General features: G+C 49.2%; 2 protein-coding genes and 1 long non-coding RNA gene across 5 annotated transcripts; 1 reads left to right on the top strand and 2 right to left on the bottom strand.

Moving 5' to 3' along the window:
• Positions 1 to 12,988: 12,988 nt before the first annotated feature.
• LOC122428237 lies at positions 12,989 to 16,038 on the top strand. 3 transcript variants are annotated; one of them, XR_006265672.1, is made up of 3 exons: positions 12,989 to 13,262; positions 14,678 to 14,804; positions 15,429 to 16,038. It is a non-coding gene; the product is annotated as an uncharacterized LOC122428237 (long non-coding RNA). The 3 variants fall into 3 exon arrangements; XR_006265670.1 differs by lacking the exon at positions 14,678 to 14,804 and having other exon boundaries at positions 13,000 to 13,262; XR_006265671.1 differs by lacking the exon at positions 12,989 to 13,262 and having other exon boundaries at positions 14,118 to 14,804.
• Positions 16,039 to 38,399: 22,361 nt separating this feature from the next.
• On the bottom strand, positions 38,400 to 39,844 carry LOC122428186 (immediate early response 3-interacting protein 1-like). Its single transcript, XM_043448012.1, has one exon. It carries the CDS (start codon positions 39,796 to 39,798, stop codon positions 39,550 to 39,552), a length of 249 nt encoding a protein of 82 aa, XP_043303947.1. The 5' UTR covers positions 39,799 to 39,844; the 3' UTR covers positions 38,400 to 39,549.
• Positions 39,845 to 45,495: 5,651 nt separating this feature from the next.
• BLOC1S4 (biogenesis of lysosomal organelles complex 1 subunit 4) lies at positions 45,496 to 47,015 on the bottom strand. The gene has a single exon (XM_043448330.1). It carries the CDS (start codon positions 46,932 to 46,934, stop codon positions 46,281 to 46,283), a length of 654 nt encoding a protein of 217 aa, XP_043304265.1. The 5' UTR covers positions 46,935 to 47,015; the 3' UTR covers positions 45,496 to 46,280.
• Between the last annotated feature and the right edge of the window lie 23,847 nt (positions 47,016 to 70,862).

Here is a 70,862-nt window from a genome sequence, read left to right as displayed (position 1 = left end):
TCTAGTCAAAGCTATGGTTTTTCCAGTAGTCATGTGTCGATGTGAGAGTCGGACTAGAAAGACAGCTGAGTGCTGAAGAATTGATACTTTTGAACTGTGGTGTTGGAGAAGAGTCTTGAAAGTCCCTTCAACTGCAGGGAGATCAAATCAGTCAGTCCTAATGGAAATCAGTTCTGAATACTCACTGCAAGGACTGATGCTGAAGCTCCAATATTTTGGCCACTTGATGCGAAGAGCCAACTCATTAGGAAAGACCCTGAGGCTGGGAAAGATTGAGGGCAGGAGGAGAAGGGGACGACAGAGGATGAGATGGTTGGATGGCATCACTGACACAATGGACATGAGTTTGAGCAAAGTCTGGGAGATAGTAAAGGACAAAGAAGCCTGGCATGCTGCAGTTCATGGTGTCAAAGAGTCAGGCACAACTGAGTGACTGAACCGCAACAGTTCTGCTTTGGAAAAGGGGAAGTTGAGGTCCACCAAGAGAAAAGTCTTTTCTGGGCTCACACACCAGTGGTTTCCGGGATCGAGTCCAGGCTGCCGTACACTGGGTCTATAAGGCAGAGACCTTGTGCCATTTGAGTTGTCTTCCTTTTTATCAGCCCGCCGATTCAAGGCGCAAAGCAGGGGTTGGTAGGGTGGGAACAGTCCTTGGTTGGGGGAGGAGGATGTGAACTCTGCCCAGGGAGCTCTTTGTCTCCCAGCACTCTGAAAAGTGAAAGTGAACATGAAAGTCGCTCCCTTGTGTCTGGCTCTTTGCGACCCTATGGACTATATACAGTCCATGGAATTCTCCAGCCCAGAACACTGCAGTGGGTAGCCGTGCCATTCTCCAGGGGATCTTCCCAACCCGGGGACTGAACCCAGGTCTCCCGCATTGAAGGCAGATTCCTTACCAGGTGAGCGACCAGGGAAGCACTGTGGGCATGTACTCAATCAATTCTTTAAAAAGAAAAAAAAAATGATTTATTTAGCTGCACCGGGTCTTAGTTGCGGCACTGGGATCTTTAGTTGCAGCATGCAGAATCTCTAGTTGTGGCACGTGAATTTTAGCTGTGGCGTGTGAGATCTAGTTCCCTGACCAGGGATCGAACCCTGGCCCCTTGCATTGGGAGCACAGAGTCTTGGCTGCTGAACCTCCAGGGAAGTCCCACTTACTCAGCTCTAACAACCACCTGACGATGGACCCATGTGCTGTCACCCCATTTTACAGATGCAGACTGACGGTGAGTTGCAATCACTGAGGTGCAGAGAATGTGCAGCGTGAGGCAGGAGCTGGGGGCAGGCAGGATCAGACCACAGATGGCTGCTGTTGCTCAGTCGCTCAGTTGTGTCCGACTCTTTGTGGCCCCATGGACTGCAGCACGCCAGTCCATCTCCCGGACTTTGCTCAAACTCATGTCCATTGAGTCGGTGATGCCATCCAACCATCTCATCCTCTGTCGTCCCCTTCTCCTCCTGCCCTCAATCTTTCCCAGCATCAGGGTTTTTTCCAATAAGTTGACTCTTTGCTTCAGGTGGCCAAAGTATTGGAGCTTCAGCTCCAGCATCAGTCCTTCCAATGAATATTCAAGACTAATTTCCTTTAGGATTGACTGGTTTGATCTCCTTGCTGTCTAAGGGATTCTCAAGAGTCTTCTCTAACACCACAGTTCGAAATCATCAATTCTTCAGTGCTCAGCTTTCTTTATGGTCCAACTCTCACATCCATACATGACTACTGGAAAGACCATAGTTATGACTATATGGGCCTTTGTTACCAAAGTGATGTCTTTGCTTTTTAATACACTGTCTAGGTTTGTCACAGCTTTCCTCATTTCCATGCTTATATCTATGACTTCAAAAAAGAGAAATAAAACCTACCTTGAAACATGTTTTGCTTTAACTATAAGCAATATTCACCCATGGATATCATGAGCTAATTCAGCCTTAGCAAATTTCAAGCAAAATTTTACTTTTATGTTCAGTAATTATTTATCAAAATGTATCACATAAGAAATTTTTATTAAGCATTTTGGTAATGATAACTCAAAAGTAAGTTTCTTTTAAGCCCGTAGAGTTTTGGAGTGAAAGGAAATTAATTTCAATTTATATAAGGATTTTCGTTAGAGAAAAAATAATGATTGGATAACAGTAAATTACTGTAAGCATGCAAATATCATCTATTAAATTAGGATAAAATTCTGGAGGGAGTGGGATGAAAATATAAAGTCACAGAGGAAACGAAACAAAGCTATATGTTTGGTTGTCAAAGAGCTTGTTGCAAAATTTTAAGTGGATGATAAGTGGGTATCAAAGAGCTGTGGAATTTAGATTCCATGGATTATATTTGAGTGATGTAACAATTTTATTTTAAAATGTCAATATTGTCAATATTTTGGAAGTTACATTATTTGTAAATCGAGGACTAGAAAACCAAAAGAGTCAAATTTACAAAGGAGGACATTGAAGGGAGGGGGTCCCTCCTCCAAAATTTTTAAGGCTTTATATGAGCAAAAAAAAAAAAAATTTGAATCATGACTCGAAGGATAACTCTTCAAAAGTCGACCACAGAAGGATGAGCTTATTTCCTTGAAATCTCTTCAGTCAAGACTGTGATCTGTGCTTAGTGGGTCTCTGTTTTAAAGCAACCAGATGAGGGAGTTTTCTAGCGGTCCAGTGGCTAAGATTCTGTGCTCCCAATGCAGGGGACCCGGGTCTCATCCCTGATTGGGGAACTAAACCCCACGCATGGCAACTGAGTTCTCATGCACCAACTAAAAACCCTGAATGCTGTAACTTAGACCCGGAGAAGCCAAATGAAAAACAGCTGGGGCGGTGGGGGGCAGATGATGCTTGCCGGTGGGAGAGAGTCAGCTGCTAAGCACAGTGGGAGGCTGAAGTCAGCCTGCTCTGGACAGGCCTGGCTCTCTGGCAGTGCTGATGGACCAGGGGCCGGCTGTTGGCCTTTGGGAAGGCAGGTCGGTCACCAGCCAGGCCAGGTGCTGCTCCTGAGATGGGTGGAGCTCCTGAAGAGCTCATGCCCTTCTGGGCAGAGTTGGAGGCTGGTGTGGCTCAGCTGGTAAAGAATCTTCCTGCAATGTGGGAAATCTGGGTTCGATCCCTGGGTTGGGAAGATCCCTTGGAGAAGGGAAAGGCTGCCCACTCCAGTATTCCGGCCTGTAGGATTCCATGGACTGTACATTCCTTGGGGTCACAAAGAGTGGGACACAACTGAATGACTTTCACTTTCACGTTCCCAACTCTCGCTGGGATGGGGGGGGTGAGATGTCAATTTTCCCAAAGGGCAGATGAGCAGATGCTGCGAAGGTCACCATGAAGGACACACAGACCCCAGCTTCTGTCTCTGCGCCCACAGCCACCGGCTTCCTCTGAGCCGGGCACTGAGCGGCCTGCTTGTATCGAATCCTGTAAGTGAGGAGTGATCGGAGACCCAGGCAGCCCGGCTCCAGGAACATTGTGTATGAGGTACCGGCGTGAACCCAGACACGTTCTGGACCCTGAAGGGTTGGTTCGAGTCTTTTCTCCTCTACTTACAACTCTGATCTGCAAGTGAGGCATTAACTGTCTCTGCCTCAGTTTTCTCATAAGTAAAATGGTCCAGGCTAGGGCAACGTCTCTGCCTGGGAAGTGAAAGAGGAAAAGTGAAGTGAAAGTGTTAGTCGCTCAGTCTTTTCTGCCTCTGCGATTCCATGGACTGTAGCCTGCCAGGCTTCTCTGTCCATGAGATTCTTCAGGCAAGAATACTGGAGTGGATTGCTATTCCTTTCTCCAGGGGGGTCCTTCCGACCCAGGGATCAAACCCAGGTCTCCTGCACTGCAGTCAGATTCTTTACCAACTGAACCACCAGGGAAGCCCAAGAAAGGACTCCGCTAAATCAGAGAGGTTTGAGCTGAGACTTCCCTCGTGATCCAGTGGCTAAGACTGTGCAGGGGGCCTGGGTCTGATCCCTGGTTGGGTAGCTAGATTCCACATTCCACACCTAAGAGTTCATATGCCACAACCAAAGATCTGCATTGCCGTAAGTAAAGATCCTGCATACTGCAACTAAGACCCAGCACAGCCAGATAAACAAATACAAATAAACATTAAAAAATAAATAAGAATGAAAAGTCTGTACCTAAATATAGAAGGCTGAAATCTCAGTTTTGAAGTGTCAGATAATACAACACAGGAGGACAGACCACCCTTGTTTCTGTGGCTTTTCTACCTGGCTCTGCTCAGAGCAAAGTCTGGCATTTTCCACGCCGGGGCATCCCCAGGTGCCTCTCAGGGCCTGAGTAACCTTTCCTCCCAAATGCCAAATATCGTAGCAGCTGCACCAGGGCTGGCAGTGATTTGGATGATTCCCAGGCATCCTCTTTGGGACATTTATGGTGAGTGGGCAGGAGCTGCGTTCCCACAACCTGGAGGATGAGGCCTGCCTCAGAGACGTGAGGGGGTGTGTGTGTGTGGCGGGGGGCGGTGGAACCCAAGTCCAGAGACCTGGGTCTCACCTGACAAAACCACTCACTGTGTCATCTCAGGCAGATGCCTTAACCTTTCAGAGCCTCATCCCTTCACTCAGCTATACTTAAGGTTGGGCCCTGGGGACGCAGGCGTGAGGCACACAGGCCCTCCCAGTCTCACCGGGGAGGCTGCCAAGGCAATAGACAGTGACAGGCAGTGGGATCCTTCCGAGGCTGAGAGGCAGCGTGCCTGGACACCAGGAGGACTTCCTGGAGGAGGTGAGGTTGGGGCACCATTTTCCTCTTCTGTTAATTGAGAAGGCAAGAAGAAGTGGCAAGAATACACAGAAGAACTGTACAAAAAAGATCTTCACGACCCAGATAATCATGATGGTATGATCACCTAGAGCCAGACATTCTGGAATGTGAAGTCAAGTGGGCCTTAGGAAGCATCACTATGAACAAAGCTAGTGGAGGTGAAAGAATTCCAGTTGAGCTATTTCAAATCCTGAAAGATGATGCTGTGAAAGTGCTGCACTCAATATGCCAGCAAATTTGGAAAACTCAGCAGTGGCCACAGGACTGGAAAAGCTCAGTTTTCATTCCAATCCCTAAGAAAGGCAATGCCAAAGAATGCTCAAACTACCGCACAATTGCACTCATCTCACACGCTAGTAAAGTAATGCTCAAAATTCTTCAAGCCAGGCTTCAGCAATATATGAACCGTGAACTTCCAGATATTCAAGCTGGCTTTAGAAAAGGCAGAGGAACCAGAGATCAAATTGCCAACATTTGCTGGATCATCGAAAAAGCAACAGAGTTCCAGAAAAACATCTATTTCTGCTTTATTGACTATGCCAAAGCCTTTGACTGCGTGGATCACAATAAACTGTGGAAAATTCTGAAAGAGATGGGAATACCAGACCACCTCACCTGCCTCTTGAGAAACCTATATGCAGGTCAGGAAGCAACAGTTAGAACTGGACATGGAACAGCAGAGTGGTTCCAAATAGGAAAAGGAGTACGTCAAGGCTGTATATTGTCACCCTGCTTATGTAACTTACATGCAGAGTACATCATGAGAAACGCTGGGCTGGAGGAAGCACAAGCTGGAATCAAGATTGCTGGGAGAAATATCAATAACCTCAGATATGCAGATGACACCACCCTTATGGCAGAAAGTGAAGAGGAACTAAAGAGCCTCTTGATGAAAGTGAAAGAGGAGAGTGAAAAAGTTGGCTTAAGGCTCAACTTTCAGAAAACTAAGATCATGGCATCTGGTCCCATCACTTCATGGCAAATAGATGGGGAGACAGTGGAAACAGTGTCAGACTTTATTTTTTTGGGCTCCAAAATCACTGCAGATGGTGATTGCAGCCATGAAATTAAAAGACACTTACTCCTTGGAAGGAAAGTTATGACCAGCCTAGACAGTATATTAAAAAGCAGAGACATAACTTTGCCAACAAAGGTCTGTCTAGTCAAGGCTATGGTTTTTCCAGTGGTCATGTATGGATGTGAGAGTTGGACTGTGAAGAAAGCTGAGTGCCGAAAAATTGATGCTTTTGAACTGTGGTGTTGGAGAAGATTCTTGAGAGTCCCTTGGACTGCAAGGAGATTCAACCAGTCCATCCTAAAGGAGATCAGTCCTGGGTGTTCATTGGAAGGACTGATGCTGAAGCTGAAACTCCAATACTTTGGCCACCTCATGTGAAGAGTTGAGTCATTGGAAAAGACCCTGATGCTGGGAGGGACTGGGGGCAGGAAGAGAAGGAGACGATAGAGGATGAGATGGCTGGATGGCATCACCGACTCGATGGGCAAGAGCTTGAGTAAACTCCAGGAGTTGGTGATGGACAGGGAGGCCTGGCGTGCTGCAGTTCAAGGGGTCGCAAAGAGTCGGACACGACTGAGTGACTGAGCTGAACTGAAAATAACTAACATTTTTAAAGTCTGGAGAATACTTTTGTTTCAAACTGTTTTATCGTAAACGTCACACATGGACTTCCCTGGTGGCCCAGTGGTAAAGAGTCCACCTGCCAGAGCAGGAAGGATGGGCTCGATCCCCGACCAGGGAAGATCCCACATGCCTCGGGGCAACTACGCCTGAGCACCACAACTAGTGTGCCTGTGCACCCTCGGGCCCATATGCTCCCCAGCAAGAGAAGCCACTGCAGTGAGAAGCCTGAGCCCCGCACCTGGAGAGCAGCCCCTGCTCGCTGCAACTAGCGAGAGGCAGAGCCCGGCAATGAAAACCCAGTGCAGCAACAACAAACAAAAACATGATACAAGCTCCCAATGAAAACTTTCCAGAGAACAGAAAGGTATTGGGTGCAAAGCCTCCTTCCCTGCTCATTCAAGAAGGAAGTAAGTAGCGTCCACAGTTTCTGGTGTAGCCACCCAGAAATGCTCTATGTGCGTGGAAACCTGTGCAGGCAAAACATTAAAAACCCAAAGGGCTCAGTGGTAAAGAGTCCGCCCGCCGATGCAGGAGACGCCAGAGATGCGGGTTCGATCCACGGGACAGGAAGATCTTCTGGAGAAGGAAATGGCAACCCACTCCAGTATTCCTGCCTGGGAAATTCCATGGACAGAGGAGCCTGGCGGGCTACAGTCCCTGGGGTCGCAGAGTCAGACATGACTGAGTGCACAGGCTCAAATGATAACAATAGCTCCTACTTGTTGCGTATTTCCCAGGTGCCTGGCTCAACGATGATGCTTGCTTACTCTTATCAGTTAACATCTCTCAGACATATTCCCTCATCCATAACCAGCTCTTCAAGATATTGGAGAAGTATGGGGCTCCGGGCTTCCCACTATAGGGGGCATGGGTTTGATCTCTGGTCAGGGGTCAGGGAACTGAGACGGTACACGCAGAGTGGTATAGCAAAAAAAAAAGAACATTTCTCATGACCTTTTCCAGAATTGCCTGAATCCCATTGAAACCTTCCTATGGTTGAGTTACTGTTCCTTGATTTTCAGAGGGGGCACCTATGCCCAGAAACGCACAGTGAGGATTTGAGTCCTCACGGCGACCAGCAGCAACTCCACGTCCTGATTAACCATGTGGGGCTCTGGGGGCAGCGGGAGGCCACCCTGTCCTCAAGTCCTGGTTTCTGCATGAGAGCAGGGTTAGAGACAACCCCGGCAGGTAGGAGTCGAGTGTCCAGAGCCCCGGCTTCACCGGAAGTGCAGGCCAGAGGGCCGGCCCGTCCCCCACCCTCCCGGCTCTGGCATCACCCGCACTGGCCAAGCTCTCGGGGTCCAGGCTGGTGTCCCTCGCTTCAGCCCACCCAGGTGTCCACACAGGTCACTCTGCATCTTTGACCCAGTGACTCTGCTTCTGGAAGTCGGGGTCAGGGTGATGGGTGTGAATCTTGGTAAACTGCAAGTGGGTCCCACCGGACAATCATCTTGTCTGATTTGACTGTCACTGGCTGCATGACCCTGAGCCTGGGTGTGTCACTGGTTTTTCTTTTTTTCCTTTTTCCCCTTTGTTTTTAAAAATGGAGGTGAGGATTCTTTGGAGGTCCAGTGGTTAGGACACCGGGCTTACACTGCAGAAGGCAGGGGTTTGATCCCTGGGCAGGAAACTAAGATCCGCACGTCTCTTGGTGTGGCAAAAAAAAAAAAGTTGAGGTGAAATTCTTCTAACACCAAATTCACTGTTTTCAAGTGTCCAGTCCAGTGGAATTCAGCTCATTCACAATGTGCAGCTGCCCCTCCATCTGCTTCCAGAACATTTTCATCCCCGAGGGAGACTTGAGCCCGTGGAGCGGTCACTCCTTGCACCCCCACCCCAGCCCCTGTCTGCGTTCCATGTCTGTGGCTTTGCCTCTCCTGGTTGTTTCATATAAATGGAATCACAGGGCTTCCCAGGTGGCTCAGTGGTAAAGAATCTACCTGCCAAGCAGGAGACCCAGGGGATTCTCTGGAGAAGGAAATGGCAACCACCTCCAGTATTGTTGTCTGGGAAATCCCACGGACAGAGAAGCCTTGTGGGCTACAGTCCACAGGGTCACAAAAGTTGGACGCGACTTAGAGACTAAACAACACAACAAGTACATACTATAAATGGACTCACACGATACGCGGTCTTTTGTGACGGGCTTTCACTAAGCCTCATGTTCTCAAAGTTCATCCACATTGTAGCGAGTGTCAGTGGCTCATTCCTTACAAGGGAGGAATGTCATTCTACTGTACCAATAAACCATCACTGTCTACAGACAGTAGGGCTGTTCCCACCTTTTGGAGACTGTGGATGGTGCTGCAATGATGTGGCCTTGTCTCAGCCTCTGTTCCCACATCTGGAAAATTGAGGTAACGAGAGCCCACCCCACCCTGTCCCTCTCCCCACTGCGGTGGCGGGGGGCGGGGGGCGCACATATAGGGGTATGGAGGTAAGAGGTGCAAAGTGTTAGGTATGAAATAGCTATAAGCTGGGGCTTCCCTGATAGCTCAGAGGGTAAAGAATCCACCTGCAATACAGGAGACCAGAGTTCAATATCTAGGTCGGGAAGATCCCCAGAAGAAGGAAATGGTGGTGGTGGTTTAGTCGCTAAGTCGTGTCTGACTCTTGCAACCCCATGGACTGTAGCCCACCAGGCGCCTCTGTCCATGGGATTCTTCAGGCAAGGATACTGGAGTGAGTTGCCGTTCCCTTTTCCAGGGGATCTTCCTGACCCAGGAATCGAAACCGGGGTTTCCTGCATTGCAGGCAGATTCTTTACCGACTGAGCTACGTGGGAATTCCCTAAAGAAGGAAATGACTGTCCAGTATTCTTGCCTGGAGAATGCCATGGACAGAGGAGCCTGTCGGGCTACAGTCCATGGGGTTGCAAAGAGTCGGACACGACTGAGCGACTAACGCACACACACACAAGCTATAAGCTACACAGTATATTGTGCACACAAGGAATGTAGGCAGTGTTTTATAATAACTATAAATGGAGTATCACGTTTGAAAATTGTGAATCACTACATTGCACATCTGGAACTTATATAATATTCTACAGCAACTATACTTCAATTAAAAAAATTTTTTTAATGTATCTACTGTGTGGGGGTTCTGGGAAGATAAATGAGTTACGGATGTAAAGTTATTACCTGGCAGGCCGTGACATGCACCACAGCTTCTGCTGGGTGTTTGCTGCACAAACTGACTGATTGAGCACTTACTGTGTACTCTTCTAAGCACTTACCTGTTGTCAGTCATTTATGGAAATATTTTCATTCATTCGTTAATTCCTCCAGCAACCTTATGGGGTGGGTCTCTCTGATCAATTCCACTTTACAAAACAGTGCGCCCCGAGGGGTCAGTAACGAGCTGCCTGTGGCAGAGGGGTCTGAACCCAGCCGCCCTGATCCTGAAGCCACTGCTGGTCTACACTAGTGGGGGGAGTTTACACAGCTATCCATTCTGACTTTCCAGGGAGTCGCCTCCTGGCCGGAGACTGTGGGGGCACTTTCACTTTCTCTCTTCCATGGACTTTCTCTGCTCCACATCTCTGACAGTGCCTGATTTGTTTGTTTTTGCCATGAGCAGATTGCAGTTTTGTGATTGGGAAGAAGCTGTTAATGATTTTAGATGCTAGGATGTTATATGTTATGTGAGAAGAGCTGAACACAAAATTCCAGGTACAGCTTGATCCCAACGATGTTGAAAATCATACAGAAATGCCCAGGGTGGGCTGACCGTCCACATATTCATATGGTTTGTCACTAGAGGCCGGATCAAGTGAGTACATGATTTTTTCGGATGAGTTTGGTGTCTTTCTAGCTTTTCCAACTAAAGTTTGACATCAAACAAGTATCCCCCCCCCCCTTTTTTTAATGTGTGTGTGCATGCTCAGTTGTGTCTGACTGTGACCCTATGGACTGTAGCCTGCCAAGCTCCTCGGTCCTTGGAATTCTCCAGGCATGAACACTGGAGTCAGTTGCCATTTGCTTCTCCAGGGGATCTGGAGGATCCCACCTAGAGACTGAACCTGATTCCCCTGTGTCTCCTCTCTTATAGGTGGATTCTTTACTGTTGAGCCACCATGGAAATGCTTTTTAAAAAAATATTTATTTTTATTGATTTAGTTGGCCATGCCAGGTCCTCGTTCTGGCACTCGGGATCTTCGATCTCCGTTGCAGCATGCGGGATCTTTAGCTGTGGCACGTGGGATCTAGTTCCCTGATCAGGGATGAAACTCAGGCCACCTGCATTGGGATCGTGGAGCCTCCACCACTCACGGGACCACCAGGGAAGTCCCCAGTGTATCACTTTTGTATTCAGAGAGAAAGTGATTCTAAAAACAAAGAACAAAAGTTCCTAGCTGGGCCCCACGGGTGTTTCTGCTTTGGACCCGTGCAGCCAGGTGGGTTTGACCGGCTGACAGGCCCGGGAGCTCCTGGGGCAGCTTCAGATCGGGGTTCCTGCAAAGAGCGACATGTCCAGGGGTTGCCAGCCTGACTGCATTTGTCACCTCCTCCCCCTCCTGCCCAGGGATGCCATGAGGACACGCCCACCCCAGGGCTCCCAGCACAGCCCCCAGAGGAGGGGCACCTCGGCCCTGGACTGTCCCTGTGCTGCCCACTGTCCAGCCACCTTCCTTGGCTTCCGCGCCGCCTCCCACCTGGAGTCCCCCTCCCCCTGGGGCGCACTTCCCAAATCCTCGCTGTCCTCGGGCACAATCAGCAGGGCCCTGAGGAGTCTCGGTGTCCGTGGTGAAGAATCCGCCTGTGATGCAGGAGACATCAGAGACACGGGTTCCATCCCCGGGTGGGGACGATCCCCTGGAGAAGAGAATGGCTACCCATTTTTGCCTGGAGAATCCCATGGACAGAGGAGCCTGGTGGGCTACAGTCCATGCGGTTGCAAAGGGTCGGACACGACTGAGCACATCCACTTCTGTGGAGCGTTAAACAGGGCTGCGCCCCTCCGAAAGTGTGTGTCCTGGCTGGGGTGGAAAATCTGTCCACCCTTTTTCGGGTGGTCCTCCCCACCTCTCCGGGAGGCAGGCCTGCCCTCATCCCACCTGTGTTCCCGGTGCTGGAACAGAGCCTGGCACAGATGAGGGCTCGGTACAAGCCGAATGCATGGTATCGCCTCCTTCTTACTCTAGAATGCAGACGGCTGAGACCCAGAGAGGTTAAGCAACTTGCCTAGAGCCACACAGCCAGCAGGACGCTGGACCATGGAGGCCGGATTGTCAGCTTCGACACCACAACTCCAGGCCCCACACCAGCCCTTCCTGCTCTGGGTTCTGATTCCAGGCTGCGTTGGACCTCGATGATGAGCAAAGGGCTTGGTGAAGGAGCCGGGCAGCAGTACGTGGACTTGGCACCAGATGGCCTGTTTCCATCCCAGTTCTGCCAAACCAGCAGGGTGACTTTGAGGAAGCTTCCTTACCTCTCTGTGCCCCCAGTTCCCGCATCTATAAAATGGGCTTCATTGGTTTGTTGTTAAGTGACTAATTTGTGTCTGACTCTTTTGTGACCCCATGGACTGTAGCCCCCCAGGCTCCTCCGTCCATGGGGTTTCCCAGCCAAGAATATTAGAATGGGTTGCAATTCCCTTCTCCAGGGAGCTCCCTGACCCAAGGATTGAACCCAGGTCTCCTGCCTTGCAGGGAAGCTCTGGGGGGGGTCGGGTCACTTTAAATCAGGACATGTGAGGCATGGGGATTCCAGACTTGTGTGGGTCAGGCAGAGAGAGGGGGCTCTGGAGATGTCCAGTGAGGGGGCCCAGTGGTCACTTCAAGATGGGAGGAGGCCTGGCTGCCACCACACCGCCCAAATCCAACAGCCTCTGCTGTGAGGGGTCAGGGTGCCCTGTTCTTCCCAGCAGCTCAGCCGACCCCTCAGAAGCTCAATTTCCTTTAATCAGCAAGCATCAGACTTACTGTGGTCCAGGCATGGTTGGAGTACTCCTCACGGCAGTCATGTAAGGAGGGTGACACCACGGTACCCATTTTACAGGTCTCCCCGGTGGCCTCATTTCTTGTGTTTCCTACTTTGGCAGGCAGATTCTTTACCACTGGTACCACTGGGAAGTCGAGATGCAGGCTTGATCCCTGGGTTGGGAAGGTCCTCTGGCGTAAAAAAAGGCAAACGGATTCAGTATTCTTGCCTGGAGAATTCTATGGACAGAGGAGCCTGGCAGGCTACAGTTCATGGGGTCACAAAAGAATCAGACACGACTGAGTTGCACCTACATCTACCTGCCTGATGGCGCCTGTGGTAAAGAACCCGCCTGCCAATGCAGGAGACACAAGAGACACAGGTTCCATCCCTGGGCTGGGAAGATTCCTTAAAGAAGGAAACAGGCAACCCATTCCAGTATTCTTGCCTGGGAAACCCCACGGACAGAGGAGCCTGGCGGGCTACAGTCCATGGGGTCGTAAAAGAGCCGGATAGGACTGAGGGCCTAGCACTTTCACTTCACTTTTTCTCTTTCACTTTTCCCCCTCTCCTAGGAGAAAGAGTCCCTGACAGGGTCAGACCGGCTGTAGCCAGGATGGTCAGAGAGGGAGGCTAACCCATAATGACCGTCCAGCAGGGGCTGAGTGGCCAGACGGATTCCGTCTGGGGGGCAGTCCAGAAGATTCCTGGGCGCGGTGATGTTCCCGCAGGGTCCGGATGCCAGCTGGGTGGGGAATTTGACAAGAGAGACCAGGATGGGAGACTTCTCAGCCGCGGAAGGGGCGGGTGTGCGCCCCGGCGGGGAGGGCAGAGGCCCCCGGCTCTGACCGCTGGGCCACCTCTGCTGTGGCAGGACACCCAGGGCTGGTCTGACCCAACCCTGCCGGCGGCTGCCAGGAAAACAGGTCAGAGCGGTTCGGACCCTGGCGGCTTCACAGGCGAGCTCGGCTGGGACACAAACCGCCCGAGCGGGAGGAGGGGGCGGGCCGGGAGGGTGGGCCCCGGCTGCCCGGCCGGGCCCTCCCGCCTCCCTGGGGCTGTCACTCCCACCCGGCTGTCCAGCCCACCCAGGGAGCCGGGGCTGGCCGGCCGGCGGCCCAGGAGGGGCGGAAAGAGCGCCGGCAGCGTGGGCGGGAGCCGGTTCGCATGCTGGAAGCCGGCCCAGCCTCGCGGGGGGCTGGGTCCGCCCCTTCCCACGGTGGGGGACCTGGCCGAACGCGCAGCTCCGCGGGCCCGCACCGCTCTGCAGTGGGCTTGCAGGGAGGCAGCTCGTCTCCACGCGGGGGAGCGTGGTTGCGGCTGCTCCTCTGACTACAAGGAGGCGGCTCCCATCGCTGGGAGGTCAGCCGCAGCTGGATTCCAGGTCCCCGCGGCTCCTGAGAAGCTGTGGACCTGCACGGATTTTCTTCTTTGAGTTTCCCCTCTGGCGCGGAACACCTCCTGGGGCGGGGGTGGGGGGAGGGGGGCGCGTCCCTAGGCTCTGCCGGTGGGGCGCGGGGTGGCAGGCCTCCAGGAAAGGCCAAGGTCATCCCCGGAGGGCAGGGCCCCCCGCTGGGACCGCTCCCAGCCCAGGCCACTGCCCAGGCCTCCTGACGCCACCCCTCCCGCCCCCACCCGTCTGAAGCACGCTCACAGCCGGTCACCCCTGCGTGAACCCTCCCTGTTTACAAGGCGGTTCACCTAAAAGACGCTGTCGTCACCCCTTACACAAACAGCACCGTTGAGCTGCTGCCGGGGCGGGGGGGGGGGGGGGGGGGGCGGGCGGGCAGGCCGGCCTGCTGCGCCCGCAAGGCCATGGGCCAGGGGGCACAGACAGACAGCGGGAGCTGGTGCCCTAGCTTGGGGAGGGGTCAGGCAAGGCCTTTAGAAAGCAGCAGCCTTGGGCTGGGCCTTGGAGGGTCCCACGCCCAGGGCTTTTTCTCACTTGACAGGCCAGTAGGGCCCTCCACCACCCAGACAACCCACGGGCAGGGAAGTCCTGGCTGCCGGAGCTTTTACTGAGCTGTGTGGCCTCAGTCTTCCCATCCGTGAGATGGGCTGTGACCGCGGTGTCCTCCCCCAGCGCTGGGTGGGGCTGCAAGCAGTTGGCAAGGTTCCACTCCTGCAGGTGGATGGGCTAGGCTCTCTGGCGCCCCGGGCTCTGTGCGCAGGCTCAAGGGGGTGTCCAGAGCAGGCAGCTCCTCTCTGCATTCCTGCTCCCGGGCAGCCTGGTGCCAGCCATGCTGGCTGCTGGCACCCTCTGTGATTATCCCACCAGTCCCCACCCGGTTCAGCCTGTCCACCTGAATGCACGCACTGAGGCCCCGTAAAATTGATGCAGACAATCAGCCGCATCAGACGTGAGGAGAGACAGCTCCCCAGGCACCAGGAGGGGAGGCGAGGCTCCGAGGCTTGCGGCTGCCGGAAAGCCCATAGGGGCCTGAGCCAGCCCTTCCTTCCTGGGGGAGGTGAGTGGGAGAGGCAGAGAGAGACAGACAGAGGGAGGGGAGAGACAGATGGAAGCCCGCAGACGGAGCTGGAGACAGAAATACGAGGACGCAGAGCCCAGAGGGTGCTGGGAGAGGCAGGAGGGCAGTGGGGAAGGGGCGATCTTGAGAGAGGCAGCCTGGACTGAGTCGCCTGGCCACCGAGGGTTGGCAGCCCTGCAGAGCCGGCAGAAGCCTGGGCGGCGGCTGGAGAGGGGAAGGGCCCCCCCGCAGCCTACCAGCAGGCCTCCCCTCTCTATTCCCAGCCCTGGACGAGCTGTACACTCTCCCCCTCCCCACAGACGCCCCTTTGTGCACCCCCAGCAGTCACCCAGCATCACTCATGATTACACGTGTCTGTCCCCATGCTCGACTCAGCCTCATGCACACAGTGGCTGGCAGGACCCAGGGGCTCCTGGTCTGCCAGGGAGGTGAGACCAGACTGGGGACACCTCCATGCCTGGGACCCTGTCCCCTGCGGCTGCCGGGGCCACATCCACCACACCCCTGGGGCACCTGGACCTTCAGCAGGATGGATGTTTCCCTGGAACCACTGCTTCAGTGCGGATTCTCTCCCCCACCCTCCCTGTTCTTTCCATATCCCAGACTGCAGCCAGGGCCCTGCCCCTCAGAGAGCCTCTCCTCGGGGTTTCCTGCCGGGTACAACCGACTGCTCCCCGCTGGTCCCAGTGTGACATGAAGCTTCCGGTTCACACTGGACCCCAAGAATCCACTCCCACCAGCACCGTGGACAGAGGCTCCTCAGCCAGAGCGGGACTCAGGGGATCTGGGGAGGGCCAGGCAGAACGGCCTCTCAGGACAGCAGCGCCTACACGGCCCACACCAGCACTGCCCAGCAGCCTCGCTGAAGACACCCGGACGTGGACGGCCACCTGCGTGCACAGCCACTGTGGTTGGCGCCTGGCCCACCCCGTCTGCCCTCCGCCCGAGGTCAGGGCAGACCACACGCCCTGGGTCTACCCCACCCCAGCAGTCCTTGATCCCTGACAGCTCAGAATATTCTGCTTTCAGTGGACAAGTGAGCTCTCTCACTTCTTATATATATATTTGGTCACATCATGCAGCATGTGGGATCTTGGTTCCCTGACCAGGGATCAAATCCACGTCTCCTGCATTGGAAGCTCGGCATCTTAACCGCTGGACTGCCAGGGAAGTTCCCTCATTTCTCTTTCAATAAAGTCATCTCTGTGAAAATGGATTTGTAACAGTTAAAAATCCACGCAGCAGAACGACTCAAGTTGTGGTCAATTGAAGAAGGTTTCCGTGGGTTGGAAAAAGTGATGAAAATGAAAGCTGCTCAGTTGTGCCCGACTCTTTGCGACCCCATGGACTGTCCATGGAATTCTCCAGGCCAGAATACTGGAGTGGGTAGCCTTTCCCTTCTCCAGGGGATCTTCCCAACCCAGGGATGGAACCCTGGTCTCCCTCATTGCAGGCGGGTTCTTTACCAGCTCAGAGCCCAGGAACACTGGAGTGGGTCCCCTGGCCTGGAGGATCACAGAATAACTCAGGGTGGTCATCTCAGTACATCCACAAACTGTTTTCCTACATTTACTCCTTTAAGCTGTACGTTTACAGTCCATGGGGTCCCAAAGAGTGGGACATGACTGAGCTTTCATGAAGATCTATTAGTAATTCTGGAACCTTTTCCTCACCCTCAGGAGAAACCTTGTACCCATTAGCAGTCACTCCCCATTCCTTCCTCCCCCAGCCCCTGGCAACCATCCATCTACTTTTTGTTTCTATCTATTTGCCTACTTCGGACGTTGCTGATAAATGGAGTCCTGCAGGATGTGGCCCTGGGTGTCTGACCTTTCACTGACCATTAGCCCCTTCTTTTGAGGGCTTCTCCGGTGGCTCAGACGGTAAAGAATGCATCTGCAATGCGGGAGACCTGGGTTCGATCCCTGGGTCGGGAAGATCCCCTGGAGGAGGGCATGGCAACCCACTCCAGTATTCCTGCCTGGAGAATCCCATGGACAGAGGAACCTGGCGGACTACAGTTCATGGGGTCACGAAGAGTCAGACACGACTAAGCACATTAGCACACATCTTCATATATATCAGGGTTTTGATGGAATAGTTCCACGGTATGGCTATGGCACATTTTGTTTACCCATTCATCTGGCAGTGACTACTTGGGTTGTTTCAAAGAAACTTTTTTTTTTTTAACTTTTAATTGAAGGATAATTGCTTTACAATGTTGTGTTGGTTTCTGCCATATATCAACATGAATCAGCCACAGGGATACACATGTCCCCTCCCTCTTCAGCCTCCCGCCCACCCCATCCCGCCCCTCTAGATTTGTCACAGAGCACCAGTTTGAGCTCCTGGAGTCATATAGTAAATGCCCACTGGCTGTCTATTTTACATATGCTTTGGCCACCTGATGCAAAGAACTGACTCACCGGAAAAGTCCTTGATGCTGGGAAAGATTGAGGGCAGGAGGAGAAGGGGACGACAGAGGATGAGATGGTTGGATGGCGTCATCGACTCGATGGACATGGGTTTGGGTGGACTCCGGGAGTTGGTGACGGATAGGGAGGCCTGGGGTGCTGCAGTCCATGGGGTCACAAAGAGTTGGACATGACTGAGCGTCTGACTGAACTGAACGTGTAAATTTCAATGCTACTCTATTCATCCCACCCTCTCCTCTCCTTCCTCCACTGTGTCCACAAGTCTGTTCGCTATGTCTGTATCTCCCCTGAGGCCCTGGAAGTAGGTTCATCAGTACCATCTTTCTAGATTCTATATACAAGCATTAATATTTAAAACTTGTTTTTCTCTTTGTGACTTACTTCACGCTGTATTATAGGCTTTAGGTTCATCCACCTCATCAGAACTGACTCAAATGCATTCTTTTTTATGGTGAATAATATTCTATTGTGTACATATACCACAACTTCTTTGTCCATTCTTCTGTCGATGGACATCTAGGTTGCTTACACGTCCTAGTTATTGTAAATAGTGCTGCAGTGAACACTAGGGTGCATGTATCTTTTTCAATTATGGTTTTCTCAGGGTGTGTGCCCAGTAGTGGGATTCTTGGGTCATATGATAGTTTCATTCCTAATTTTTAAAGGAATTTCCATACTGTGTTCCATAGTGGCTATATTGATTCACATTCCCACCAACAGTGCAAGAGGGTTTTTCTTTTCTCCCTTTTCTTTCCCTTTTCTCCACACTCTCTCCAGCATTTCTTGTTTTTAGGTTTTTTAATGATGGCCATTCTGACTATTTCAAACAAACTTTTAAGATACTTGGGTTCCAAAATTATTTTGGAAACAGCAGTGTGCAGTTGACAACTCTTCTTTCTTATTATTTTCCTTATTCTGAGGTTCAGTTCAGTTCATTCACTCAGTCGTGCCCAACTCTGAGACCCCATGGACTGCAGCACGCCAGGCCTCCCTGACCATCACCAACTCCTGGAGTTTACTCAAATTCATGTCCATCGAGTTGGTGATGCCATTCAACCATCTCATCCTCTGTTGTCCCCTTCTCCTCCCACCTTCAATCTTTCTCAGCATCAGGGTCTTTTCCAATGAGTCAGTTCTTTGCCTCAGGTGGCCAGAGTGTTGGAGTTTCAGCTTCAGCATCAGTCTGAGGTTAAATCCCTCCTATTTATATAAATGCTTTTTTCTTTTAGGAAATGGGGGTGAATCTAGATGAAAGTTTGTTTGTTTGTTTGTTGTTGTTGTTTTTTTTGCTTTGGTTTTATTTTGACCTCACCACATGGCAAGGTGGCCTGCAGGATCTTAGTTCCCTGACCCGGGACTGAACCTGTGCCCCCTGCAGTGGAAGCGCAGAGTCCTAACCACTGGACTGCCGGGGAAGCTCCTAGAGGAAAATCTTAAACAGAATGTCTTTGGTGGGTGGCTGAGAGCTCTAAATGGATTCCCAAACTTTTTCTCGTCCCCTGATCTGGAAGCCGTGGGCCTGAAGAGCCGGTAGGTCTTGCTGGGCTGTGACCTTACCTATGATGCACACCGGGCGCCTTCCCATTTCATCAGGGTGGCCTGAATGTGCATCTGGGTGGAGAAGGTGACTCGGAGCCTGTGAGGAAACAGGCATTCTTTGCGCTCCTCCTCCCCGCCCTGGGGGCAGCTCTGCACGGCACGGGCTGGGAGGAGGCATGGTGATCACAGCCACTGAGTCACGGGGATGTGGGGTGGGTGTGTGTGTCAAGCCTGCCGGTCTCACCTGTGTGCCCTGTTCCCGGCCTTGACTCAGAATAACAGGAAAAGACAGCTGTCAGTTGTCCGCTGTGGTCCCCAGATAAGTGTAGGTCCCAGGCATCCGGGCTTGGGGCGGATGGTGGGAAGGTGATTAGGAAAGGGGCTTCATTGGATGCTGGCAATTACGTGCACTTGGAGTTTATTGTAACAGTAATAGAATGAAGCACATCAACGTTTTTAAAACAGAAAAAAGTCACCTTTAATCTCACCCGCAACAGGAGCACACTGACTTGCATTTTGATGAACTTTCAATTTGCCTAAGAGAAAAACAAGATGTAAGGAAACACTGTGGGGAGTTCCCTGGCAGTCCAGCGGTTAAGAACCTGCCTTGCAATACAGAGGACATGGGTTCGATCCCTGGTCTGAGAAGATTCCACGTGCCACAGGGCAACTAAGCCCAGGCACCACACCTACCGAGCCCGTGCTCTAGCACCCCTGAGCCGAAGCAAGAGGAGCCGCTGCAATGAGAAGCCCTGCCACTGAACCGGAGAGGAGCCCCTCCTGGCAGCGACGGGAGGAAGCCCAGGTGCAGCAGTGAAGACCCGGCGCAGCCAAAGAGAAAACATTAACTAATTAATAAAAAATGAAGTTAGGGGCTTCCCTGGTGGCTCAGTGCTAAAGAATCCCCCTGCCAATGCAGGATTCGTGGGTTCGATCCTTGATCTGGGAAGATCTTAGCGGAGCAGCTAAGTCCAAGCACCACAACGACTGAATCTGTGCTCTAGAGCTTGGGAGCCACAACTACAGAAGTCCACGCGCCCTTGAGCCTGTGCTCCGCAACGAGAGGAAAAGCCCTTGAGGCAACAACAATCCAGCACAGCCAGAAATAAATAAATACAATTATTTTTAAGTTAAAAATTATAATAGCTGCACAGGCTGATGCTGTGTAACCATCACCATTATTTATTTATGGCACTTTTTTCATCATCCCAAACGTAAACTCTGACCCGTTGAATAACAATTCCCCACTCCTCTCTGCCCCCCACCCCACGTAACCTCTATTCTACTTTCCGTCTCTGTGATTTTGTCTATTACAGGTACTTCGTATAAGTAGGATCATGCAGTATTTATTCTTTTGTACCTGGTTTATGTCACATGGCATGATGTTTTCAAGATGCATCTATGTTGCAGCATGTGTCAGCAGCTCATTTCTTTTTATGGATGGATAATATTTATCATGCACCTTTCCCAATTTGGAATCAGTCCTGAATAGTCATTGGAAGGACTGATGCTGAAGCTGAAACTCCAATACTTTGGCCACCTGATGTGAAGAACTGACTCATTTGAAAAGACCCTGATGCTGGGAAAGATTGAAGGTGGGAGGAGAAGGGGACGACAGAGGATGAGATGGCTGGATGGCATCACCGACTCGATGGACATGAGTTTGAATAAACTCCGGGAGCTGGTGATGGACAGGGAGGCCTGGCGTGCTGCAGTCCATGGGATCACAAAGCGTCAGACATGACTGAGTGATTGAACTGAACTGAATATTCCATCATAGGGATGGATCATGTTTCATTTACCTACTCATCTGTGGATGTGCGTTTGGCCTGCTTCCATCTTTCTGACTGTTGTGAATAATGCTGAACACTGGTATACAGGTATCTGAGTCCTGCTTTCATTTTTCTGGGCACATGCCTAGGAGTGGAATTGCCAGGTCACCTGGCAATTCTATGTCTCACCTTCTGAGGAACTGCCAAACTGTTCTCCACAGCAGATGCATGATTAAAGATTATTTAAAAATTTTATCTTTAATATTGTTAAGATGTCAATACTGAAAAAAAAAAAAAAAAGATAATGTTGGACTTGCCTGGTGGTCCAGTGGTCGAGAATCTTCCTGCTGATGCAGGGGACGTGGGTTCCACCCCCTGTTCCCGGAAGACTCCACATGCCGTGGGGTAACTGAGGCCAGGTGCCTAGAGCCTGTGACAGGAGAAGCCACGGCAATGAGAAGCCCGTGTGTGGCAACTAGAGAGGAGCCCCCACTCGCCACAGTGGGAGAAGGCCTACGTGCAGCAACAGAGACCCAGCGCCGGCAGAAATAATGAGCCAACTAAGTAAACATTTTAAGAAGTCAATACTACCTAAAGTGATTTACAGATTCAGTGGGATCCCCATAAAAACCCCAATGACATTTATTGTAGAAATAGAAAAAAATCCTAAAATTCATATAGAATCTCAAGGGACCCTGAATAGTGAAAACAATCTTGAAAGAGAACAAAGAAGTCTCACACGTCCTGATTTCAAAACTTTCATAAAGCTACAGTTATCAAAACAGTGTGGTAACGGATTGAAGACAGGCATGTAGACCACTGGAAGATAATGGAGAGCCTAGAAATAAAACCCCTCATACATGGGCAAATGATTTTCAATAAGTGTCAAGATCATTTAAAGGGGAAAGGACAGTCATTTAAACCCAAATGGTGTTGGGGAAACTGACTATCCACATACAAATGAATTAAGCTGCACCCTTACTAACAACCATATACAGAATTTAACTAAAACTGGATCTCAACATAAGTACTAAAAGTGTAAAACGCTTAGAAGAAAACATGGGAAAAGCTTTATGACATTGGATTTTGCAATCATTTCTTAGATATGATGACACCAAAAGCACAAGAAACAAAAATAAAAAATAGATACACTGGGCTTTATGAAGATTAAGAACTTTATGCATCAAAGAATACCATCAACAGAGGGAAGAGCAACCCATGGAATGGCAGAAAATATTTGGAGAACATACATCTGATAAGGGGTTGAGATCCAGACTATGTAAAGAGCTCCTGCAACTCAACAACCAAATGTCCCCAAACAACAAGACTTAAAAATAGACACGGGGTTTGAATTGACATCGGTAGGTCTGATCTGGTCCCACCTGTCTCTGCGCACCCTGGATTTTCCAGTGATGGAGGCTTCCTCCAAGGAGGGAGAAGCTGGCAAGAAGCAGGTGTGAGCCCACCTTGCCCCCTGGGGGATGGGCTGGAGGCTTTGAACGAAAAGCAAGAACCTGGAGAGAGTGAGTGGGCGCTTCTGCCTGCCTCCCCTTGATGGGCCTGGCACCAGACGCCCCCAGAGGACTCTGCCCAGCCCCAAGCTGTGGGAATGGCTTACCCGCTGGAGGCTCACAGTCACCCTGCTGGGGGAACCAGCCCTGGGATCTGGGCAGGGTGCAGCAGACCCCACTGGGTGGCCACCCCAGCCTCCCTCTACAGGGGGTGCTGGCTCCCTGGGAAGCCACTTCCTCAAGAGCAGGGACACCAAGTCAGGGCGAATGAGGAGCTTATGGAGGTGAGAAAGATGCGGGGTCCTTCCTGAGGTCCCTTCCGGTCACCAGCACTTCAGGTTTAAGCCAACAGGGGAGCTTGTCTCTTGGATTTGATGTCAAGAAAGTGGCGGGTGGCTTTGGAGAAGAGCCTTGGGATGGTGGTCCTCAGGGTGGCCGGAGAGAAGCTGCAGCAGGAGCAGGAGTGATGATGAGATGCTCACCGGCCGGCAAGCACTGCGCCTTTGACACCATCTGTTGCTAGTCTCCTTCCCAGACTTCTGCAGGGTACTGTTGCCAGAATCTTGGCTGCCTGACCACCTGTGCCAAATTAAAAAAAAAAAAATTGGGAGACAGCTTGGAGGAAATATATTTATTTCCTTTGCTTTATCTTTGCTTGGCAAAGGGGAATACATAGCAGGCTAGTGCCTTAAGAACTGTGCCCCCTCCCCAGGGGAATGCTGGTGGTGGTGCTTTAGTCGCTCAGTCGTGTCCGACTCTTGTGACCCCATGGACTGTAGCCCGCCAGGCTCCTCTGTTCATGGCATTCTCCAGGCAAGAACACTGGAGTGGGTTGCCATTTCCTTCTCCAGGGGATCTTCCCCAGCTAGGAATCAAACCCAGGTCTCCTGCACTGCAGACAGATTCTTTACCAACTGAGCTATGAGGGAAGCCCAGGGGAATAGGGAGAGATTTTTATATCCTCATGAAGGTCTTGTACATTTTTTTTTTTTCCTATAAGTTTACAGCCAAAATCTGGGGTCAGGCGGCTCGGCAACCTGGTCTGGTGTCCCTGAGGTTATATGCCGTTTCTTCCTTCTGAGATGCCAGCATCCAAAGGAGTCGGGGGGCGGGTGTGGGTGGGGTGGTGAAGAATGCCAGGTGCGGAGTGGAATGCATACGAAGTCAGAGAGTAATTAGCTTTGTGAAGGACGAGTCCAACTACAAGTGTTTGCCAGTTATACCAGCTGAGGAATAACCAAGATTGTTCAACAATTGCAGGCTGTGTGGCTGGTATGTGCCAAAGGCTGTTCACCCATTTCTGTGTTGGCTACAACAGTAACCTCTGCAGAGAGGCCGCCCTGACCACCTGGTGGCATTTCCCCGCCATCCCCGTGGGTCCTTCACTAGAGTGATAGATCTGTTCCCTGATCTTTCCTCAGTACCTACCGCAGTACCTGGCACTTTGTAGGTGCTCCAGAAATATATAGCTGAAGAATAAATGCATCCTGGGAAGAAAGTTCGCTTTCAACATTTTTTTTTTTTTTCAGAGAGGTCGTGTAACTTCTCCAAGAGCACACAGCCAGAAAGAGGGAGCGCTGGGATTTGAACCAGGCCTCCTCGTGGCTCAGATGATAAAGAATCCACCTGTCAATACAGGGGACCTGGGTTCGAGGAAGATCCTCTGGAGAAGGAAATGGAAACCCACTCCAGTATTCTTGGCTGGAGAATCCCAGGGACAGAGGAGCCTGGTGGGCTACAGTCCATGGGGTCGCAAAGAGTTGGGCACGACATAGTGACAAAACCACCACCACCACCACCACCTCTAAGAAGGCTTCCCTGGGTCCCCCCCTTCCTCTTCTAGAAAATGCTAGAATCTCATACAAATGACTGACTACCCCAGCGACCAGCATGGCAAACCACAGGTCCGGCGGGAAGGCTTGGGGCAGGCCCGCCTGGACTGGAATCGGGACTTGCCGGTGGCGATGGGACCCTGGGCGTTTCCCTTAGCCCCTCTGAGCGCGGCTTCCTCACCGGAACAGCCGAGACACTGGTACCCACCCTGCCAGGGCTGCCGTAACAGAGAGCCAGAGACGGAGCTTACACAAAGGAACTTATGGCCTTAGAGTTCTGGAGGCTGGAATCCGAGATCAGGGTGAGGGCGGCTTGGTCTCCTGCAGCCTCTCTGCTTGGCTTGCAATGGCTCTCTTCCCCTTGGGTGTCCGCGTCACCTTCTCTGTGTGCGCATGTACGTCCTGATCTGACCTTCTCATGAGGACACCAGTCCTGATGGATTTCGGGCCCAGTTCAGTGACCTCATCTTAACTTGATCACCTCCTTAAAGGCACATTTCCAAATACAGTCACATTCTGGGGTACGGTGGCTAGGGCTCCACCATGTGGATTTATTTTCAGTTGCTGAGTCGCGTCCAACTCTTTGTGACCCCGTGGACTTCAGCAAGCCAGGCTTCCCTGTCCTTCACCGTCTTCTGGAGTTTGTTCAAACTCGTGATCATTGAGTCGTGATGCCAGCCAACCATCTCATTCTCTGTTGCCCCCTTCTCCTCCTGCCTTCAATCTTTCCCAGCATCAGGGTCTTTTCCAATGAGTTGGCTCTTCACATCAGGTGGCCAAAGTATTAGAGATTCAGCTTCAGCATCAGTCCTTCCAAAGAATATTCAGGGTTGATTTCCTTTAGCATTGACTGGCTTGATTTCCTTGCAGTCCAAGGGACTCTCAATATGGATTTTGGAGGAACCCTATTCAGTCCTTGGCACTGCCCCTAACCTGACCCTAGAATTCCCCACATAATGCCCCCAACAAGGGGTCTCCCTGTCTTGGCTTCACACGGACAGTGTCAAGGAGTTGTGTACCTTCCCAGGTGATAGATGGTGATGATGATTTCTAGTAGGTGGCCGCCATTCTTCTGAGCAGCCCTACGTGGAGGCTAATTCCCTTTGGTCATGGAGAAATGGAGAGGACCATCTCACAGTCTTGAACAATTCAAAACAGGCTGGTTTCTCCCCAGCAGTGAGAGAGCTTGCTTGTTCTGGAAGACAAATTCAAAGGCAGATTCCTGTCTGCAGAGCTATCTGTGTTTTGTTATCTTCCTTGAGCAGAAGTGCTTGGGAACACCCAAAGAGCCTGGACGCCTTGTTTGCACAGATAAATGTCAAGTCTGCACCCAAAGGAAGTTACAGAAGAGCCACCCTGGGAGGAGGGGATGGCTTTAGGGCTGGCCGCCACAAAACTGGAATTTATTTCTTTTCCCACCCTGCAGAGTTGGACTGTTCCGGTGTCATCCTAGCCAGATGGCAAAAGGCTGACACTGGGGACTTTCTGATAGCCTTACACGATTCAGTTTGGCTTTAAAAATCCATTCTCAGAGTTTAGCATATCAAGCTCCCTCTCTCTCTCTCTCTCTCTCTCCCTCTCTCTCTCTCTCTTTTTTATCCTGATGTCATTCTATTTTTTCTTAAAAAATTTTCACACTCTAAGCATAACACATTTTTTTATAGATAGTACAACAAAGAAGAAAATAAACATTACCTTTAATTCCATCTCCCAGAAATAGTCACTGTTAACATTGATGTATCTCTTGCATTTCTCTAGACTCTCCCCATTCTTGTTATTAAAAAATACAAAAAAAATGTGCCCTGTATCTGGTTTACCCGCTAGATCTGACAGAGAGAGCAGTGAAGAGGATAGACAAGGGCCCACCCTCTTGGAGCTAAAGTTACAGGGAGCCAGAAAATAAACATATAAATGAACTTCCAGACCATCTCCAAATTTTCTCTGTTACAGATAACATTGCATTGAGCATTCTTACAGCTGAGGGAGAAATATCCACAACCTCAGACATGCAGATTGTCGCTGCTGTTTTTCAGTCGCTACAACGTGTCCAGCTCTTTGCAACCCCATGAACTTACAGCACTCCAGGCTTCCCTGTCCTTCACTATCACCCAGAGTTTGCTCAAACTCATGTCCATTGAGTCGGTGATGCCATCCAACCATCTCATCCTCTGTCACCCCCTTCTCCTCCCGCCTTCCATCGTTCCCAGCATCAGGGTCTTTTCCAACGAGTCAGCTCTTCACATCACAGTATTCAGCTTCAGTATCAGTTCTTCCAATGACTATTCAGGGTGGATTTCCTTTAAGATTGAGTGGTTTGATCTCCTTGGAGTTTAAGGGACACTCAAGAGTTTTCTTCTGCACCACAGTTGGAAAGCATCAATTATTTGGCCCCCAGCCTTCTTTATGGAGGGCTTCCCTGACAGCTCAGTTGGTTAAGAATCCACCTGCCAATGCAGGAGATATGGATTCTATCCCTGGGTCGGAAAATCCACTGGAGAAGGAAATGGCAACCCACTCAAGTACACTTGCTTGGGAAATTCCATGGACAGAGGAGCCTGGTGGGCTACAGTCCAAGGGGTTGAGAAGAGTCAAACCTGACTTAGCGACTAAACAACACCAATGATGCTTTTCATTATTTAAAAAAAAAAAAAGAAAACACTGTGATGATCATCTGAATGCATATTTATATTGGTAGTATATGCATATTACCTGATAAATAAATACCTTCTCTGCCTGTGTAGACAATTTTCTCTAATACATCTGTAGGTTCTCTGGATTGAAGAGATTTTGCTGCTTTCAATTCTCATCTAACCTCTCATTCCTCTCCTTATGGAGCTTACATACCCTCATGGACAGGGAGCTCATTTCTTCCTCGGGTGGTTCATTCTGAGGCCAAGCAGGGCCCTGCGGGGCTCAGGGCACAGAGGCCTTTTGGCCCCCCATTCCTTGTAGGCAAGACTCCAGCTCCCACATCCTTCTCTGAGTCCCAAAGAGCAGAGCAGTTGCTAATCAGAGGAGAAAGTGAAAGTGTTAGTCGCTCAGTAGTGTCCAACTCTTTTGTGATCCCGTGGACAGTAGCCTGCCAGTCTCCTCTGTCCATGGGGATTCTCCAGTCAAGAATACTGGAGTGGGTAGCCATTCCCTTCTTCAGGGGATCTTCCCGACCAAGGGATCAAACCCAGGTCTCCTGCATTGCAGCCATTCTTTACCAACTGAGCCCCCAGGGAAGCCCAATCAGAGGAGAAGCAGTCACGAAACCACCGGAGGAGGGGCTCATCAGGGGTAGGAGACAGACCACCTAGGACCCTGCACACACCCTCATCTCATCAGCAACCCTGCCCTTTTCAAACTGCAGAGGAAAGAATGTAAGACTGTTTACTGCCTTGATCTTTATCACACACCACTGCCCGACTATATGTGTGTGCTTAGTCGCTCAGTGGTGTCCGACTCTTTGAAACCCCATGGGCTGTAGCCCGCCAGGCTCCTCTGTCCATGGGATTCTCCAGGCAGGAATCCTGGAGTGGGCTGCCATCTTGAGGCACTAGCCTACTGTGTTCCCCCTTTTATGGCAAAGTAATAAAGCCTCTCCTTCCTTCTCCTCCATGACTCTGCCTTTGTATCTCTGTTTGGCATTGGTGCACAGAGAGCCATGATATTGCCAACAATTCATCTTTGCATGGCTCTGCCCTAGGACACATTCCCCTGAACTGAAAGGAAATTGATCCTCCTGGGCTTCCATCCCGACCCTGGCTCTCAAGACTGTGCGGAGGAAACACAGATCTCATTCTTGCAGCAATCCTCGGAGCCCCAGGCTAGCTCCATGTCCCCTCAGAGGGCTGTTCACGCAGCTTCCACTCCCTGTGGCCTGGCAGTTCCTTTCTTGGGACTCCACCCAGGCATGGAGTCTCACCACCCCCAGGGAGCCTTCCCTGACCAGTTCTGCCCAAGAGAGCCTGTCCCAGTCCCCTCACCATGGGAGCACTGGCCTCTTTCCTGTCTGTCTCCTTCACTCTGGGCTTTAGCTCCACCTCTGCATCCCCTTGCCCCACCACTGCCCCGGAAGGGCTTAGAGGTGAGTGGGGAAGATCGGATGGTTAAAGATAGACATATTAGGTAAGGATTCCTTCCTGTGCACCCGCCCTTATCTCATGAACCCGGTAACTGATCCATTGACTCATGGCCTCCCTGACTCACAGGTTGATTTCTCAATAGGGCGGTTGGTTTATTCATTGGTTCATCTAGCAAATCTTGATTGTGGCCTTCTTTTTAAAAATTTTATGGAAATATAATTTGGAAAGACTGGTGAAGCTGAAGCTTCATTAATACTTTGGCTACCTGATGCGAAAAGCTGACTTATTGGAAAAGACTCTGATGCTGGGAAGGACCGAGGGCAGGAGGAGAAGGGGAGTGACAGAGGATGAGATGGTTGGATGGCATCACTGACTCAATGGACATGAGTGTGAGCAAACTTCAGGAGACAATGAAGGACAGGGAAGTCTGGCGTGCTGCAGTCCGTGGGGTCGCAAAGAGTCCAACGTGACTTAGTGACTGAACAACAACAATAGTTGATGTCATTGTTGTGTTAATTTCTGCTGTCCTGCAGAGTGATTCAGTTATACGAATATATATGTATATATTCTTTTTCATATTCTTTTCCATTATGGTTTACCACAGGATAGTGACTCAGGTTCCCTGTACTATACCGTAGGACCTCTTGTTTATCCATTCTATATGTGCCAGTTTGCACCTGCTAACCCCAGCTCCCACTCCATTCCTCCCCAATCCCCCTCCCTCTTGGTGGCCACAAGTCTGCTCTCCATGTCTGTGAGAGTGCTTCTGTTTCATGAAAAGTGAAAGCGTTAGTCACTCAGTCGTGTCCGACTCTTTGCGACCCCATGGACTGTAGCCCGCCAGCCTCCTCTGTCCATAGAATCCTCCAAGCAAGAATACTGGAGTGGGTAGCCATTCCCTTCTCCAGGGGATCTTACCGACCCAGGGATCGAACCCAGGTCTCCTGCATTGAAGGCAGATTCTTTACCACTGAGCCACCTGGGAAGCCCTCTGTTTCACAGATAAGTTCACTCGTGTCATATTTCAGGTTCAACTGTGGCCTTCTTGATCCAGGCACTGTGCTGGACTTTGGGGCCCAGGCATGAAAAAGACAGCTCTTTGACCCATGAAGCTTACCCTCTCAAGGGACAAGACAGATGCTAAATACACATGGAAAATCAAACAGGGCTGAAAGATAGCAGTCAGTGACGGCAGATCCCAGCTTCAGGAGGAACCACTTAAGCTCGGACTTGCAGGCGAGGAGGAGGAGCCCCAGGAAGATCAGAGAGGAACGGCCTGCACAGGGCCCAGCGCCGGAGTGGACTCAGCGCGCTCCAGGCTCAGGGGGGAAGCCTGCTCTCGGGCGAGCGAACGGCAGCCCTGCCTGATGAACAGGGGTTTTGCCCTTAACAAACCACCCCTAATTCTAAGGGCTGGCAGCGAGGAGGTGCCCCCGCCCCCGGCCACACACTGTGTGCGTGTCTTCCTGGAAGCCAGCGAAGGCAGCCTCCCCGCAGCTGGCACGGGCTCCTCCCGGGGCGGCTGGCAGAGGGGAGAACAGGGCTGCATTGTGAGCATCCCACAGCAGGGCGTGGGGCAGACAGAAGCCCCGAGTGTGTCCAGGGCGGGCGGGCAGGAGCTCCGAATTGCCCGCTGAGCCCTCAGTCTCTAGGCCAAGCGTGCGGCCAGGAAGAAACAGGTCTTTATTACGGGAGGCCCGGCACGGCCTGAACCGGAGCGCGCTCTGGGCCTTCCATCTGCAGGCTCCCAGAGGCTTCCAGGGACTGGGGACTGGACACAGAGTCACGGGCGTGTGCAGACAAGGCGAGTCTAATCTGTGGTCCATGGAGGGCTCACACACACACAGACACACAGACACACACAGAGTCTTTCTCATGGGTGCCCGGGCCCCTTTCCTTCTCTCCTCTCCTTTAGCACAGAGACATTTTAAAAAGTTCTTACGCGAAGGTGCTGGCTGGTGCCACTGGAGGGCCCGTATGCCCCGGGTTCAGGAATCCTTAACAGTCCAGTGGAGCAGGTGCCTTAGTGATCCCCACGCTGCAGCTGAGGAAGCCGAGGGTCAGAGGGCATCGGGGGTTCAGCCAGGTTCACGGCTGGAAACAGATGGACATGGATGGAGCCAAGGCCTGTCTGAGCCCAGCACCCGTGTAATCTCACCACCCTGCGTGTCTGCGTGTCTGTGCGTGTGTGTGTGTGTGTGTGTGAGGTCTGGGTGTTCTTTCAGAAATCTGACTTGGTCAGGACACGCAGCGTGGGCTTAGTCACTGCAACTGTCAGGGAAAAGCACCCTCAAAATGCCCTCTGCTGGTGACCAGAACAGAGTGTCCACTTCAGGCTGGGGCATTTCCTTCAGGGCTCAGAGTTCTGGGGAGCTGGGTCGGGCCCTGGAAGGCTGGTGGGCAGGAAACGGAAACAGGGCACTAGAGAGAGGGGAGTAGGGGGAGGAGGGGGAGGAGGGGGAGGAGGGGGAGGGAAGGAGGGGGGGGGGGAAGAAAGGGGAGGAGGAGGGGAGGGGGAGGAGGAGGGGAGAGGGGAGGGGGAGGAGGAGGGGAGAGGGGAGGGGGAAGGAGGGGGAGGAGAGGAGGGGGAGGAGAGAGGGGAGAGGGGAGAGGGGGAGGGGGGAGGGGAGGAGGGGAGGGGGAGGAGGGGAGGGGGTCTGCGGAACCTTCCTGTGATTCAATGCTTTTGGGGATGTGACCTCCTCACGGTACACTGGCCTCTGACCCACCCCAATTCCCACCTCACCCCTCCCATCCCCCGTCCTCAGAGAGTCTTTCAGTCAAATCCACCTGCCCTTCCTCTGGTGCAGGTTCAGAGCTGTCTGAGGACGGATTCCAAGGCCGCTGGGCCTGCCCTTTTGCTCCCCAGCCTCCCGCCTCCCCTGACTTTGGACTCGCATTCAAGGCGTTCTCCAAGCACAGGGGCCCAGCCTCCCTGCCTGTGCTCCTGGGCTGCTCTGCGGGCATCCTCACCCTGACATCCCTCCCTGGCAGGGCCTCTCCCCTCCTCCAAGGCTCCTGCAGATTCCATCCCGGCTTCCTGGCCCTTGCACTTCCCCTGCCCAGCTCTGGTCACCGCGGAGAGGCGTGACCACCCCGGTCTGCCCCCCTCTCAAGGGTAAGGTGGGCCATGACTCCGGCAAGTTACAGCTCTGGTCACCGCGGAGAGGAGTGACCACCCCGGTCTGCCCCCCTCGTAAGGGTAAGGTGGGGGCCCATGATTCCAGCAAGTTACAGCCGCGTGCTGAACTCGCAGATTTCATGGGCTGGGAGCCTGGGCTCTTTTGGGGCCTCAGCCAGAGCCGGAGTCCCCTGAAAGTTTGTTCAGGTCGAGAGGCCAGCTGTCTAGTGGGTGCTCTGTTCCTCTCCAAGCAGGCCTTTGGTGTGGGCCAGCAGGGGGGCCAGCTTCCCCCAGAATGAGCACCCGAAAGATGGAGGCAGGTGGAGGGGTGCTCCCAGGGGTGGCGGGCTCCCCACCGCCTGGTGGGAGCCGTGTAAGGAGGGTCCTTTAGCAAGACACAGGGCCCCCCAGCAGGTTCTCTGGATGTTTTTGTTACTCTGTTGAGCCCACATACTGGGAAAGACCCTGATGCTGGGAAAGATTGAGGGCAGGAGGAGAAGGGGACAGCAGAGGATGAGATGGTTGGATGGCATCACCGACTCAGTGGACTTGAGTTTGAACAAACTCCCGGAGAGAGTGAGGACAGGGAAGCCTGGTGTGCTGCAGTCTGGGGGTCACAAAGAGTCTGACAGGACTGAGTGACTGAACAACAAGCCCACATAGTCGCGCTGCAGCTTCCAGAAAAGGGAGCCGTGGCCCAGGGAACCTGCTGAAGGCCCTCAGCTCTGAGGACGCTGGTTCAGCTGCAGGACACCGCCCTCTAGTGATGGTGGCATGTTCCTTAGCCGAGGCCTGAGAACCTGTGTGGATGGCTGGGGTGGGGGGGCTGGCCCTACCCTTCCTGGACAAGTAGGCAGACTCTTGACTCTTGGCTGTTTCTGCACAGAGTGGGGTCAATGTACGTTTATGTCATCAGGCTTGGTCCAACTAGTGACCCGAACTCCCATCAGTGACATCCTTAGAGATCTCCACTAGAGGGCAGCGTGGTACAGACTGGATCTGCTGCTGCTGAGTGGCCAGCCGGCCACAGGGTTAAAGTTCACGCTTAACTTATCTGGTGAAAGTGAAAGTGTTAGTCGCTCAGTAATGTCCGACTCTTTGCAATTCCACGGCCTGTAGCCAGCCAGGCTCCTCTGTCCGTGGGATTTCCCAGGCAAGAATACTGGAGTAGGTTGCCATTTCCTTCTCCAGAGGATCTTCCTGACCCAGGGATGGAACCCAGGTCTCCTGCATTGCAGGCAAATTCTTTACCGTCTGAGCCACCAGGGAGAAACCATCAAGGACTCCCATGGTCCCCAGGGTAAAGGCTACAGTCTTTGAAATGCCTTGGGAGGCCGCATCCAGTCCCAGCCCCGCCCACCACCACAGACTCAAACTGTCAGCCCTCAGAGTTTCCCACCAGTTAAGTCCGTCGTTAGCAGAGACCCAAGCTCTGCAGGCCTGTGGGAGCCAGACCAACAGCTCAGCTGTGGGTTCCTTGCTCCCATCGCATGCTTAGCCAATTTTTTTTTCTTTAAAAAAAAAAAAGTAAAAATTCAGTTTGCCCAGCTGAATTTTCCATAAGTTAATTGCACAGTGATGACCCCATTTTATTTTATGCTCTCTGTGTGTTTGCACATGCTGCTCCTTCTGCCAGGAGTGCCCTGCCCCTCAAATCTCTCTCTGGCAAACTTCAACTCATCCTGCAAGGTTCTGCTCAGTCATCACCTCCAGGGAGTCATCCCTGACTGCCCACTCCAATCCCGGACTTACTGCAGTAGGTCAAGGCTTTTTCTCGTGACCACTAGATGACTCTTTAGCAGTCTCTGCCCCCTGCTGTACCTTGAGGTCAGGGACTGGATCTTATTCACCTTTGAATCCTCCATGTCCAGACCGGTACCCAACATGTGTTATGAACTCAAAAACAGTGTTGGTGAATGAATCAAGAATTTCATGTATAAATGAGGCCATTCAGGGATATGGCCAAGGGCTCAGATGCTGGAACCAGCCTGCCTGGGTCCACCTTCCATTTTCCACCACTTATAGGCTGTGTGACTTAGGTAGTTTCCTTGGCTTCTCTGGGTCTCAGTCATCTCAAAGGCTGGGAGAATTGGAAAGGAGTTGGCCAGGTTCTGCACAGGCATTTTCATCAAGCAGTGAGTATTTTTTTAATCCCAGTTGATTCTAAGACTGGGAGGAAACATGAAAATGTATAAAGTACAATGGGAACACTGAGATAGAGAAAGAAAGAGCACTGGAGTTGGAGCCCGACAAAGTTGGGTGTGATCAGGGCCAGGTCCACTCCCTGTTCCCTTCCGGGAAATGTGGATCCTGCCCGTCTGAAATTAAGTTATCTCACTGAATCCTCACATGATCCTTTATGAGTATGATCATCGACCTTCTATTGATGGGGAAACTGTTTCCCACAGTAAGACAGCTGCAAAGTGATGGAGCTGGGATTTGAACCCACATACTCTGGCCCTTTTCCAGTGAGCCAGCTCTTCCCATCAGGTGGCCAAAGTATTAGAACTTCAGTATCAGTCCTTCCAATGAGTCCTTCAGACTCACTGGAAAAGACCCTGATGCTGGGAAAGATTGAAGACAAAAGGAGAAGAGGGTGGCAGAGAATGAGATGGTTAGGTAGCATTACTGACAGACATGAATTTGAGCAAACTTTGGGAGACAGCGCAGGACAGGGAGCCCTCGAGTGCTGCGGTCCATGGGGTCGCAAAGAGTCGGACACGACTTAGCAACTGAACAAGTCTGGCCCTTGAACTGGTCACTCAGCCTCTTCACGACCACCCTTTGTTTGCCGTTCCCTGTCTTCTGGAGATTCAGCCTCTCACCCCCCATGGCTGAGGTCTCCGGAAGTCCCCACACTCTTCTCTGCGTCGGTAAGCAGTGGACTGTGTCTCTACATGCGCACGTGTGCAAGCATCTCTGCTTGAAAGAGCGTGGCTTTCTATCCTCCCTCTGTGCAACGGTCCTGGGTGAGCTCCACCATCACCGGCCCAGGTTCATCCAGCCGGAGTCGGGATGAACGGCCAGGAAGTGGAATCCCCATCTCACCGAGACTGTGGGTGCCACAGCTGCTCTGCTCCCGATCCGGTCCGGCTGCCTCCCTCTCCTGGCTCAGGTCTCAGAGTGGATGACACCTCCGGCCAGAGATCTTCATCCTGGACTATCCTGGGGACGGAAATAGAGAGCATCCCGCATGGGGAGCAGGCCGGCGTGGGGGTCTGTGGGCGTGGCAGGGCTGGGTTTCCCACGTGCAGGGTGCCTCTGCTTACAGCCAGATTCGAAGCAAATGACAGGGACTTCCCTGGCGGCACAGTGGATAAGAATCCGCCTGCCAATGCAGGGGGACACGGGTTTGATCCCTGGTCTGGGAAGATACCACATGCCACGGAGCACCTAAGCCCGTGCGCCACAATGACTGAAGCCTGTCCACTGCTGCAAAAGGAGCCACTGCAATGAGAAGCCCGTGCACCGCGATGAAGAGTGGCCCTGCTGGCTGCAACTAGAGAAAGCCCTTGAGCAGCAGTGAAGACTCAATGCAACAAAATAGATTACACAAATACACAAAACAGATTACACAAATACACAAAGTAGATGATTAAAAAATGACATCTTCTCTGTGCTTCTGCACCCCATCTGAAACGTGGGGGTCAACTCTGGGTCCTCACCTAGTAGAGTCTATGCTGGCTGTGAAATGTGGAGACAGGTTGAGGGGAATCACTGCCCAAGGGTCCCTGGGAGCTCAGGGTCCTGCTGCCTGGAGCGGAGCATCCAGCTTGCATGGAGCCTGGAACCTTGGGGAGAGGAAAGGGGTCAAGGCCTCTTCCTGAGGAGGGAACAGAGACAGCAAGAGACAAAAAGGAATGAATCCTGGACTCAGCCTGGATGGAGCTCAGGTGCTTGTGCTGTGTGGACAACGCCACTCTCAAAAGATGACATGCTCTGATTCCATTTACATAAGACTCTCAACATTAAAACAAAATTATATATATATATTTGGAGAAGGAAATGGCAACCCACGCCAGTATTCTTGCCTAGAGAATCCCACGGACAAAGAAGCCTCACAGGCTACAGGCCATGGGGTCACAAGAGTCGGACACGACTTGGCAACAAGATATATACATATATATGTAAATAACTGTGAAGAGCAGATCAGTGGTTTCCAGGGGCTGGGATGGGGAGGTGGATGGTCATAGGAAATAGCATCAGGGAATTTTTCAGAATGGTGGGACAGCTCTGTATCCTGATTGGGTATGTGGTTACACAAATGTGTCTGCAATGAAATTCACAGCAGTATATACAAAGAGAAAAATTCAGTGTATGGAGAAGTAGGAGAAATCCAAATAAACTCTGTGGTTTCATAGCAGTTTCGCGCCAGTGTCAATTTCCAGATCTTGCCATTGCCTTACAGTTTTGTAAGATGCCGTCACGGGGAGCTGGGTGAAGGGCACACGAGAGCTCTCTGAATTATATTTTTGCAACTTCTCTGCAAGTCTAAAACTACTTCAAAGTAAAAACATTAATACGACTTCATCCAACAACAGAATATACATTCTTCTCAAACTCACATGGAACATTCGCCAAGATAGATCGTATGTAAAACAAGCCATAAAACACACCTTAAATTTAAAACAATACAGATTAGGGCTTCCTTGGTGGTCCAGGGGTTAAAACTTCACACTTCTAATGCAGCGGGCATAGGTTCAATCCCTTGTCAGGGAACCAAGATCTGGCAAGTCTCAGGGTACAGCCAGAAAAAAATGAAAGTTTTTAATTAAAAAAAAAAAAAGAGTACAGATTATACAATGTATACTCTCAGACCTCAGTGGAATTAAAAAAGAAAGCAATAACAGAAAGATAGCTGGAAAAGCCCAAGAGACTTGGAGAGTAAACAACACTCTTCTAAATAGTCAAAGAAGAAATCTCAGGAGAATATTAAAACATTTTGAACTAAATGAGAGTGAAACTACAACTTATCAGAATTTGTGGGATTCAATGAAAACAGTTCGTAGAAGGAAACTTATAGAATTGAATGCATCTACTAGAAGACATTATCTAAAATCTATCATCTAAGCTCCTAGAAAAAGAAGAGCAAATTCAATCCAAAGTAAGCATAGATGTAACTTATAAGTAACTTATATGCAGAGTACATCATGATAAACGCTGGGCTGGATGAAGCACAAGCTGGAATCAAGTTTGCCAAGAGAAATATCAATAACCTCAGATGTGCAGATGACACCACCCTTATGACAGAAAGTGAAGACGAACTAAAGAGCCTCTTTTTTTTTTTTTTGACAAATTTGCAAAAGCACTTTATTAGAAGGACAAACTTCAAAAATGATTTTTGATTAACTGTATATTCATAAGAAATACAAATGAACACCTTCCTAAAGAACACCTATCTCACATTTTACACAAAAACTAACTCAAACAGAATCAATAACTTAATTATAAAATGTAAAACTATAAACACATTTGAAAAAATAGAAATTCTTCTGATCTATCTAGGTTTGGGCAAAGAGTTCTAGATATGACAGTAAAAACAGAATCAATAAAAGGAAAAATTGATAACTTGGACTTCATCAAAGTTATTGTCTTTATTCTGCAAAAGTAAAGTTCTCCAGGTATGAGAATAAGAAGAAAAGTGTAGTAGGTAGAATAATGGTGTTACAAATATGTTTATTTTCTCACCCCCAAATTCATTGTTGATGTGTGTGTTGCTTGGCAAGGGGAAATTAAAATTTTGATAGAATTAAGGCTGCTGATCTAAAGAGCCTCTTGATGAAAGTGAAAGAGGTGAGTGAAAAGTTTGGCTTAAAGCTCAACATTCAGAAAACTAAGATCATGGCATCTGGTCCCATCACTTCATGGCAAATAGATGGGGAAACAGTGGCTGACTTTATTTTTCTGGGCTCCAAAATCACTGCAGATGGTGATTGCAGCCATGAAATTAAAAGATGCTTACTCCTTGGAAGGAAAGTTATGACCAACCTAGACAGCATATTAAGAAGCAGAGACATTACACTGCCAACAAAGGTCCATCTAGTCAAGGCTATGGTTTTTCCAGTGGTCATGTATGGATGTGAGAGTTGGACTATAAAGAAAGCTGAGCGCCGAAAAATTGATACTTTTGAACTGTGGTGTTGGAGAAGACTCTTGAGAGTCCCTTGGACTGCAAGGAGATCCAACCAGTCCATCGTAAAGGAGATCAGTCTTGGGTATTTATTGGAAGGACTGATGCTGGAGCTGAAACTCCAATACTTTGGCCACCTGATGCGACAAACTGACTCAATCTGAAAAGACTCTGATGCTAGGAAAGATTGAACCTGGAAGGAGAAGGGGACGACAGAGGATGAGATGGTTGATGGCATCACCGACTGGTGTTCTGGTGATGGACAGGGAGGCCTGGTGTGCTGCGGTTCATGGGGTCACAAAGAGTTGGACATGGCTGAGCGACTGAACTGAACTGAAGCATAGATGGTCAAAAGGCACATAAAAGATGCTCAACATCGCTAATCACCCGGGAAATGCAAGTCAAACCCACAAGGAGATATTGTCTCACTCTGGTCATAATGGTTGTAATTCGGTAACTCCCCCTGACTGAGAAACAAGCCAGAGGTGCCCAACTCTTGCACTCAGCACCCAGATAAATGGCTCCTCCTGCTGGGTGGTGGTGGGGAGAGTGAACTGGGAGAGACAGGAATGGAGTGCCAGCTATGGTTGTTGTTACTCCTGCTGGCATTTTCCCCATCATCACCACCATCATCAACCCTGAAAAACCTGTGCCTCCTCACTGCCTCACACCGCCAGGGTTTAGTTCAGTCACTCAGTCGTGTCTGACTCTTTGTGACCCCATGAACTGCAGCACCCCAGACCTCCCTGTCCATCACCAACTTCTGGAGTCAACCCAAACCCATGTCCATTGAGTCGGTGATGCCATCCAACCATCTCCCTCTGTCATCCCCTTCTCCTCCTGCCCTCAATCTTTCCCAGCAACAGGGTCTTTTCCAATGAGTTAGCTCTTTGCATCAGGTGGCCAAAGTGTTGGAGTTTCAGCTTTAGCATCAGTCCTACCAATGAACACCCAGGACTGATTTCCTTTAGGATGGACTGGTTGGATCTTCTTGCTGTCCAAGGGACTCTCAAGAGTCTTTTCCAACACCACAGTTCGGTGCTCAGCATTCTTTATAGTCCAACCCTCACATCCATACATGATCACTGGAAAAACCATAGCCTTGACTAGATGGACCTTTGTTGACGAAGTAATGTCTCTGCTTTTTATTTTATTTTATTTATTATTTTTTTTTGACTTGGAAATTGAATTTTATTTACAAATGTTCTCTTTTAAACACAGATGCCATTCCACCCCTTTTAAAGCATTATTAACTAATAATTTCCAGAAAAACCATTTACATTGTCTTAATCTTTCTGCATAAAACAGTATTATGGGGTAAACAAATATGGGATGGTCTAAGACATAAAAACAAAACAAAAGACAATTTATCCACCATGAATGCTCTAGTGACTGACAAAGAATCACCAATCACACCCCTTAATGTGCTACTCCAAGAAACGTGATAATTTGAGGAGGTAAATGCTTCACAATAAAAGTCTTCTTACATAGTACGGTTTAATGGTGATTGTTTAGGATTGCTCTTGCAGGATACTATTTATGCTGATTTTTAAAAATAAGTCATCATTGTTACAAAGGGCATAGACTTTTCTATACAGATTTTTCTTTAACCTTTGGAAATATGTAGATACTGATCTGGTCTCATCATTCAGGCCAATTAATAAAATAACAAATGCATGAATCCAACTTAAAATGAAACTTAAAACAAAAACACAATCAACATGTGACTATCCGACTTAACAAAATTAGAACTCTCCCAGGATTCAGAGTATCGCTCCTCAATAGTTACTATGTATTTGAATTTTTCATAGCTGAGACAGTATACAGACAAAATACTTAACCAATGAGTTCAAGATAAAACAATCCAAATTACCTAATATTTTATATTTTAAAAATCCCTTAAATTTTATCTAGGAGGAGAATTGTTCTCACATCATAACTAAGTTACAAGAACTTTGAAAAAAAATTCATCCCTGAGAAGTCAAAGAGAGAAATCTCTAAAAACACAGAAGTGACATTCCTGCACCCTTTTAACAATCTTTTCCATAGCATGAACTTTTATCAGCAGTCAGCAATCAAATGTATTCCAATCCTCGATAGTTATGGCCTCTGATGATCTGATCTTTTTACAATAAAACTGTTAAGTGCAACATTTTAAATAATCAGATAAATAGAGACTCTGGTTTTATTGTCAGGTTTACATTTTTGTCAAGTCCAAGGACAGCCAGCTAAGATATGTATACTTCAATAGAGACTGAAGTAATAACTTCTGCTGACAGCTCTTCTTCGGAGTGTCCATTTCCCCCACTGATCTTCACCCAAATAGTAAAAGTAATACAATTGCAATTGAGTTTACTATTATCAATGGCACTCTCATCACGGTTCTTACAGATCGAATAAGGTTCATTAGCTGAGATTTAATTCCTGGCTCTTCTCCGAATCCTCCAATTCCCTGGTCTGTTCCCCAGCCAATGTTCTTGAGGAAGCGCTCCTTGTGAAGCACGGCGATGGCATTAACGCAGAGAAGGGCCGCCTGCAGCAGCGAGTACAACGTAAAGGCCATGGCCACGCACCTGGAGGCCCAACTGATTCCTCTCCCTCTGTCTCTGCTTTTTAATATGCTGTCTAGGTTGGTCATAACTTTCCTTCCAAGGAATAAGTGTCTTTTAATTTCATGGCTGCAATCACCATCTGCAGTGATTTTGTAGCCCCCCAAAATAAAGTCAGCCACTGTTTCCACTGTTTCCCCATCTATGTGCCATGAAGTGATGGGACCAGATGCCATGATCTTTCTTAGTTTTCTGAATGGCCACCATCAGGGTGGTCATTGTCAAAAAAACTCGGAAAATAGCAAGTGTTGGTGAGGATGTGAAGGAACTGGGACCCTCATGGGGATGACAATGATGCAACTGCTTGGGAAACAGTGGGGGGTCCTCAGAAAAGACTGAAAATGGAGCCACCATTCCACTTCGGAGAATAAGAAAGCAGAAAGTGAAAGTCGTGTCTGATTCTTTGCGACCCCATGGACTATATAGTCCATGGTTCTCCAGGCCAGAATACTGGAGTGGGTAGCCTTTCCCCTCTCCAGGGGATCTTCCCAACCCAGGGATGGAACCCAGGTCTCGCGCATTGCAGGAGGGTTCTTTACCAGCTAAGCCACGAGGGAAGCCCAAGACCTCTTCTGAGTATACACACTTCTGAATTGACAACTGGGTCTCAAGCCCTCATATTCATAGCAGTGTTATTCATAAATGCCAAAAGCTCGAAGCAGCGTAAGGGCCCATCAACAGATGGATGGACATTGGGAATTCCCTGGCAGTCCAGTGGTTAGGGCCGGGTGCTTTCACTGTCGTGGACCCAGGTTTGATCCCTGGTTGGGGAACTAAGATTGCATAAACCATGTGGCGCTGCCAAGAAACAAACCACCCAGATGGATGGATAAACAAAGTGTGGCTTATCCATACAAGGGGATATGATTCCACCTTTATTAAAAAGGAAGGGACCCTGTCACACAGTACGACAGGGAGGAAGCTTGAAGACATTATGCTCAGTGACATAAGCGAAAGCGTTAGTCACTCAGTCGTGTCTGACTCTTTGCGACCCCACGGAGCCCACCAGGCTCTTCTGTCCATGGATTTCTCCTGCCAAAGATACTGGAGTGGGTTGCCATTTCCTTCTCCAGGGACATAAGCCAGTCACAAAACAACAGATACTATCTGAATGCGCTCATATGGGGCTTCCCAGGTGGCTTAGTGGAAAAGAGTCTGCTTGCCAATGCAAGAGACATGGTTTCCATCTCTGGGTCTGGAAGAACCCCTGGAGAAGGAAATGGCAACCCACTCCAGAATTCTTGCCTGGGAAGTCCCATGGATTGAGGAGCCTGGCGGGCTGCAGTCCGTGGGGTCGCAAAGAGTTACATACGACTGAGTGTGAGCATGTGCTTGTGTGAAGTGCTCAGAATTGTCAAACTCAAGGAGACAGAAACGGTAACGGTCACCAGGGGCTGGGAGGGAGGGAGTAGGGAGTTTTTTCACGCGGGCAGAGTTTCCGTTTTGCAAGATGCAGAGCTGTGGGCATGCGTGGTGTTGATGGCTGCGCAGCAATGCGGACAGACTTAACGCCACTGAACTGCACACTGGGAAATGCGTAAGGCGGTCAGTTTATATTTGTGCATTTTGCCACTTTTTTTCCTGGGGAAAAAAAACAATGAAAACAATGATTAAAAAAAGTAAAATAACATTTACATTTACAACTTAAATGCGCTCAGCACTGTGCCAGGTGCCACGGATCTGTGGCTGCACAAAATGGACAGAGGCCACTCCCCGTGCCCTGGTAGGGGAGACAAAAACCACGCAAATAAGATCCCCGCATGCCGCAAGGCAGCTTGAAGATCCCGTGTGCCGCGACTAAGACCCAGTGTAGCAAAACAAATACATTTTTTTTTTTGGAAAGTTCAAAAAAGAAAAGACAAGCACATAAATAAACAAGCCTCGTTCCCACAGAGAGAAGAGCAGAGAGGACAGCAAACAGGGTGAGGGGCACTGCCCTCGGTTACCATCCCGCCACACCCGCCGCTTGACTCTCCGGGCAAGAAGAGCAGCCAACTCTGCCTTGGAGCACAGCTGTGGTCCTCACACCGCGAGCCTCCGGGGTGGACAGCAGCTGGTGGCTCTGCCTGCCAGATGCTGGCGTGTTTATTTCCTGAAGGCTGGTCTTGCTCCCACAGCGCCCCCTGCTGGACAGAAGCTGTTCCTGCCGCTTAGGGCACTCCCACGGTTACCCTGGCAACAGGTGGACGCCAAGTCACTTCAGTGATGCATGTGCGACCCCAGGGACTGTAGCCTGACAGGCTCCTCTGCCCATGGGCTATTCCAGGCAAGAATGCTGGAGTAGGTTGCCATTTCCCACTCCAGAGGATCTTCCTGATGCAGGGATCGAACCTGTGCCCTTTGCATCTCCTGTATTGTTGTTCAGTCCCTCAGTCGTGTCTGATTCTTTGTGACCCCATGGACTGCAGCGCACCAGGCTTCCCTGTCCATCATCTCCCAGAGCTTGCTCAAACTCATGTTCATTGAGTCGGTGATGCCATCTCTTCCTCCGTCATCCCCTTCTCCTCCTGCCTTCAGACTTCCCCAGTATCAGGGTCTTTTCCAATGAGTCAGCTCTTTCCATCAGGTGGCCAAAGTATTTGATCTTCAGCTTCAGCATCAGTCCTTCTAATTCAGGGTTGGTTTCTTTCAGGATTGACTGGATTGGTCTCCTTGCATTAGCAGGCAGATTCTTTACCACTGTACCACTCGGGTAACAGTACCTGGTTACTCCCTCCCTCCCATCCCAGGATCTCATGTGACCACAGACTGATCCCTCCCCTTTGAGGATGAAAATCATAAAGAAAAATCTCTCATTTTAAAAGAAATACATTTCCTTGTTTATTACTGGAATCTAGGTCACTTTGGAAAATGCTTTTCTTTTTTAAACAAATAATTTTTAAATTTTTTGACGTGTAAAAGAAGTCTCTTTGGAAAGATAGACCTACAGTTCTGTACCTGCATCTCTGAGGCACAGTTCAGAATGTGGTCTTCTTGGAGCCCATAGGATTGCTTGTACCGATGTAACAAGTTCCGTCCATGAGATGGGTTGGTCTAGGTTGGCGTCTGACCTTCTCTCCCACTGGCCTGTTGAGCTCCTGGGAGGAAGTCTTGTTTTCCTTGGGGTCCTCAGTCCTCCTGTGGTGACTGACTTGACTTCCCAGCAAACATATGATTGAGTTACTGTACCTGCCTGCCTCCCATTCCTCAAGGAGGGGCTGGTCTTCGTCTAGCTGTTCATTCTCTCCGCCATCTGAGTCATCCATTCAACAAGTATCTGAGAGCGCTGGGCACAGGGAGGATACAGCTCAGGAGTGGGACGGGCTCAATAGTTGTGGGGCGCGGCCTTAGTTGCTCCGAGGCATGTGGGATCTTCCCGGATCTGGGACTGAACCTGTTTCCTGCATTGCCAGGTGGATTCTTTACCATTGAGCCACCAGGGAAGCCCAAGAAAAACCTGTTTTTATAAGTAAAGTATATATTACACACAGCTTGCATGCTTGCTTCCCTGTTGTCCACGGCTGTTTTTGCACAAGGACGGAGTGAGTAGTTGTGAGACCAGGTGGCTTGTAGTTCTTCTCACTGGCCCTTTAAGGACTCTCTGGACCCCTGTCCCAGCTGTCAGCAGCTCCATATCAAGCTGACTCCAGGACCCACACACTTACATTCACGACGGACCCATCTCTCCTCACACATGGGCCCAGGCTCGTGCTCCTGAAAGTTCTGGCTTGGAGGATAAGCGACAAGGTGCTTGCTGCCTCATTTCACATGTGTGAACTTGGTATGTGTGAATGATCAGCACTCAATTTCATGAGCGTGTCCAGGGTGACTCCTGGATGCCCGAGGCTGTCCTGGGATGGGTGCGACCATCTCCCAGGTACTCCGGACATGCTAAGTGGCTACTGTGCTCTCGGGTGTGGGAATGAAGAACAAGTTAATTGACTCCAGGGTGGCTGGTGGGGTACTCCCCTCAACCTTTATTAGACCCCATCCCAAACCCTGATTCTTCTTCTAGAAAGTAAGGGAGCTCTAAACCCCAGCAGCAGAGATGGTCTGCAGGGGTCACCCAGGAGCGACAGTGGGGCCTCCCTCCCAACTTGTTGCTGACTTAGGAAGAAGGAGAAATATGATTTACAAGATTCAGGAGGGCCCTCTGAACTCTCCAGATGGTCGGGGGGATGGGAGTGGGGAGAGGAGGGAACCAGCAGGGCAGGGCGTGTCTGGCTCTCCAGCTTCCATTCTGAAGACACAAAAGGAACCTCGGTCTAATAGCTTTCCTGCACTACGCAGACCAGCTTCAAGTCCCCGTTCCAAACGAGGCCCTGCACTAACCTCTATGCAGAAACCTCAGAAACAACACCAAATGACGAAGAAGATTTCAGAACCCAGGGTCCTTTGGGGATAAGCTGCACAGATAATGATGTCAATTATCTCCCAAACCAGGACTTTTTGAGAATTCCTGGTGGTCCGGGGGTTAGGATACCACCCTTTTCACTGTGGAGGGCTTAACTCCAATCCCTGGTCAGGGAACTAGGATCCTGAAACCTGCGAGGTGTGGCCAAAGAGACACAAAATTATTATAATTTGTCATAATTTGTCTTAATTACTAACTACTTTTTAATATTAACCACAAACAAAAAATATTTTAGTAATAGATATGTAAGGAAGCTATTTTCATATTCAGTGGATATGCCACATGTGCAGTGCTAAGTCGCTTCAGGCATGTCCAACTCTGTATGACCCCATGGACTGTAGCCCGCCAGGCTCCTCTGTCCATGGGCTTCTCCAGGAAAGAATACTGCAGTGGGTTGCCATTTTCCTCCGACCCAGGGATTGAAGCCATATCTCCTAACATCTCCTGCATGGGCAGGTGAGTTTTTTTTACCACTATCGCCACCTGGGAAGTCTCTACTAATTACTTACAGCAGGTACCCAACAGTCACCAATTATTATATGTTGGTTACTTGTTCTTTTCCACTTCTAAATTCAGGAGGTCTTAGTTTGTAATTAGTGAACTATCTGAATAAAAAATTTAAATATGTGACAGAGAAGGTCCATGAAAGCTACGGTTAAAGATTACAGTCAATTTCTCATATAATACACAGCTAAGTGAGAATATATCTACTTTACAAACCTTAAAGATCTATGACCCAAAAGCAATCAAGGTGTATGCTTATTTGAGGACTATTACCTAGGAGGACTGGGTCCCCCAGGCGGCTCAGTGGTAAAGAACCCGCCTGCCAATGCAGGAGTCACAGGTTAGATCCCTGGGTCAGGATGATTCCCTAGAGAAGGAAAAGGTAACCCACTCCAGTATTCCTGCCAGGGAAATCCCATGGACAGAGGGGCCTGGCGGGCTAGTCCATGGGGTCACGAAAAGAGTCGCACACAAATTAGAGACTCAACAACAAGCTAGGACCACCTTATAAAACAGATTAGCCTATTGTCCCTTCAAAGGATGTTTAAGATTCTAGGTCCTCAGGGTGAAAAAACAAAATTCTAATACCAGTCGATTCATCACACAAGTGATTTAAATATTCATTTTGAGAAGAAACAAATATCTAAAGCTGTGAACTTTATCCCACTCCTAAAATTACATACAAAACATGTCTACCTTCGAACAAACAAAAGGCAAACATGTAAAGTCCTTTTCAGACAGAAAGCTTTTCCAATAAAATTTAAACTTTTTATTAATTTTTAAGTTACAAACCAAACGTTGGTAATCATATACAGACGTGTTAGCCTCGGACAAATTAAGACTGGAGTTATACTTTCAAATACAACTTCAGAATGAGTTGCAATAAAAACATTTTCTCAAAAATTATATAATTTCCTTTGGTTTACAATCCATCATATGGAAAGTTTAATATAATTTAAAATAATTTACCACCTACCCTGAAGTATGCTATAGAAATCTGAATCACGATCAGCACTTTATTGATTGGGAGATTTTTGCAGAAAGTAACAGCTGTGGCCGTTGATTTGTTCTATAACAGAATATCGAACTGTCTCCAGGCAATAGTTTGGGTAACAAAAGACGCGTGAATACGTCTCTGGTCAATAAGTTGTTAGGCTCCAATTAACAAGGCTTTAAGGGCTCAGTAGTTTTCCTAAGAGTATTGCAAGTATACAAATGTTGAAAAGGTAATACTGTTAGTTGAGCTGTAAAATGCCTAAAAATGACAGTTCTGCCACAGTGTGCAGGTAAGTTCATACATTTTGCTTCCGGGATTCCCCCACCAAGCAGCTTTCGTGTTTCAAGTTTGAACTGGAAGACATAGAAAACCATACATTCCACGTGAAATGATGAGGAGAGTGAGCAATCAAGTGTGCAAAAAATAAACTTTACAATTTCATACTCCAACATCAGAGGTGTCCGGTAACAGGAATTTCAACTGATCTGATTAACAGTCGAGATAATTTCAGACCTGTCCTCTTGCAGCGCTGTCCGACAGACTCAGACCTGAGGTCTTTCGCTGCAACAGGGAAAGTGGTCTTCCGTCCGAAAGACGACGGGGGGTTCGTAGCCGGTCAGCTGGGACCTGCCGGAGGGCGCTTTGTGGAAAAACGAGGGAACGTTAATCGTGTGAAGCAGTTTCCTGAACGTACTGGGGAACGTCCCCAGCTCGGCCTCCGCCCTGGCGACCTGCTCCTCCAGCCTGGCTACGCTGGCGCTGACCATGCCCACGAAGGCCTCCAGCCGGTCGATCTTGCTGTAGACTCGCCGCATCTCGGTGGCCTTGGCGTAAATGAGAGGCACGCCCTCGCCGACTACGTGAGAGGAGTCGCCGCGCAGCATGTCCAGCATGCCCACAAACTCGTCCACCCTGGTGAGCAGGTCCTCCAGGCTAGCGTCCAGCGCCTCGATCTCGGCCCGCGCCCCCGCGCCAGGCAGCAGGCAGGAGGCGTAGCCCGCGGCGGCGCGGCGCAGCAGCGGCGGGTCCCGGCTTGGCGCGCCCGACTCCGGGCCCTCGTCCTCCCACGGCCCCGAGGCGCTGCTGTGGCTCTGCGACACATTGCCGCTGTCCCCACTCCAGGCCGCCACCTGGGCCTCGGCCTCCTCGACCGGCTCCTCACCAACAGCCCCGCAACTCGGCGGGAAATCCTCCATAGCCCGCGACTGCCGGGCTACACAACCCCACTTCCGGGCTAGACAGCCCCACTTCCGGGTTTTGCGCGCGCTTGCATCTGCGCACGCGCGGCACTACTTCCGGCCTCTACGCGAGCACGTACCCGCACGTACTCCCGCCCTTTGGGTTAGGCCTCCGCTCGCTGCTCATGCGCACACATCTCTAATTTTGGCCGTAGAACGGGCGTGCACGCTCACTGTGATCTCTACTGACAGGTGCTCACGCTCAGAAAAAAAAAAAAAAAAAAAAGACTCAGCCCCCAAGAGCCAAATGGGTAGAGCAGCAGTTAACATCACTCGCCGTTCAGTTCAGTTCAGTTCAGCTGCTCAGTCGTGTCCGACTCTTTGCGACTGCATGAACTGCAGCCCTGAATGGTCTAGTGGTTTTTCCCACTTTCTTCAATTTCAGTCTGAATTTGGCAATAAGGAGTTCATGATCTGAGCCACAGTCAGCTCCTGGTCTTGTTTTTGCTGACTGTATAGCTCTTCTCCATCTTTGGCTGTAAAGAATATAATCAGATTTTGGTGTTGACCATCTGGTGAGAAGACTCTTGAGAGTCCCTTGGACTGCAAGGAGATCCAACCAGTCCATCCTAAAGGAGATCAGTCCTAGGTGTTCACTGGAAGGACTGATGTTGAAGCTGAAACTCCAATACTTTGGACACCTGATGTGAAGAGTTGACTCATTTGAAAAGACCTTGATGCTGGGGAAGACTGAGGGCAGGAGGAGAAGGGGATGACAGAGATGAGAGGTTGGATGGCATCACTGACTCGATGGACATGAGTTTGGGTGGACTTCAGGAGTTGGTGATGGACAGGGAGGCCTGGTGTACTGCGGTTCATGGCGTCGCAAAGAGTCGGACATGACTGAGCGACTGAACTGAACTGAAATGAACTTCTCTGCTTTTCAATATGCTGTCTAGATTGGTCATAACTTTTCTTCCAAGGAGTAAGTGTCTTTTAATTTCATGGCTGAAATCACCATCTGCAGTGATTTTGGAGCCCAGAAAAATAAAGTCAGCCACTGTTTCCACTGTTTCCCCATCTATGTGCCATGAAGTGATGGGACCAGATGCCATGATCTTAGTTTTCTGAATGTTGAACTTTAAGCCAACTTTTTCACTCACCTCTTTCACTTTCATCAAGAGGCTCTTTAATTCTTCTTCACTTTCTGCCATAAGGGTGGTGTCATTTGCATATCTGAGGTTACTGATATTTCTCCTGGCAAACTTGATTCCAGCTTGTGCTTCCTCCAGCCCAGGGTTTCTCATGATGTACTCTGCATGTAAGTTAAATAAGCAGGGTGACAATATACAGTCCTGATGTACTGCTTTTCTTATTTGGAACCAGTCTGTTGTTCCATGTCCAGTTCTAACTGTTGCTTCCTGACCTGCACATAGGTTTCTCAAGAGGCAGGTGAGGTGGTCTGGTATTCCCATCTCTTTCAGAATTTTCTATAGTTTATTGTGATCCACACAGTGAAAGGCTTTGACCTAGTCAATAAAGCAGAAGTAGGTGTTTTTCTGGAACTCTCTTGCTTTTTTGATGATCCAGTGGATGTTGGCAATTTGATCTCTGGTTCCTCTGCCTTTTCTAAAACCAGCTTGAACATCTGGCAGTTCACGCTTCACGTATTGCTGAAGCCTGGCTTGAAGAATTACTTTACTAGCGTGTGAGATGAGTGCAATTGTGCAGTAGTTTGAGCAGTCTTTGGGATTGCCTTTCTTTAAGATTGGAATGAAAACTGACCTTTTCCAGTCCTGTGGCCACTGCTGAGTTTTCCAAATTTGCTGACATATTGAGTGCAGCACTTTCACAGCATCATCTTTTAGGATTTGAAATAGCTCAAATGGAATTCCATCACCTCCACTAGCTTTGTTCGTAGTGATGCTTCCTAAGGCCCACTTGATTTCACATTCCAGGATGTCTGGCTCTACGTGAGTGATCATACCATCGTGATTATCTGGGTCGTGAAGATCTTTTTTGTACAGTTCTTCTGTGTATTCTTGCCTCCCCTTCTTAATATCTTCTGCTTCTGTTAGGTCCATACCATTTCCGTCCTTTATTGAGCCCATCTTTGCGTGAAATATTCCCTTGGTACCTCTAATTTTCTTGAAGAGATCTCTAGTTTTTCCCATTCTATTGTTTTCCTCTATTTCTATGCTTTGCTGGCTGAGGAAGACTTTCTTATTTCTCCTTGCTGTTCTTTGGACCTCTGCATTCAAATGGGTATATCTTTCCTTTTCTCCTTTGCTTTTTACTTCTCATCTTTTCACAGCTATTTGTAAGGCCTCCTCAGACAGCCATTTTGCTTTTTGCATTTCTTTTTCTTGGGGGATGGTCTTGATCCCTGTCTCCTGTACAATGTCACGAGCCTCTGTCCATAGTTCATCAGGCACTCTGTCTATCAGATCTAGTCCCTTAAATCTACTTCTCACTTCCATTGTATAATTATAAGGTATTTGATTTAGGTCATACCTGAATGGTCTAGTGGTTCCCCCACTTTCTTCAATTTAAGTCTGAGTTTGGCAATAAGAAGTTCATGATCTAAGCCACAGTCAACTCCTGGTCCTGTTTTTGCTGGCTGTATAGAGCTTCTTCATCTTTGGCTGCAAAGAATATAGTCAATCTGATTTCGGTGTTGGCCATCTGGTGATGTCCATGTGTAGAGTCTTCTGTTGTGTTGTTGGAAGAGGGTGTTGGCAATGATCAGTGCCTTCTCTTGGCAAAACTCTATTAGCCTTTGCCCTGCTTTATTCTGTATTCCAAGGCCAAATTTGCCTGTTACTCCAGGTGTTTCTTGACTTCCTACTTTTGCATTCCAGTCCCCTATAATGAAAAGGACATATTTTGGGGGTGTTAGTTCTAAAACGTCTTGTAGGTCATCATAGAACCGTTCAACTTCAGCTTCTTCAGTGTTACTGGTCAGGGCATAGACTTGGATTACTGTGATATTGAATGGTTTGCCTTGGAAATGAACAAAGATCATTCTGTTGTTTTTGAGATTGTATCCAAGTACTGCATTTCAGACTCTTTAGTTGCCTATGATGGCTACTCCATTTCTTCTAAGGGATACCTGGCCATATAGTAGATATAATGGTCATGTGAGTTAAATTCACCCATTCCAGTCCATTTTAGTTCACTGATTCCTAGCATGTTGATGTTCACTCTTGCCATCTCCTGTTTGACCACTTCCAATTTGCCTTGATTCATGGACCTAACATTCCAGGTTCCTATGCAATATTGCTCTTTACAGCATCGGACCTTGCTTCTATCACCAGTCACATCCACAACTGGGTGTTGTTTTCGCTTTGGCTGCATCCCTTCATTCTTTCTGTAGTTATTTCTCCACTGATCTCCAGTAGTATATTGGGCACCTACTGACCTGGGGAGTTCATCTTTTGGTGTCCTATCTTTTTGCCTTTTTGTACTGTTCATGGGGTTCTCAAGGCAAGAATGTTGAAGTGTTTTGCCATTCCCTTCTCCAGTGGACCACATTCTGTCAGACCTCTCCACCATGACCCGTCCATCTTGGGTGGCCCCACATGTCATGGCTTAGTTTCATTGAGCTAGACAGGACTGTGGTCCATGTGATCAGATAGGCTAGTTTTCTGTGATTGTGGTTTCAGTCTGTCTGCCCTCTGCTGCCCTCTCTCAGCACCTACCATCTTACTGGGGTTTTTCTTACCTTGGACGTGTGATATCTCTTCTCAGCTGCTGCAGTAAAGCGCAGCCACTGCTCCTCACCTTGGACGTGGGGTATCTTCTTATGGCCGCCGCTCCTGACTTGGACAGAGAGTGGCAGCTGCATGGCCCAGGAGCAGCGAGCGGCCGAGAGGAGCTACCCCACTGTTCCACTAGTAAGAGGTAAAAGCACAATTATTTAGTTTTGAGACAAAGGATTATACACCAAAGTAACATATTTACAGTTTACATAGTCCAGATGCACGTGCAAAGCAAGTTGTGCATCATCCTGACCCCTCACAGTATTGAGAAAGAATGTCTTTTCCTGAAGAGTTACCTTGCTTGTGACAGGAAAAAACTAGCTTTGTTTTTGTTTTTGTTTTTGTAAGCAGGCACTCCTGTGTCTTCTAAGGGAATCTAGTTAATGTGCAACGCAGAGGCACACTGCACTCTAAAGAGGGATCGTGCCCCAAATAGACACAGTGACCCAAACTATACTTAAATTTTTTCTGCCCTGCCCTAAAAGAAATTGTATTTTATCAAACACCCTCCCCCTTTGTTGCCTAATTCTTTGTTAAATAAGAAAACATCATCTTTGTCTAAAAAAATTTCTCCCATTTTCCAGTTGCTCAATCATCATGTGTTGAGTGGAGAAAACTTAGAAAACAGAGAGGTAAATGATGTGAAATCTTAAAAAAATCTCAGAAAAATAAAAGATGGCGACTCAATGTACTGTTCAGCCATAAAAAGAAGATTTTAAAGAGGTTCATTGTATGCCTCTCAGGGCCTCGCAATCAGATAATAGGGTCTTTAGAATGTTGTTGGGCCAGGGGTGGCTTAGGTAGTTTGCCCACCCCTCCCGTGGTGCTGTGTGCCGGGGGCGTGCCCTGCTTTTGCTCTTGACACCCTGTATTTGCTCCTGGGTCTTCAAAAGTGGCAGTTGGATTTTGAGTCTTTTTGTATTTTGTTGTGCATCATTTGCCCCAATTGCTCATGTACTCAGTTATTTTTAGTTCCCTATAGAAAGGGAGAAATGGGTGGGAGAGGATGAGAAGGTTAGATATCATCACTGACTCAATGGACATGAATTTTGGCAAACTCTGGGAGGAAGTGAAGGACATGAAAGCCTGGCTTTCAGCAGTCCATGGGGGCACAAAGTGTTGGACACAACTTGGCGACTAAAGAATAATAACAAATGGTTTCTTCATATTTTGTTGCTAGAGGAGACCATTTGTCCAGGTGCAAGCTCTGCAGCAAATGGCCCCAGGTCCCAGCTCGTCTCATTATTTCTTACTCTCAAATCACTTGCTCTTCTAGTGGACATCTATGAAGAAATCTACATAGCAAGAAATTGAGGTCTTTTACCAACAGCCAGCAGAAACCAGCCTCCTTCCAATAACCACAGGAGTCAGCCATCTTGGAAGTGGGTCCTCCAGCCCCATTCAAGCCCAGCGATGGCTTCAGACCTAACTGATATCTTGACTGCAGCCTAATTAAATGTCCTGAGCTGAAACTATGTGAGATAATAAATATCTGTTGCTTTCAGCTGCTAGCTTTGGGGGTAATCTGTTACAGCAATAGATAGTTAACCTACCATTGAAGGAATATACTGCAATTTATTTGTTTTACTTATTTATTCTCTTACCTATGAACATTTGTGTTGTTTTAGCTTTAGGGAAATTATCATAAAGCAGCTATGAATATTCTTCTATATATCTTTTTGTGGACACATGTGCTCAGAATCTCTTGAATGTTAACCAAGGCATCAAATCTGCTAGGTCATAGGGTTGGTATATGTTTAGTCTTAGTTGTTGTTGCTTAGTCGGTAAGTCATATGTGAGTCTTTTGTGATCCCATGAACTGTAGCCTGCCAGGCTTCTCTGTCCATGGGATTTCTCAGGCAAGAATACTGGAGTGGGTTGCCATTTCCTTCTCCAGGGTATCTTCCTGACCCAGGGATCGGACCATCAGCTCCAGCCTTGGCAGGTGGCTTCTTTAGCCAATCTGTAGTCACTGCCAAATAATTTTCCAAAGTTGTAGCAGTTTACATTCGTATTTATGGACTGGACTGAATGTATGCATTTCCCCCAAATCATATGCTGAAGTCCTAACTCTCGGTGTGGCTGTATTTGGAGTAAGGAAGTGATTAAGGTTAAATGAGGTCATAAGAGTGGAGTGCTGATCTGATAGGATTAGTGTTCTTGTAAGAAGAGACACCTGAGCTCACTGCCCTCTCTCTTCCCACCCCATCCATGCCTATACATGCACAAAAAGGTCACGTGAGGACTGCAGCAAGAGTGTGGCCGTCTGCAAGCCAGGAAGAGAGAACTCACCAGACATTGAATATCCTGACACTTTGATCATGGACTTCTAGCTCCAGAACTGTGAAGGGGGAAAGCCTGTGATTTAGGCCCTGGTGTTTTGTAGTCTGAGCAGACTAAGATACCCATCAAGAGTGTATGAGCATTCCTGGGTACTTGCCTGGTGGTAAAGTGGTTAAAACTCTGTGCTTCCAATGCAGGGGGCACGGGTTCAACCCCTGGTTGGGGAACTAGATCTCACATGCTGTGTGGCAAAGTGTGAGTGTCTCAGATGCTCCACATCTTCGCCAGTGTGGAATCCTCACCAAGACCACAGGTGCGAGGCCCATAACCAAGGACACCTCCAAATTGGACTGTAACCAGTGCCCAAAGCACCCTGCCCCACGCCCCCACCGTGATCATCACCAACAGACTTCCTGACCCCAAATTAGGCAAAAATGCCCACCCTGGTACTTACCCTATAGTGCCCTAACCATTCATCAAATGCCAACTTTCCAGTAGAATTTTTTTTTTTAGTCTTGAGGCTAAAAATTGTCTACTAATCCACAAAAAGCATTGATTCTTCCTGGCCTGTCAGGAGGTGTTGGCCCACAGTGCTTGCAGTGCCCACAGTATCTCTGCTGTTTGTTCTTAATAAAATCACTCCTTTCTGCAATACTTGATATCTGAAAATTCTTATCCAACCCATGTCCCTGCCATGACTTGGAACTGTCAGCATTTTACATGTGTCCATTTTAGTGGATCCATTGCACTATCTCATTGTGGTGTTCATTCGCATTTCCCTGTTGAATCATGAAGTTGAGCACATTTTTACACTCATGCCTGTGTGCTAAGTTGCTTCAGTCATGTCCAACTCTTTGCTACCTTAGGGACTGTAGCCCACCAGGCTCTTCTGTCCATGGAATTCTCTAGGCAAGAATACTGGAGTGGGTTGCCATGCCCTCCTCCAGGGGATTTTCCCAACCCTAGGATCAAACCCTCGTCTTTATGTCTCCTTTGTTGGCAGGTGGGTTCTTTACCACTAGAGCTACCTGGGAACCCCACCTTTTAAAGCACTTATTGGCTATTTGGATATTCCCTTTCGTGAAGTGCCAGTTCAAATCTTTCTGCCTTTTAAAAATTGAGTTTTCTCCTCATTGATCTGTAGAAATTCTCAATACAGCTTGAATATAGAGTTTCCCTTGTGGCTCAGTGGAGACGTGGGTTTGGGTTTGAACCCTGGGTCGGGAAGATTCCCTGGAGGACAAAATGGCAACCCATTCCAATATTCTCACTTGGGAAATCCCATGGACAGAGGAGTCTGGCAGGCTACAGTCCATGGAGTGGCAAAGAGTCAGACATGACCTAGTGACTAAACAACAACAACAACATTTGTCAGAAATATCTACTGAAAATATCTTCTCCCACTCTGCAATGTGACTTTTCACTCTCTTAGTGGTGACTTCTTCCCCCCTTCTATTAATAGTATCTTTTGGGAAATAGAAGTTCATAATTTTAATAAAGTCCAATTTACCAAACTAGGAAAGTTTGGGGAGTGAAAGGGGACACTATTAACAATCACATTAAGACAGGAGGTATAAAATCTTGGATGAATTATGCCATATGATTGTTATGAACCATGTGGGTCAGTAATCTAAGGATCATATGCCTCATGCCCACCTTAGGGTAATAGGTGGACATTCAGATCCAGAGAGATGTGTTCAGGCTAACCAACTTGTCCAAGTAATTGGACAACTGAGCAAGTAATTGGAGGAACTAGGAGCCAATTCTGGATTTGTCCAACTCCAAAACATTTGGCATCAAATATCTCCATGAACTGCCTTGTAACAATTAGGATTAGCTGTTTCTGGGTCAGGAAGCTATGAAGGAGAGAAGTGCCTTAGACTTCCTCCAACTCAGTTGTTTTGCCAAAAGTTTTACTTTCATTTTAGGTTTGAAACAACAGAGAGAAGTGATAGTGCATATACAGCACCAAATTGGGCCAATTCCTATATTCAGACTTGAATAGTGCCAGGAAGCACCAAGTAACAGCAATTAGGAGTCCCAGTTGGGAAAAGGGTCCTGGGCAGTGCATCCACCCCACTGGTAAGATTACAAATTGCAGATTTGGGGGCTCCCATTTATAATCCCAGGCTGTTACCATCATCTGTTTGTGCTCAAAAATGCAACTCTGGTTTTTCTTTACTTCTTACAATGCTGTTTGTTTTACCTTGTGAGTCATACAATTCCTTAGACCTTAGGGGACTTGCCAGGTCCTCAGGGGCTTAAGAAATTCCAAGATCCATTCCTTTTCTTATCTAAAGTGCTGCTTGACTTGCTGGTAACAATTGATGTTCTTCTAGGCAAGCATGTGGTCCAGGCAATGTCAGAAGTTGGTCAAAGACCTGTTCCCCTACGTCGGCAGCCTGAACAAGACTATCTCTGTTTTAATTTCCCTAACACGGGTGCACAGAGAGGAGAGTTTAATCCTGAGTTCAGGCTGGGCCCAGTGCACAAGGCATGTGATGTGGTGGCTCAGCTGGGACTTCGTCAGGCACAGAGGTCATGGCACCCACAGCACCTGATATTCCCAAGAGGGTGAAAACACGTCACTTTGGCTCAGGAACTCAGGGACTCAGGGACAGAGCTCAGCAAAGGAGCAGTTCTGTGAATCAGCAGCAGGGGGCAAGAGCAATACCCCAAGGACCAGGAGCACCTGTGGCTCAGGTGGCTGCTTCTGCTGGGGAAAAACACAAACAAAGCTGGCGGGTTCATCTAGGAAATGGCAGTTGCTTGTTTTCCTAACCTCGATGGTGGAGAAATATCTGACTTGGGTTAAATTTTTTTTTTTTTTTAATCTGTTAGCAACCCAAATGTCCATCTACAGATAACTAAATAAGCAACATGTGGTCTGCTCACATGATGGCCTTCAGAAGGAAGGAATCCTAACATATGCAGTAACCTGGATGAAGCCTGAAGACATTATTCTAAGTGAAACAAGCCAGTCATGAAAAAGACAAATTCTGTGTAATTCCACTTCCATGAGGTCCCTATAGTGATCAAATCCATGGAGACAAAGTAGAGTGGTAGGTGCCACGGGCAGGAGTGATGTTGTCTAATGGGTTTAATGCATCCCTTTTGCAAGATGAAAAGTTTTGGATATTGGTTGCATGATGATATGAATACACATAACAATACTCAACTGCATGTACTCTTAGAAATGGTTAAGATGGTTAATTTTATTTACTTTTTTTATCACAATAAAAAATTCTCCTTTAACCCAGTAGTCTTAGGTTAAAAATGGAATTCATTTCTGGGAAACTATCTGAACTTAAGACAAAGCTTTGTGCATGAAAAATTAATTGTAGCATGCTTAAGAAAAATACAAGTAGGAAGAACTTTATGGTGAGCAAATGTTGGTACACTCATTCTGGTCAATTCTTTGCAGCTATTAAAACATGCTGCTTGGGGACTTGCCTGGAGGCACAGTGGATAAGAACCCACCTGCCAATGCAGGGGACATGGGTTCGATCCCTGGTCCAGGAAGATTCTACATGCCACAGAACAGCTAATCCCGTGTGCCACAACTACTGAGTTCCTGTTCTAGAACCCAAGAACCGTAACTACTGAGCCTGCAGGTTGTAACTACTGAAGCCTGGGTGCCCTGGAGTCTGCTCTGCAACAAGAGAAGCCATCACAATGAGAATCCTGTGCACCGCAATGAAGAGTAGCCACCATTTACCACAACTAGAGAAACCCTGTGCAAAGCAATGAAGAGCCAGTGAAGGCCCCCCCACCCCACCCCCAGCCACTCCACACACACACACACAAAGCTTCTTGGACAGCAGTCTGGGTGGCATTCAGGTCACCTGTGAGCAGCTGTCTTGTGCAGAGAGGAAGGAACACTGGATGTCCAGATGGGACATCATGTGGGGGACCACATGCTTTTAGACTTGACTTTTACCACCTCTTCTTCTTGGGCCAAGAATCATGGCATTGCAGAAATAATAGTTAAAAAATTAAAAGACTACTGGAAAAGACAAATTATGGTTTGTCTTTTGGACATATGGTTGGACGTGCCTTTTGCTTCATGAGGACCTGGATGCCAGGTACCCCCCAGGGGCTGTGAACTCCTGAGAGGTGACTGTGGACTTCATCTGCAGGAATGGGCATCTTGATCCTGCTCAGGAGACCCTGAACAGAACCATGAGAGGAGGGACCTGCTCTCCAAACCAGACACGATCTCCTGGTTGGACAAGGGGGAACAAGAAAAGACTTCCAGGGTGGCCGTGTAGCTATGAGATCTGCACTCGCAAGCAAAAGAATCTTCAAAGCAGGATGTTTTGATGGAGACCATCCTGTGAGATGAGAGAGCAACAAAGATGGGCCCTGTTGTCTCACGAGAGAAGCTGGGAATTGTAAGAATTGGAGAAGCCCCAAGAAGAACACTTGAAGGAAGTGGCATGATGTTGTTTTCCTGCTCAATTAGCTGGGTGCCTTGTTGGAAGGCACAGAAATCTACCCTGGATGACGATTCAGAAAAGAACCCCCCCCTCCCCCTTAAGATACTGAGTAGTTCAGAATTGCTGAGAGACCTGGAGAACCAGGTTCAGGGTGATATAGCTGGAAGCCTCTCCTACAACCAGGCTGCAAAACCCTTGAGGTCTCAGCTCTTTGTGTCAGTTGCCTGACTTCGTGTCTGGGGCAAGGGCAGAGTCTGCCTGTACCCCCAGCTATTTAATAGAAGTGAGGCTGGGAGCAAGGGCTCTGCTTTCTATGGGGCTCAGCTTCTATAGGCTCTGCCTGCCCCCAACCCGAGTAAGCTGGGAGGATTTGTCATTCACAGGATGTGATGGTGACTAATTTGTGAAGTCTCAGGGAAAAAGAAAAAAAAAAAAAAAATTTCTCCTCTGGTCCACACTTTCAGCTCCCCCCATCATGTTTATCTGACTTTTCATGTTTTAGTGAAATATGTGTACCTGCTCCTAACGCAACTTCCCCTCTTCCTAAAACATGGGCCAGGGACTTCGCTGGTGGTCCAGTGGTTAGAAATCTGCCTTCCACTGCACAGGATGTGGGTTTGATTCCTTGTTGGGAAACTAAGATCACACATGCTTCAGGGCAACTAAGCCCACAACAGAACTACTGAGTCCACACACCTCAACCAAAGATCCTGTATGCTGCAGCAAGAGTAAATAAATGAACAATAACAATGATAACAACAGGGGCCATCCCTTCCCCATCGAGGGATCAACAGAAGCCTCAGATTTGACCAGTTCACCACCAAGTCCAGGATCTCTCAGTGATGATCATTTCTGCTCTGGTGAATATGTCTTCAAACGTTAAGAAAAGACTTCAACTGCTGGGTATTTAAAGGGGGAAAAAAAAAAGGAATCTCAAAACCAGGGTAAATTATTGACCCCAAAGCTCACTTGCATCATGGGTTACTTTCTAAAAACAGTTTCATAAAATTGTAAAGGCACTTATCTGGGCAGTTGTTCACTGGTGATTCTAATCCTCACATGTAATTCATTTCTTCATTCTTTTGTTATTGTGGAAGCTCCCCTGGAGGAAGAAATGGCAACCCACTCCAGTATTCTTGCCTGGGGAATTCCGTGGGCAGAAGAGCCTGGTGGGCTACAGTCCGTGGGGTTGCAAAGAGTCAGACATGACTGAGCACATGCACACACATTGTGTTTTATTGTTGTGGTGACAAAAAAAAAAAAAAATTGTATTGTACCAAGAATATGTTACTTGAAAACACGTGTTTGGAGAGATGCAGGGGCCAGGGTTTGATGAGTGGCTACATGACTGACTGACTAGATGGGTGGATGCAAGTTCCATGCACTTCCCTTGGGTCCAGTACAGAGTGGTGCTCACTTTCTACTGATGAATCAGCGAAAGCAGGGACTGCACCTCCGCCATCAGGCCGGCACATGGCAGGCACTCGGGAAATGGCCTGTGAGTGGATTCTGCGCTGTTTGTATCTTCGTCTCTCTGCTGGATAGGCAGTGAGCATTAAGTGATAAATCAGCGGTTATTTGCTGTGTGTATGTGTTGGGGATGGTGCTAATGTTGCAGGCAGGGGGACCCCTTCCAGGGCCTGAAACTGGGCTCTTGTCTAACACTCAGAAATGAGTTGTCGAAGGAGACACATGTCTGACAAAGCAAGAGACTTTATTGGGAAAGGGCACCCGGGTGGAGAGCAGGAGGGTAAGGGAACCCAGGAGAACAGCTGTGCCACGTGGCTCGAGGCCTCGGGTTTTATGGTGATGGGATTAATTTCTGAGTTGTCTTTAGCCAATCATTCTGACTCAGAGTCCTTCCGGGTGGTGCACACCTTGTTCAGCCAAGATGGATGCCAGAGAGGATTCTGGGAGGTGGTTGGACACCTGGTGTCTCCTTTTGACCTTTCCCCGAACTCTTCCGGTTGGTGGTGGCTTATTAGTTCCATGTTCCTTACCAGGAGCTCCTGTCGTAAAACAACTCATGCAAATGGTTACTATGGTGCCTGGCCAGGGTGGCCGGTTTCAGTCAGTGTGCTTCCCCTAACACTGAGGTTTAAGGAAACCATGTTTCTCTGAGACCAGTGCCGTTTCATGAGGATTTTATTAATCAGAGAGCCATCATCAGGCTCAGCCCAGGGAATTAATAATCAACAAGGGCTTTTGGGGAGCCAGGGCCTGCTGCTTGATCCTGCCTGGTCACCCTTCAGGAATCTGGATCTGCAGGGCATCTGTTGAATTCTCCCTGCTCAAAGTGCCTGGGACCAGCCATCCAGAGAGCAGCTGCCAACGCTGTGAACTGGCCGAAGCCCACCTCACGGCCTCCATCCGCACGTTCGGGTCCTTGGGCTGGTTGTCCATAGTATCCCTGTACCTTCCGGTCCAGAGACGATGGGCCTGGCGTCAGCAATGAGCGTGCCTGGGCAGTGCTGGGCCTTGGCAGAGTTTGTGCTACCTTTGCCGTCATGTGGACTTGGAGCCAGGACCCTAAAAGAACACTGGGACTGCGAGAAGCTGTGAGTGGCCCTGACGTCTGAGACATCACAGGAAGCAATCTATAGGGTTTTTTTTTTTTTTTAAGGCCAAACTTGAATTGTGTTTTGCAGTGCAGGACGCAATATTTATCTTACTTTCATGTTTTGAAGGGGATTGTTTTTGGATTGTATGACGTGCTTTAACATGAGCATTCCTAGGAAATGCCCCCTCAGTCCTCTGTCATTGGTGTGCCACCTTCTCTGTGGATGTTACTTCATTAAAATTCTCTGCATTAAGTTTATTGAGCGCCCATCTCCTGCTGGCACCAAGCTAGCTCTATTTCTCACAACCACCCGGCAAGGAACAGGCATCACCCCAGGTTACAGGTGAAGTAAATAAGGCCCAGAGCTGTCTCTGCCTTGCTCAGGCACCCAGCTCCTGGGCCCCAGGGTCTTTGGGAGGCCAGGTGGCGGGGAGCCTCTGATAGCCTGGTCCTGTGATGTCAGTGGGCAAGCGAGGACCAAGCACCACCACGGCTAAGATCTGAAAAGCAGCAGCAGGGGCCACTGCTGACCCAGTCCTGCAGCCACAAATTCCACAGTACCCTGAGCCATGTCTCCACGTGGCAGGATACCTGGGAGCAGTCAGCAGTGGGCATGAAGCTCTGACTGTGCCAGGCGCTGGGCTGCACGCCAGGCTCTGGGCACTGCTGAGCCTGGATAACCTCCGGTTGTCTTGGGCTTCGGCACCAGCTGCAGGCTGGGAATATTGAAGGGCTCCGCAGGTGGGTCAGACAGTCAAGAGTCTGCCTGCAGCGCAGGAGACTGGGGTTTGATCCCTGGGTTGGGAAGATCCCCTGGAGAAGGGATTGGTAACCCATGCCAGTATTCTTGCCTGGAGAATCCCATGGACAGAGGAGCCTTGTGGGCAACAGTTCATGGGGTCTTGAAGAGTCTGACACGACTGAGTGATTTTTCACTGAGCCCCTTACTTTTTTCTTTCTTTTTTTTTTTTTTTACCAAGTAACCTTGTTATCCTTTTTTTTTGGGCTACACCCCCAGTGGCAGGCAGGAGCTTAGTTCCCCACCAGGGATTAAGCCCAGGCCCCAGGCATCGGAAGCTCAGAGTCTTAACTGCAGGACTGCCAGGGAAGTCCCCTTGGTGATTCTGATGTTATCCGAGTTTGAGAATCCTTGATCATCCACAGGTTTTTGAAGTGTGTCCCCGGGATTCCCCTGCATGGCACGCGGTGTTCAGTAAGCACCAAAGCTTGAGAATGCAGGTGATAATGCTGCAAAAGACCTTCAAAAGAGTTGCAAATTCAAAAGACATGCAAAAGAGTTCAAAAAGACATTAAATTGCATATAAATTAGAAGTTCAGTCCCATCAACTTTTGCATGGGGAAGAGACGGAAGGGAAAGGGAGAGTCTGTATTGGGGGGGCATTTCTTCCCTCCACGTGGCTGTATACTTGTTTGTTTATTTTTGGCTGCGCTGGGTCTTTGTTGCTGCACAAAGGCTTCTCTCTAGCTGCGGCGCGTGGGCTTCTCACTGCAGGGCTTCCTGCAGAACACAGGCTCTAGGGCATGTGGGCTTCGGTAGTTGCAGCACGTGGGCTCAGTACTAGTGGCCTGCGGGCTTAGTCGCCCGCAGCACGTGCGATCTTCCCCAACCTGGGATTGAACTGGTGTCCCCTGCATTGCAAGGCGGATTCTTACACTGGACTGCCAGGGAAGCCCAGTGCTCAGTCTTTGAAGTGACACTTTAGGCTGAAAATCTCAGGCTTCCATGTGCAAGATTCAGCTTATCCCCCTTAGAGGGCGTATAGGTGGAGTGTGGTGGGGCAGGAGGAGGGGTGAAGAAGGGGCCCAGAGCTGGAAGAGCAGAGAGGAGGAGGGAAGTGAGGAAACGGCAGGGGCGGGGAGGCGGGATGGGAGGTGGAGGAGGGCGGCCCTCTGTTCAGAGGCCCGGGCGGAGGACCCTTGTAGGCTCCAGGCCGGAGGGCTGTGGGCAGACACGCGCCAGGCCAGGGCCTCCTCCTGTCATTGCTCCTTTCAGTCCCGCCAGCACCAGGCAGCCTGGGAGCCAGGGAGCAAGGCGGCAGGCAGATGGTGGTGTGGGGAGCCCCAGAGAGGGACGGTTCTGATGGGGCCTTCGAGAGGTTCCTGGCTTTGGTCCCTGTGTCCCCAGGCCTCCTGCTCTGGGGTTCCCACCCCTCTCTCCCCGACGGGCCCCTGCAGAGGAAGAATCCCAGTCATGGGTAAACTGGGGCTCCAACCCCTTGTTACATGGCTCAGCCTGGCCACAGCCCTTCCCTGTTTGGAAGCGCCTGGTCCCCACCCCCCAGCAGCAGGTCCAGTCTTGGGCTCACTGGCCTCCCTTCCCAGGGCTGGCTCTCTCAGAGCAGCAGGGTCTTGACCCTTTCTGTCCCCTCTGCCTTCTAGACTGCCCTCTTTTTCTTGCCCCCAACATCCTCCGTAACCCTCTCCATGTTCCCCCAACAAGCTTGTCCTGCCCCAGATGGAGTCCCCCAGCTTGTCCCCTGGGTGATGCTCCCTAAGCCCATAGTACTTGCAGGGGTCAGACAAGCAAGCCTCCTCTGGGGCTCTGTGTGTGTCAGGAATACTTCTTTTATTTTTTACCATCAAACGATTTTGTAATGGGGTATAGTTGATTACGGAGAAGGCAATGGCACCCCACTCCAGTATTCTTGCCTGGAAAATCCCATGGATGGAGGAGCCTGGTAGGCTGCAGTCCATGGGGTCCCTAAGAGTCGGACACGACTGAGCGACTTCACTTTCGCTTTTCACTTTCATGCATTGGAGAAGGAAATGGCAACCCACTCCAGTGTTCTTGCCTGGAGAATCCCAGGGACGGGGGAGCCTGGTGGGCTGCCGTCTATGGGGTCGCACAGGGTCGGACACGACTGAAGCGACTTAGCAGCATAGTTGATTAACAATGTTGTGGTAGTTTCCGGTGGACAGCAAAGGGACTCAGCCATACACATGTATCCATTTCCCCCAAAACCCCTCCCAACCAGGCTGGCACGTAACACTGAGCAGAGTTCCATGTGCTATACTACAGGTCCTTGTTGGTTATCCATTTTAAATACAGCAGTGTGTACATGACCTTTCCAAAGTCCCTATCTCCTCCCCACAGCAGCCATAGGTTCATTTTCTAAGTCTGTGAGTCTCCTTCTCTTTTGTAAGTTAATTTGTATCATTTCTTTTTAGATTCCACGTATAAGGAATGTCATATATTTCTCCTCTGTCTGACTCACTTCACTCACTCTGACTCTCTCTAGGTCCATCCATGTTGCTGCAAATGGCATTATTTCATTCTTTCTAATGGCTGAGTAATATTCCATTGTGTATATGGACCACATCTTCTCTATCCATTCCTCTGTCAATGGACATCTAGATTGCTCTCATGTCTTGGCTATTGTAAACAGTGCTGCAATGAACATTGAGGTGCATGGATCTATTCAGGCCATGTTTCTCTCTGGATATATGCCCAGGATTGGGATTGCAGGGTCATACTGGAGCTCTATTTTTAGTTTTTTGAGGAACCTCCATACTGTTCTCCATAGTGGCTGTACCAAATTACATTGCCACCTACAGTGCAGAAGCGTTCCCAGGAATGTCTCCGATCACAGGGTCTAGGTCAGGTTTGCACACTTCCTCCCCTCCCCAGTGGTGGAGGCGTTTGTTCCTGGGAAAGCCTGCAGGGCCCCAGCTGCCCAACGTTGGATGTGAAGAGAGAGCCTGGACGGGACCTGGAGGTCAGGGTGATGGGGAGATGAACTCAGGCGACCTGCTCAGCATCAGCCTGGTGCTTCCCAGGGTTCTCCTTTGGATGAACTGCCTTTTTCCAGGTCTCCTGCAAGGGAGGCTTGGTGTGGCCCTGATGGTGATCATTTGGGGAGGAGGGAAAGGTCAGCCTCACTCACTTACATGCTGGACGATTGATTCCCTCATAGGATGAGATCTGGGGAGGACAAACCTCTGGAAGGAATGCGTTAACGGGGGACCTGATCAGCTACACAAAAGGAAGGCGTTTGCTCCACAGCCAAGCCCCATCACTGAAGTGCCATCACTCACTTTAAGCTCCGTGACTGTGGGAGGAAGGCCAGGACATCAGTTGGGAGCTGTCCTCCCCACCCCTGAAGTGTCAGCAGCCACTGGGGCGGCCCCTGGTGGAGTAACTCACAGCAAGCCCGACAAGAATGGGCGCTGCCCCCCAGGGCCCCTCCTCAGAGGACAGGCCTGCACTCCCAAGAGAGGGTTACAGGCGACCCCTCATGTCAGAGGGCCCATGCAAGAAAAGATTCTGACGCTTGTTAAAATGTAAGGAAGACTATTCAGGTCTGTTGCAATCAGGGAGAGAGACCGGCTCAACTCTGAAGATCAATAGAGTTGGTATACATATATCCCGTCCCTTTTGTATACCTATGGCTGATTCACGTTGAGGTTTGACAAAAAACAACCAAATTCTGTAAAGCAATTATCCTTAATTAAAAAAATGAATAAAAAAAAGTTGGTATTGCTCAGAGACTCTAATACAGAGTGGGGAGGCCGCGGAAGAAGTGTGACATACACGTCTCAGCCCGGGTGAATCTGACCTTCTGAGCACTTATTTTCCTAAGGAAGCCATTGAGAACACCAGCCAGGAACTCAAGATACTTGCCTGAAACTTACACTAAAATAACTCGTTAAATAGCTCCTGACAGTCTATCTACTTATCGGACCTTGTCCGAAAACAACTTGTGATTCCTTTAAGGACAAATGTTCCATGACTTCTATCAGTATCCATCAACACCCTCACCAAGCAACTTTATCCACCTGTGGCCTTGCCTGTATAAGCCCCTAGAACACTCTTGGTTTTATTAATACCTGAATATATCTCCTGAATTGTAATTCTTAAGACTCCAAATAATTTTTTTTTCTTACTTGCAGCCTTTCTAAGTTTTTTGGTTGATATTTGCTACAGTTGGGTTAGGCAGGTCGAAGGATGGGATCTGAGGATGAGGCCACAGCATTAAAGAGGGCTCAGAGAACATTGGGGCTTCCCTGGTGGCATGGAGGTAAAGAATCCACCTGTCAATGCAGGAGACACGGATTTGATCCCTGGGTCAGGAAGATCCATTGGAGAAGGAAATGGCAACCCACTCCAGTATTCTTTCCTGGAAAATTCCATGGACAGAAGGAGCCTGGTGGGCTATAGTACATTGTTATTGTTCAGTTGCTAAGTCTTGTCTGACTCTTTGCGACCCATGGACTGAAGCACTTTCTTGTCCTTCACCATCTCCCAGGGTTTACTCAAACTCACGTCTGTTGAGTTGATGATGCCATCCAACCATCTCATCTTCTGTTGACCCCTTCTCCTGTCCTTAATCTTTACCAGCATCAGGGTCTTTTCCAAAGAGTTAGCTCTTCTCATCAGGTGGCCAAGTATTAGAGTCGCAGAAGTCAGATGCGACTTGGCAACTAAAAAACAACAGAGGACTTTGATTAAAGTTTGTTCAAGGAAAGAGTCTGTTAGAGCCAGAGGACAGCTCTCAGACCTGCTGGGCCAAGACATGGGACAGAAAGGGGTGGGTCTGGGGCCACCTTCACGGAGACAGGACAGCCTGTGGCAGCTAGGGACAGGGCAGTGCCTGCACAGGGCTGGTCCACAGCGCACGGTCACAACCTGCGTTTCTTCCTCTTTGCTAGAAAAAAAGCTTTTCCCATGAATTTGGTTATGAATATGTGTTCTTCCCAAAGTTTGAAGTTTTATTTTCAAACTTATGAAAGCCAAAGGGGTCCCACATGAAGACTTATCTTGGTGGAGATCTTTCCAGGCATTAGAAATGGAAATGGTTAGATCACCATTGTTAGTGTGAATACAAGTAGAAAAGATCGCCCAGTTAAAGATCACTAAGTGCCTGACCTCCGTCAGACAACTGTCTCTCTGTGGGTAATAACTGATTTCTGAGGTCAAGTTTGAACTCTATTAAAAATTTAGCAGAAACCTGTAAAATGAGTTCTGTAAAGGGGGTTCCTTCCCAAAAGGAGATTGTGAGTTACATCATGCAGAAGGAACCTTCTGTCCCTGACCAGGTCAAGGGTATTTTCCTTTCCACCCTCCAGGCTTGGGCACCAAAGGTCTTCTTTGCAGCAGTGAGACTATGTGGGGTGCTGGGGTAACAGCAGTGAAGAAGCAGAGAGGAGAAGTTGAGAGAGGAGCTGGGAAGGGATGTTTCTCCTTGGCTCCAGCATGGACCTTCTGAGCAGGCTTATCTAGGAAAGAAAAGTGCTCCTGCCTCAGCACAAATTCCCCCCAACCCTGCCCACCCCAGTTCATGCTCTGCCATAATCGTCTAACATTGGTGTTATGTGGTCAGGAGGAGTGAAAGAAACAAGAGAACTTTACCCTCACCCAGGGCTATGCCCCTTCAGCCCTTCCTGGGGAGTTCTTGGCTTTTGGTCATCCACTGTCCACTGGCATTGCCTACCTGGCTGACCTAGGCATTTGGGCACTGGGCCTGACCTCAGGTGACTTTGGCCTGCTGCAGCTTGAAGCAGAATTTTGGTTTCCTGGCCAGAGACTGAAGTCAGTCTGTAGCAGTGAGAGTGCTGAATCCTGGCTCCTAGACCACCAGTGACAGTGGCCAGAGATGAGACCCTGACATGTCAGCTGTGTAGAAATGAATTTCCAGGAGATGGAAAGTAGTGAAATGAGTGAAGTGTTTATTAGGAGGAAAAACAGTACATGCTAATAGAGTCTTGCCCTGGTAGTTTGAATCACTTTTTTTTTTTTTTTTTTTAGTATTTATTTATTTGGCTGCATCAGGTCTTAGTTGTGGCATGCAGGATCATGGTTGTCATGTGGGATCTTTCATTGTGGTGCATGGATTCTTTAGTTGTGGTGTGTGGGCTCAGTAGTTGAGATGCATGGATTCTCTAGTTGTGGTCTGAGGACTCAGTAGCTGTGGTGAATGTATTCTAGGTTGTGGTCTGAGGACCTAGAAGTTGTGGTTCATGGGTTCTCTAGTTATGGTGTGAGGGCTCAGTAGTTGTGGTGATTGAATTTTCTAGTTGTGGTGTGAGGGTGCACTAGTTGTGGTGCATGGATTCTCTAATTGTGTGGTGTGAGGACTCAGTAGTTGAGGTGCATGGATTCTCTAGTTGTGGTGTGAGGATTCAATAGTTGTGCTGCATGGATTCTCTATTTGTGTTGTGACAGTGCACTAGTTGTGGTGCTTGGATTCTCTAATTGTGTACTGCATGGACTCAGTAGTTGTGGCACATGGATTCTCCAGTTGTGGTGTGAAGGCTCAGTTCTTGCTTCCACATCTGCAGCTAAGTAGTGCCTTCTTTCTTATAGAACTCTGGCCTCAAGTCTCTTTCTTGGGTCCCAAATTCTGGGAAGCAACTTTAACGCTTAATAGCAATGTAAGAATATACTTTCTTTTCAAATTTTTTTAATTAAACATATTTTATTTATTTGGCTGCATCATCTCCATTGCCTCATGCAGACTCTGGAGTACACAGACTTAGCTGCTCCATGGCTTGTGGGATCTTAGTTCCTTGACCAGGGATTGAACTCATGTCCCTTCCATTGCAAAGTGGATTCTCAACCAATGGACCACCAGGGAAGTTGCAAGAACATACGTTCAAGCTTTAAAAATACAATAAAATCACAATAACAAAAATAGGACCTTCACAGCACCTTACAGTCTAGGCCCTGTTCCCTTATGTAACATCACTCAGTTACAAGTGGTCTTTCCCAAGCTAAATGTACTTCATGGTAAAAACTCTCATATGACAACGTAATACTGAAACCATCTACCATACTAGTACTGGAGATTTAGTGTTTAACGGGTGAATACACAGACAGAAATGTTGAGAGAGAAAGTCAAAGCCTCCTGGTTCAGGCTCTCCAAGCAGTCAGTCCCCACCAGCTGAACAGGGTCGACCAGCGGTGACCTAGACTGGGGCAAGTTCACCAAAACAACATAAATTCTAGAGTCTCTTTTCAAAGAGGCAGACAGGCAACCCCAACCACTCATGGGAATGCTACCACTTGCTCTGAGGACATATAAGAAGCTGTAGGCTCATGCGGCCAGTCTCTAACACTCCCCCTTCTTTTTTTTTTTGGCCCTACAACCAGGGTTCTTCACTCCAGTTTCTGAGCCCGTCTGTGCTCAGTCACTTCAGTCTATCCTACTCTTTGCAACCCTACGGACTGTAGCCCACCAGGCTCCTCTGTCCGTGGGATTCTCCAGGTAAGAGTACTGGAGTGGGTAGCCATTACCTCCGCCAGGGGATCTTCCCAACCCAGGGATTGAACTCATATCTCTTGTACTGCAGGCAAATTTTTTACTGCTGAGCCACTGGGGAAGCCTGAGCCAGTCCCCATTCTGCAAATATTTTACTAGAAGTGGTCTTCACGTTTCACAACACATGAAATCATTTTCTTTTAACTGCTGAGAAATTGGATGGTTCTTGCAATGGATTATCAGTAAACAAAGGTTGTCAGGGTCATCAGAGATTGCAGCCACCGTGGAGAGTGAGCTGGTCAGCCTGGGAGAACTCAAGGAGGAAAGAAGACCTGCCATGTAGCAGCCATTGGATTGCAGCCACTCCCCACAGAGAGCCCTGAGGAAACTCAGGCTGTGAACACAGGACACCGGCCCCAGACAGGTGAGGTGTGTAACATGCATATGAGTTTAGTAAGCCCAGACTCTTGTATCTTCCCCAATACAGAAAGGCACTACATTCCTTAACTCCGGGTATCTGGTTTTCTTTAGTTTACAATAATCTTGTGATGTTCAGACCACTTGCCCATCGTTGCAAAACTTCCATGTAACCTGGCTCCCCTTCCCTTGCCTCCTTGGAGCAGTTCTCTCAGGGTCACTTGAGATGCTGTCTTCTGGGCTTGAAATTCTAAAAATTTCCACTGAATAAAACACAACTCTCAACTTTTGGGTTGTGAATATTTTTTAAGTCCACATGGCCAAGGTTGAAAAATGGAAACCGATATGTAAGAGAACCGCTCAGAAAGGTCTCACACTGGCTCGCCCACCGCCCTGTATGGACAAATCCAGGCAGGGCAAACCAGCCCCCATTATCCACCCGCCCCCAGGGCCTCCGTCACACCCGCGCCCACGCATCCTCTGGTGTGTCTCCACAGCCCTCCGCCCAGTCAGCGGCGCCTCCATGCCTCCTCCGCCCTCTCCTCCCACAGCCTCATCACTCCTCCGCGAAGGCACAACAGGGCGGGCGGGCGCGGGCCTCTGAGGCCCCCATCTCGCTCTCCCGCTCCGGCAGCCCCTCGCCCTCCGGCAGCCGCCGTCACGCCCTCAGACGCGCGGGCTCGCGGGCGCCGGCTTCCCGGAGGGCGGCGGGGAGCGCGGGTCACCCCACCCTCTCCCTGGCGTCTTCCGGAGCTCGCCCCGGGTCCGCGCCCACGGGCTGCACCGCCCCGCCACAGCCCCACGGGCCGTGCCCGAGAGGCGCGGCGGGCGCGGTGCTGAGCGCGGCGAAGCGCCACGGTGACGGGCAACAGGTTCTTGAGTTTTGTTTCCTTTTTGAGAAAGCGTTGCCTTTCGCCTCAAAGCAGCGAGAGCCACACCCAAAATGGCCCCCGCCGTGGACCGGCGCTGTGTGGCTTTGTAGCCCCTTTCACGACACCCCGGGACCCCTTTACGGTCACGCCCTGGGTGGAAAAGCTGAGCCACCCCTACCCGGGTACGGGTTGGAGTTGGGCGAATGGGCATCAGTGCTCGCTCATTCCGCTTCCTAGTCGTGGCCTTTCTTTTGGGTTGGGTCTTGAGGACGTGGGTTTTAACTCTGAGTTGCAAAAGTGATGTTCCTGCAGCAGAAACCGAGTTACACCAAGCCCTGTAAGCCAGGGCTGCGAAGCCCACGGCTGCCTTCCCTTCCCGTCTCTGTGAATTCTCCAAAGCAAAGGCTGGTCAGGTGCCTCAGCCCAAACCTGGCATAGAGCGGGTTCTCAGGGAGAGTTTATTAAAACAAAATCTTTACCAAACTAAAGTCTGTGAGGAGAGTGCTGACTAACTACTGGGAAAGGATAAGTGGATAAGTTTATGTTCTAGTCCTGTGGCCCCCAGACACACAATAAATATTGTGTGTGGGGTGGGGGGTGGGGGGGGTGGAGAATCCTGTTTGTACAAATGCTGTGGACTTAGGCCTCAGTTTTCCAGTAAATCATGTGAAAATATTAGTCACTTAGTTGTGTCCGACTCTTTGTGATGCCATGGACTGTAGCCGCCAGGCTCTGCTGTCCAGGGGATTTTCCAGGCAAGAATATTGGTGTGGGTTGCATGCCCTCCTCCAGGGTATCTTCCCTACCCAGGGATGGAACCCATGTACCTTATGTTTTCTGCATTAGCGTGTGGTTTCTTTACCACTAGTGCCACCTGGGAAGCCCCAGTAAATCATGTAAAGGAAATGAATGTTGCCTGTCATTCCAGTTCTGTCAACGCCTTTGGTTGCGGTCTCACCTCACTGTGGTGTACCCTGAGAAGAATTCAGGATGGAAAAGTGGAAAGTGTTTTGTGCTTTGCATATACCAACCCCTAGATTTTTTAAAAAATTAGTTTATTTTACTTTTGGTTGCGCTCAGTCTTTTGTTGCTGCGTGCTGGCTTTCTCTAGTTGCGTGGAGCAGGAGCTAATCTCCAGCTGTGGGTAGCAGGGGCTACTCACTGTAGTGGCTTCTCTTGTTGTAGAGCACGGGCTCTAGAGACATTGGCTCAGTAGTTGTGGCGGAACAGCTTACTTGCTCCGAGATAGGTGGCGTCTTCCTGGACCAGCGATCGGACCTGTGTCCCCTGCGCTGGCAGGCAGATTTTTAACCACTGTACTACCAGGGAAGTCCCAACTCCCAGATTGTTAAGATACATATCTAAGGAAAATTTTCATTAATATGATCTCCCCCC

This window comes from Cervus canadensis, chromosome 26 (assembly GCF_019320065.1).
Source record: "Cervus canadensis isolate Bull #8, Minnesota chromosome 26, ASM1932006v1, whole genome shotgun sequence".
In the NCBI taxonomy this organism is placed as follows: Eukaryota; Metazoa; Chordata; class Mammalia; order Artiodactyla; family Cervidae; genus Cervus; species Cervus canadensis.
Note: the sequence above shows the minus strand (reverse complement) of the source record. Positions and strands in the feature narration are given on the sequence as shown.

What these genes read in the sequence shown, in the direction of transcription:
- LOC122428186 (XM_043448012.1), bottom strand. Translation starts at nt 39,798, where the DNA reads ATGGCCTTTACGTTGTACTCGCTGCTGCAGGCGGCCCTTCTCTGCGTT.
- BLOC1S4 (XM_043448330.1), bottom strand. Translation starts at nt 46,934, where the DNA reads ATGGAGGATTTCCCGCCGAGTTGCGGGGCTGTTGGTGAGGAGCCGGTC.